The sequence below is a fragment of the Durio zibethinus genome, chromosome 1 (assembly GCF_047325235.1).
Source record: "Durio zibethinus cultivar Kanyao isolate XHJ-2024 chromosome 1, ASM4732523v1, whole genome shotgun sequence".
Lineage (NCBI taxonomy): Eukaryota > Viridiplantae > Streptophyta > Magnoliopsida > Malvales > Malvaceae > Durio > Durio zibethinus.
In genome coordinates this window covers 12,735,266-12,807,354 of record NC_143162.1, presented here as the reverse complement: position 1 = coordinate 12,807,354, position 72,089 = coordinate 12,735,266, and the positions used below count along the sequence as shown (strand labels likewise).

Below are 72,089 nucleotides of genomic sequence, written 5' to 3'. Positions count from 1 at the left end.
TTGTTTTCAAAAATTGATTTTCAAAGAAAAATATTTTAAATAAGATAACAACTTAATTAAGTATAGTCATCGAGATTTAACCTAACTATGGGGGGACTCTCGGTGACTATCATTTATATAAAGTATTATCTTGATTTTAATGGGCCAATTTAAAAGCCTTTAAATTAGAAGATTTTTTAAGCTTTACTAATTATAGAAAATTAGAAAAAGTATTTTGATATTTAATGTATTTTCATCTTGATCCAAAAATTAAAATAAAAATTTTTATTTTTTAAAAATCAATTTTTTTTTATTTTTTGAAAAAAAGGAAAATGAATTAATTTTAAACATTAAGAAAAATAGGATCATTTTCACCAAAAGAAAAGGATAACATGCAATCAATTAGTACCATCTTTGATGAGTGCTATGGGAGGCTAATCTTTTTCATGCGTAACCGACTCCTAAACCAAACTCTAATTTTGCAGATCATAAATTTGTTCTGTTTACAAGACTTTTAAACTCATTTTAAAATGTTTTATTAAAAGGATGAAATTTTTTGGTAGCCAATCACACCTTAAAGTAGATTAGTAGCGACTTTTATTTTGTTTTCATCAAAAATATTTTTAGCTTGTGTTTTACAAATTTCCCTATTCGTTTAGCTTTCAAATCACCCATGCTTGGGTTTCGAGACATAACGACATGGATATATAGCTATCAAGTTTGATTTTGTTAAGACAAATATTTACCAAGATATAAAATGATGTGTTTCATAACTAATCCATTTGCTCTGATCGTTATTGGCATATATGTTTGCCATTTTGTTTGACTAAAATGGATATGTACATGAAATTGATTATTTTTACTTCAAGTGCTATAAATACTAAGTGTTCCATCATAAATGGTGTAGTGTCAAATTTGATAAAATGATAACTATGATATTACAAAGTATATATGTGAAAATATTATCCAAGAGCTAGTTGGTTTAAAGTTTATATTATGGAAAGTAGAATGCCAATTTTGAATGAAGAGAGTTTGACAAGTATGCTCTTAGTTGGGTTCCTATATAGGGAGGCAATTAAGCTATATGTATTTTGTTTTTTGTTTTAGAAAAGAAATCCTTTTTTGTTTGAATTGAATTTTCTATTAACTTCATTGTAGATTTTTTTTATCTGCCTCCAGTTTTTATAACTATGGTGCTTGATTTCATGGTTGATTTGCCAGTGATTTCACTTATTACCTTATGCAAAAGCCTTTACATGCTCTTTAAGTGGTGGCATCGATTATTTCATGACCTTATAAGTCAAGAAGGCCCTTTTCTTGAAGACTATATGTGTCCCATTCACTGGCTTTGTTATCTTGCTTTGGCCATTTACTATTGTTGGGATAGTTTTCGACTCAATGGTCTCTAGTATCTTCCTTGGTGATTATTTAAGGGTGATTGTTTATCAAGTTTATATCTTATACATAGCTTTAGTGCCTTTGCTAAGTCTTCCTATAAATTATCATTGTCCATTAATTTTCATTTGATTAGGAATGTGAAATTTCATAAATGCAGTATTTAGGTTAAGCTTTTAAGTTCATACATTTCATATCTCTTATTATTATTATTATTATTATTATTATTATCTTCATCATCATTGTTTAAACTAAATGCTGATTAAGCTTATAAGTTCATATATATTGTTTGTTTTTTGAAATGGCACCTTTTTTTCATATGTCAATTTCATTCTTAGATTTCGTTGACAACCAAGTGAAGTTATAAATGTAAGTTCAAAAAAAAAAAAAAAGCAAATCATGTTGTTAGTGCTTGTATTGGTTCTTATGAATTGTTGTTGTCTCTTTATTAATTATGCTTAACCTAGGAATTTGGAATTTATTGTGAACCATTTTGTTATCATGTTTCTTACTTTCTTAAAGACATACAAGTATTTTAAAGCATTGGTACCTTTGTCATCCTTGACCTTATTTCCATTCAACATATAACATGATAATAAGGTAACTGAATATGCATTACAAAGAATCAAATATGCTCAAGCACCTTGTATGATACAATTGCGTTGCACAACATTTAAAATATAATGAAATGTTGAACAATTTTATAACAAACAATCCAATGCATAAGGATTCAACTACTGAATAAAAACAAAAAAAAAATAGCCAAAGTATAAACTATTTAAGAAAATACCCTATTTATAACAAAAAAATCCAATGCCCAATATAAAATTATGCAATAAAAAGTTTTATAAAGCATTGTTCATTATATTAAACGAAATAATGAAATTAATGGAATACTTCTAAAGCCTTATCTTGCAAAATAGATAAAAGATACATTTATTAGTAGTCTCAATAAAAATTAAAATCTATATGATAAGAGTATGATTTACAAATATTTACTAGTTCACAAAGCAAATAACAAAAATTAAATGTCATATTGATGGTTTTGACTCATTACTACGAGAACTAGGGAAACTTATCGGACTTGCATCAACAACATTTTGCGCCATTCATTTGCTAGTTATTGTTTCACTTTTGCACAAATCCTTTCTTTCGTGCTACTTGATCGGCTTCATAATTAGCAATCTTCTCTTAAAGATTGACCACTTTAAGTTCTAATGCCTTATGTTTTTATTGCTACTATTGAACATATTAAGTTGCATATGTGCTTTTGGTAAAACCCTTCTTACTGTAGCCAAATCCTTGTCTACACCCAAACTTAATGCTCGTTACTTCATCATACATATCTTCTCTAGTTATTAGAACATCTCTTTATGAACTTTTTTCAACCAAATTTCATAGTATATCCTCTATTTATTTAAACATTATTATTAAAACTATATAATAATAATTATTACATTAATGAAATAACAATATAGGGATATTAAATTAACATATGCCTATTTCTTTTGAATGATCATAAGCCCATCAATTTGACATTTTTTATTCTTTCGAGTATGTTACTTGAAACAAATTTCATTAGTCATAGGTTTTGCTCCAATATTAGGATCTATCTATTATAGTTGCAACAAATATAATCTTTCTTTGTAAGCCATAATAAAATAACTAAAGATTATAAAAAAATTGATGCTACCCTAAAATGATATAGTTACCATTTTATATTCACTTTCGATGAAACTAATGTTTCTAGTAGTGTGTTTCTACTTTCATTTTTGTTTTCAATGAGTTTTGTGAACTGATCATATATATGACATAAAAACTAGCTAGACAATGAGTAACTTGGCATTTAATAAAAATAGTCAACTCGTAAAGTACCTTAAACTCATTTGATACAAAGTAATCTATACAACTATTGTTCAATTTTTAGGTTTGTAGGCAAATGCTGTAATCGCTCATATTCATTTGCATACTTTTGATAATGTTTGTGCAACTTGTTCTTTTATGCCTTGTACAATTATCACATGGTTGCCTCACAAAAAGATTTGAATTTCTCTTCATTATCATGATACTCAAATTTATCTTACAAATAGATTTTTAAATAAAAAAAGAAAATAGTTAGAAAATACAACAATTATACCAATTTGACTTTTAAATATTATCTGTACTTGGCTCATCATCTTGTTGCCAACCTGTTTATCTATCTTTTTCCAATTTTTAACATTTATTGGAGTCATTGACCTTATAATATAACTACAAATGTTTATTAAATCTTGAATATTATCCCCAATATCCTGTTTTATATCAATGAGTATATCAATATCCAATTTAGTTTTCCCACCTTGATTCGTCATTAATAATTTTATGCTTTTGTGTTTGCCATGACCATTCCATTTAGCTTTATTGACAAATCATAAAAAACCAAAAAATAAATGTTTTATAAACAGTAAAGCAATATATGGATTGCATTTACTCAAAATAATCACATATTACCTATAGAGCCTTCAATTTTTCCACTTTCTCTTTCAGTATCCGTGTCCTCAGAGGGTTGTGTTTCATCATCATCATCTATATGTCTCCTTGACAATTTTATTTCAATATTAGACTCATAAAATTCATGTGATACATTGCATTGATGATATTTTTATGGTACGATCAACTACAAGATTAGTTTTTCCTCTATCTCTAGCCCACATATTATGTTTTTCAAACAATCAATCTAAATATTGCTTACATCAAATAATTGTGAATAAGAAATGTAAATTAAAATACTAATGTAGAAAGCTCATCCAATACATTTATGCCCACTTTACCATTTTTTCATTACAGGCAATTAACAAAATCAAATCATATTTTATTGTTAAACAAAAAAAGACCATCAATAGTAACAAACATACCTTAACATTATTAAGGAGATTTGGTAAAAATCAAAACTCAAGCTTTTCTCCTAAAAAAAATAAAACTTAATCACCTTATGGCCTTTTACTGTTTGAATTGTGTTAAATAAATAAATTATAACTCTTTTATATTAGGATTCAAGGTAGTTATAAAGTTGAAGGGAAATTTTTTAATAATAAAGGGCCAATTTAAGTTGTCGTTTAATTTTTTTATGATAAATTTGGAATTTACAAATAACATTTTTATTAAAGTAAATCATAAAGCATAAAATTAAAATCAATTTGGAAATTTATGCCTTAAATTAAATCCTAAACATGATACAAAGTACTAAATATTTGTCAATTTAAATTTTTGGAAATAGATAATTACCCATACAATAAAGCAACTAATGTATCATTTTAGGAAAAAAATAAATTTAAAATAAATTCTAAAAAAAAAAAATTGACACATATGAAGATGAAAGACCTATCTTTTTAACTTGTTGAGTCATGTGTTGCAGAGATTGAATGCAAACTTCATCAATCTTGGACTTTCCAAAAAACATGCACATATATTTATAAAAATATATAAAATATTTATGTAAACTAAAAAAGTCAAATATAAATAAAATTCGAGGATTCATGAGTTATAGAAGGGGGAGTTGATAAAAAATGGAACCAAGAATGAAATTTTAAAAAAGAACATCTCTTTGAGAAATATATAATTGAAATAGAAAAGGTGAGTGTGAAACTGAAGAAAGTAAAGTAAGAATGAGATAAGAAGGGTACTCATTTGTTTGTAAAATAAAGTATGGAAAGGTAAAGTAGAAGTTAAAAGCATGGTCAATGTTTGTTTCATGTACAAGACAAGCACCAAAACTCATGTAAAGACTAAAATGACCTTCACTTTATTATATTACATAATTTAGAGTGTAAAAATGTTTCAATTGTTTAATCAATCAAATTCGGTTCCATCATGTTACCAGTTTGTCTGCACATGATTTTTTTCTTAAATTAGTATATTTTACATTGGTTTGAAACTTCTCACTTTGTACCTTTTTTCATTTGGGGGTATTGGATATAATTTTTTTTTTCATTTTGAATGAATACTATATTAAAATTTTGGGTTATTTAACCAAATAAAACTACTCTTATAATGTATTATGAGTAATTTAATTACCACAATATATATAAGCATGTATGGTATTATGATATAGGTTTTGCTTGTGCATGTGATTTAACAATAATTAAATTATTACATTAATTGTTAGTATATAATTGATTTTCTATTTACTATAGTTACAATTAAAAAATTTAAAAATTTTATAGGAAAATTTATTCAAAGATAATAGGATCAATGATACAAAAATTGAAGGTTTTTCGCAATGATTCATTGATAATGAGCATTTTCTAGACTAGGGTAATTTGAAGGATCTAAGAAGCTTACCAAATTTGGATGAGGTTATTGTGGACATCAAAATTGATAATGTAATGTTTATTTCACTTCACCAATTTCCCAGCACATTCTTTCACAATCACAATGAGAAGAGTGATATTTTCATCATTTTGACCACGTGCCACCACCTTATCAAGATCAATTCATAAGAGTCACATTAAAGTAATTTTGCATAAAATAATTTGCTTGTGAAACTACTTTAAATGATAGTTATGTAGATATATTTATTGCATTTTATTATTATAATTTTAAATTAATTGATAATTAGTGTCTGATTAACACGTGCATCAAAATCATATTAACATTAGTATAAATTATAATTTTTTTAATGAAGTGTATAAATTTAAAATTTTAAATGATAAAAAAAGTACACATAAAATTATATGCAATAATGATTTAAAGAAACAATTAATAACAACTTATTTAATTAGTCCTAAAAATATTACAAAGAATCTACAACATTGATTAATAAATCCTAACTACATTGGGCCTATAGTAGTTGATAATAATGCAACGGCCATTTGAAAGAGGTGGGCTTTTACATATGGGGAGGTATCCAATGCATGACACATTGTTTTGTGGGCTTCTCTCAACTTTTTTGTTTTGAAGCTAAGCAACTAGTTAAAACAACTCTGTCAACCTTCCATGATTTAGTAAAAACACATATTCAAACTCATGATATGACCCCAATCTTATCACCTAAAAATATTTCTTTCACATAACTTACTCATTGAAAGGATTCTAATGTGGCTACTTGTAATATTACCCAACTACTTTTCTTGGTTTTAAGGTAAATCATGTATTTTGTATTATGTTTATTCTTGATATAACATTTATTTAGGCATTTGGATGCTAAAGAAGTGCTAAGGCATTTTGATTTGTTCTAACAGTGTACATCAGCTAAAGTAATGAAAAAAAAGTATGATGCAACTAATAGTGTTTTTAATTGGAGAAAAAAAAAGCATTTTCTTCCAATTGCCTTACTAGAAGACATTTATTTTGTGTCACAACTTAGATGTAGTGCACATTGAAAAGAACGTATGTCACAACATACTTGGAACATTAATGAATATCGAAGGAAAAATAAAGACATTATAAAGTCTCCTTATTAATTAGTAAATATAAGTATAAGATAATAACTTCATCTAGTTTTAAATGGAGTAATTATTCGAATGCCAACTACTTATTATGCTTTGTCTAATGAAGAGAAATCGATTATGTCTAGTTTATTAATGAATTTAAAAACTCCTAATGGATATTTGCCCAAAATTTCTTGGTTTGTTAATGAAAAGGAAAGAAAGATATTATTTATGAAAAGTCAAGATTGTCATGTGTTTTTAGAGTAACTTCTTCCCTTGGTTATATGTGGATTATTACCTAAACAAGTTTGTGATCCTTTAGTCGAATTAAGTGTTTTTTTTTTTTTTTTTGAGACTTATGCTGTAAGAGTCTGGATGTTGATGATCTTGATCACTTACAAACGTAGATAAGTCTTAATATTGTATAACCTTAAGATGATTTTCCTTTTTTTTTCTTTGATATTATGGTGCACCTGACAGTGCACTTACACTTTGAGGCCAAACTTGTTGGTCTGATAACTTTTTGATGAATGTATCTTATTGACAAGTAATTTTCACAATTTACTATACTATTGTTTGTCATTCTTTACTTAAATAATAATTAAGTTAAACATTCATTTAATGTATTGTTTACTTATTAGTTACTTACTAAAATTAAAGCCATATTGTCACAACAACGCATGCTCAGAATGATCAATTACTGTAGGTTATCTAGCTAATGAATGTCTTACTTTTTGTTCAAGGTATTTGAAAGATATCGACACCAAGTTTAATTGCCCAATGTGCAATGATGATGGTTATCACATGTCTCTATTGAATGATAGCCTTCATATCTTTAAAAAATGGGTCATACCATAAGGAAAGGTATAATGAATGAGCTTAATTTGATAGAGTTAAATCAAGCCCATTCATATGTCCTAAATAGTTATGATAAAGTATTATTTTTATAGAGTATGTTTAATCAACCATGATTTGCTCATTGCATTTTATTAACAAAATTCAATTATTTTTAATTTTATTAATTGCTTTGCAAAGAGCACAAGGAGTAGTTGAAAAAGACTTTTTCTAAAAATATGGAAGAGAGACATATTGTTAAATTTCTTAATTTGTTTTATACACAAGTATGTAATGAGTTTTATTCTTTATATTCATACTTATTATAAATTAAGTTTTCTTTGTACTTTAACCGTATTTTTATTTGATTCCATACAATTTATTAATTTGTTTCATAATTTAATAGTTGTCAAAATTACATACTAAGGGAATTGTTGGAATTGACTTGCTTAATTTGGCACAATCTTCTTTGCATATTGTTATCAAATAAAATGGCTACATAGTGAATGGTTTTAGATTTCACACTTGTGATCGTGAAAAATATAGAAAACTTAAAATAATATAGTAATATGCAAGCAGATAATAATTTCCCCAATAAAGTATATTATGGTTTTTTGATAGATATATTTAAGTTACAGTATATTGGGGGAAAATAATATAGTGATGTTTAAATGTGATTAGTGGGATATTTTACATAAAAGCGTTAGATTTAAGATTGACTCTTATGGTTTTATAAATGTTAATATGAATTGTACTCTAAACACAGATGAGCCAATTGTGCTAGCATCCCAAGTAAAGCAAGTCTACTATGTTCAAGAACTGAAAGATCCTAATTGTCTTATTGTGATGAAGGCTTCTCCACATGATTTATAGAACATCCCAGTTACCATTGATGAGACAAATGATTTGGTAAATTATGGAGATATTTATCAACAAGATGAGTGTAATGAAATGATCTTACAACAATATCATTAGATGATACGACTAAAGTCACTATGCTGCAAAAGGATGAATAGTTGGGCAAACAATTCCTATTGAGGTAGCAGAAGAGATAAAAACAATGATTATGCAATTGCATCGAATGAAGAGTTTATTGCAGGAATGATAATGATGAGTTCATTGTGGACTTGGCTATAGTTGAAGGCTTGGATAAGGTTGATAATATTGATCCATATTTGTTTGATGATTAAGTTTACTTCATGTGATTGCATTTATCTAAAAAATTACTTGTATTAGACCAACATTGTTTTTTGGATATTTAGTAATATTTTTGCATATTATTTCTATCTTTTGATATCTTATAAAATGGATATGGTTTAGACCTAATTGTCAATTATTCTTGTTGTAATTCTTTTATTGATTTTCTTTTGTTTTAGATGGTGCATGTAAACTTTTTGTTTCGTTAGATTTATTTTCTCAAAAATGTTATAATTGGTGTGAATCCTATCAAAATTCATTGTAATTCTTTTTATTGTTATAAATATGATAAATATTTTCATAACAACTTTTTTATCCATATATAAGAATACTAAAAAAATTAATTAAACAACAATCATGAAAAATTATTAAACATAAAATATTAAAAAATTTTTAAGTAACGACATTGAATAATTATTGCAAATAAAATAAGTTTACACAACAATAAGTTTTTATTGTTACAAATATGATAAAAGTTTTCATAACAACAATTTTTGTCGATCTTTAAAATATTAAAAAATAACTTAATGACATTGAAAATGGTTACAAATAAAACAAGTTTTCACAATAACATTTTGTTGTTGTTACAAATATTAGAAAATTTTTTGCAATAATTTTTTTTATCATTATATAAAATATTTAAAAATAACTTAAGCAATTACTTTGAAAAATCATTGCAAATAAAAAAAGTTTTCACAACAAATTTTTATTATTGTTATAAATATGATAAATTTTTTTGTAATAACTTTTTTTTGTCATTATATAAAATATTTAAAAAGACTCAAGTAACGACATTGAAAAATCATTACAAATTAATCAAGCTTAACAACTTTTTGTTATCGTTGCGAATAATAGAGGAATTCACAACGATTAAATTTATGGTTGTATAAAACATTAAAAATTTTTAATTAAGTAATGATTATAAAAAGTCGTTATAATTATACAAATATTTGACAATGATATTTTTAGTCGTTACTAAATAAAGTTGCTAAATATCCATTTTTTTGTCGTGATATTAGATGATTGGGAAAGTACAGAGAAAGAGAACATGCCAAAAGAATATTAGAAGGATAAGAGAGAATAGGAGATGAAACAGAGAGTTTCATTCTCTTCTTTCTCATTTTCTTTCTTATACCTTTTATCTTTTTTCTCAACATGTTTTGTCTTTTATGTAAGGTTATAGAAAATATGCAAACATATTAAAAAAAACACTAAATGATGTTTTTTTTTTCACTAAACTACAAAAATATAACGTGTATTTTTTTTTAAGGAACTAATTAATACAATTTAATATAATTAATAAGAAAAACAAGTGAAAGGTTGGTGTAAATAGTGACATGGCATGGTAAGAGTTGAACTTTTATTTACCATTTATATATATTATATTAATTAATTGCATTATTTTGAAAGCAAGTGCACGAAAGTTTAACATTGTAGTTATTACTACACAGTCAAAATTTTTTTAGAGTTTCTATTTACACTCCTTAATTACTCTTTACAACTATTTTCTATTTACACCCAAATTCAAATCCTAAACATAAATTTTTACTGATTTCGCTCCATAACCATATTTCTTGGTTTCCTTAAACACCAAGTGCAATTGAAGTTTCTAGAGAGTTATACATTTGTGTATTGATAAAACCATTCACTATTTCTTAAAGCTCAATCTCTCTTTAGATGAACCATATAGCCAAAAGAAACCATGAACCAGAATAAAAGAGCTTGCCTTACCTATGAGTAAATATTTTGCAGTAACGTCATTAAACTATACATATTTCTTGATATATCCATATGATATGTAAGAGCATAAATTGAAACATTTTGGAGCTACAAAGATAGTTATTAATAGTTAGTACCACATAAAAACATTCCTCTTCGAATAGTTGTTAAAATGAATAATAAAAACTTTATTATAGCCATTTTAGAAACTTTGTTAATACAAAAAATATTCACTCCCATTCTCGTAGGCTTCTTCCTTTTTCTTAATTCATCCTATCTTTATTCAAATCCTTGTCATAATGGTTTTAGGAGCCACTAGACAATTTTAAAATAAAAATTGAAGTGACGAGAGTTACCACTAATCTTGTCTGGCTAAATGTGATCAGCCACTTAGAAAACTTATTTTCTTAATGAGATTTTAAAAATAATTAAAACTTATTAAAAAGATAATTTTTGTTTAGTCTACAAAAACAAATTTGGGTCATGAGTACGGTTACTGTGAAGAAAGATTAGCACTTTCATAGTACCTATTTTTAAAAATGGTACCAATCAATCATATATTATCCTCTGATAAAAAACTTGTCTTAATTTTGACATTTGAATAATTCCCTTAATTTCATTTATTTTTGCAAATATGTTTTCTAAAACATTTTATTTAGGAATAAAATGAAAGTTTTTAATTTTGAAACAATTCATAAATTTCACAATAACTAGCGAAATTTCAAAAAATATTTTTCCACTTGGGACTCCTATAATAATCTTTAAAATCTTATGTAATATTCTTTGTAAAAAAAAAATTGTTGAGAATCCTTTCAATGTCTAGGTAGGATTTTTTATTTATTTATGAGTATTGGCCTTTATTTTCTAAAAAATTTTAAAATCACCACTTATTAATTTATGTTCTTTGTAATAATAATAAAATGCATAACATAACATGAAGCAAATAAATGATATAAATACAAATTAAAAGATAAAAATGACCAATTTGATCCATCGTATAAATAATTTAATTTAATTTCCTTTTTGCTATTATTTTTAAAAATATTTAATAATAAAAGAAATTTTATTTACTTTTTGTTGGAATTTTTTTTCATTCCTCAATATCTATGTGGAACCTAAGAAAATTGATTTTTTTTTCATTTAAAAATTTCATATGAAATTTTCTAAAGTTGAGAGAATATTATTTTGCAAAATGATTATTTGAATTTCCTCCAATATTTGGCAGGGTCTCTAAATTTATTTTTAAACTTAGAAATATTATCTCTTATTCTACTTTCTCTAAAATCATTTTTTAAGCTTTTCTTTGAAATATCACTTTATTTTTTATATTTATTTACTATTCTTTTTTGTATAAGAAACCTTTTCATTTAATAAAAACATTACAATGCAAATAAGTTTATTTTCAAATACATTTAACAAAACATTAGAGCATAAATAAATATTGAAGTAAATAGTACATGTAATAGCATGTTGATACCAAGGATAAAGAAATATACTCAAGAAGCCTTTAGGCTTGAACCCAAATTTACCACGTCAAAATCTGTTAGGCCTTTGAAGCAAAAATTGATATGGTTCGGGCCTTTTCATGGGCTTAGTGGAGCTTGATGGGTCGGGTCATCTATTTTTTTTTTTAAAGATCCTAAACCACTCATTTCAGCCCCTAATCTTTTTTTTTTCTTTTTCTCCCTTTCTTTTTTCTTTTCTCCTAGCTGAACCTAGTTTTTCTTCATTTCTTCTTCTTTTTCTTCTTCTTTCTTTTCTCCTAATCTTTTATTCTCTTGTTTTGTTCCTTTATCTTCTCTCTTTCTTTTTTTTTCTTTTTTTTTCTTTTTTTGATCCTTTTTTTCTCTTTAGCGCTAGCAACTGCAAGTGTACGGACTGCACAAATAATATGTGTAAGAAGTATCAAGAATTTCTCTACAATGATTGAATTTGTGATTAACGTAGAGGTAATTATCGAAATCAAACACCTAAATTATATTCAGCTCTAACAAAAATTGGAGAAATAACTAAATTATCCTATATGAATTAAACCTACAATTAAAACCAAGTAAATTAAAACCTAATGACTAACAAATTATGGAAATTAACAAATTCTACCTAAACTTACTAAATTAAAAAAGTTTCTAAAAATAGTAAATTACTATAAAAGAAGAATTTTAAATCTAATGCCAAGTCTTTAAATTAAAATCTAATTTAAAACATGAAAATAAAAGTTAAAAATTTATAATGCGTGAGAAAGCAAATTATGTTAACATAAATTGATGATGCATGAAAGGCAAAAAAAAAAAAAAGCATTTAAAACCTAAACGCTATAAGGTAATAATAAATGTAAATGATCTAAAAATTGCATAGGAACAAATGCATAAACTTAGACTACATTGAATCTAATCTAACATGAACCGAATATGAGTAAAATGAATGGGCAAAATTAAATCAAAATACAATGCAAATGGTGATGAAATAAGTAAACACAAACATTTAGTAAACAAGATGAAAATCATATGAACATTAGTCCTAAACAAATTGACCTTAATCTAACATAAACTAAAGGCAATTAACATTCAAAATATTGCATTTGAAGCTGGAAATGGAATATAAACAACCTATATATAACAAACTAACTAATGTAGAAAGAAGCAGATACATAAAAACCTAACATACCACATGAACCTTAACTTAAAGCATACTTAAATGATACTAAACTAACATGAATTTAAAAATGAGATGAACTTGAAAACACATAATTAAAAGCTGTAAAATATCTAGAAAACAAGCTAGAATGTAATCAAAATAAGGGTAGAAAAATGACAATGAAATTGCAATGGTTACTAAAACGATCCTAAGGTCTAAATGATATGTAAGCTTAAATGAAATGCAAGGAAACTTAAAATCTAACTTCATGATATGATATAGTTAAAAACAAATAAATAACCTATAGGAAGTGAAAGCATAAAACTGAACCTAACAGGGCAGAAAAATGAAATTAAAATGAATAAGTAAAAGCTAGGAAAATCAAAAATAAAATAGCATCAAGACTTAAAAAATTAAAGGCATAAGAAAAACATTTAACATCCTAAAATAACATGAAAATGAAATTAAATGACAAGAAAATCAACACAAAAATCAAGCTCAAATAACTCAACATACAAACTAAAACAGAAAATTAACAAGGCAATAAAGTAATAGCATGAAAATAAATCAAACAAAAAATTTAAAACAATCGATTAAAGTAACAAAAGATCTCTTAGATGAATGCTCAACCTAATAGCAACCTTGTACCATCCTTGTCAACCCCCAAACAAACATGAAAACTAAAGAAAAAAAAAACAATAAGCTAAACCAAACATTAAAAATCTAGAAATAAAATCTGGATAGCATCCAATAAATTTGGTTTCCACTCTCATTTAATGGTATTTGATCTCCAAATTTTGTGGAAGTAATTAATATTATATGAACACACACATAAGTTTTCAAAATCATTGGACTTGATTTAGTACTTGAAATCTAACAAAAATAGTAATAAAATAGAATTTGGAATTACAGCTTGAAAAATAGAACAACCTCTACTTAACCTTAATCTAACTCAAAATATGGAATTTATCTCAAATTTATAGAAACTTAGATAACTTATAGATTAAAAAATAATAAGAAGCTTGACGCAAATTGAAATCAAGTTGAACTTGAAAAGTAACAAAAATCGAAACAAATGGAATATGAAAACAAAACAACATCCTGGAAATAGCTTTGAAAAAAATTAAATTTGCAAGCTTAAATAGAAGTATTTGATTAAGTGAAAGTAATGTAAATCAAGCTAACAAGTAGAAGAACAACATATAAAAAGTTCATGATTAGATGAAACCAAAATCAATTTGAAAATTAATGACATAGTAGCTAACATCAAACTTGGAAACTAAAAAATTATGTAGAATACAAACAGAAATTGCAAGCTTAAATGGAAAATGTTTGCTTAAAAGAGCTAAAATAGAGCTAAATAACAACTAAATGAATGTAAAGGAAACTTAAAATAAATTTAAGATAAAAGGAAAAACAAAGAACAAAGGCTGAATGGCCAATAATGTAGCAGTTATAGAGTGCCAACACTTGGAGTTTTAGCAAGAAGAAAAAAATGAAAAAGTAGTTGGAGGGCTCTTTTTAGTAGCAAAATGTGTATTATATAGCATCATTTTAAGTTTTCTTTAGTAGGCAATCATCATGTATTTAGTGACCACATCAGCAGTAAAAATTAGTAACCAACAACATTATTTTTAGGTGTAATCAATGGGAGGTAAATCAGTAGTAACAGGTTTTATTATATAGAAAAATGTATTGTTCTTTAAGTTCTCTAGGTCCATCCAATGATAGTCAATGATGTAGCCATTTAAGCACCAAGTTAGTAATACATTCTTATGCACCAAAATGAAGAATTATGCTTTCAACCTTATGTAGATAGCAGCTACCAGTTGCTTTTTCTTATTTTCTTGTGTTATAGTCCCAATTTATCTTTAAGTAACTCATTTTTTCCTTTGTTCTGAAGTGCTTTGGCTTGGCTTATGTTACTCTTTCTTCATGAATTGGCAGTTAATTTTTTTTACTTATTCAACTGACAATTTTTATGACAATATACTTTGGTAGCAACTCATGTCTAAAGCTTAAGAAACTCTACAAAGTGCATAAATTACTTCCAATCAATGGCTAAGGATATGTAGCAAGGGAGAGTAGCTAGCTTGAAGGAAGGGGAAACATTTTAGCTTGTGCTAATCGTCATGGCACCTTATCTTTTTAATCTTTTAACTTTTTACACATGAGACAATTAAATACAATTAGGTGGATAATTAAATTAATTTTTTAAGAATGAAGAAAAATTAACCAAGTAAATGTCATAATTAATCAAATAGGTTCATAATAATTTTATAAAAACTAAAATTATCACTCTAGTTATCGATTCATCTTTTTTCACTTTTTTTCTTTTCTTTTATTTTTTCTCTTTTTCTCTTTTTTTTCTTCTCATTTTTTTTCGCCATATCTGCTTTTTTTCCTTTCTTTTTTCTTTCTTTTCCTTCTCACTTAAAATTTTTTTTTTGTTGAATGGGTTTCTTATCGAGGATTATGGTTCTTTTTTTATGTGTGTGTGTACAGGTGTTTTGTTATTTTGGATTTTTAGATGAGTGTGGCAGAGAGTTAGTTATGGGCAGAGTTGTGATGGGTAGTGGCTGCTTGGTAGAGCTTAGGTGGTTTTAGGTGCTAGTTTGTGTGATGGTGGTCTAGGTTAGTTTGAGTGATGATGATGAGGGTCAAGGTTGGTTACCGTGTTTTGATGGTGGGGTTAGAGGCTTTCTGAGGCTTATTGCAGTGTTGGGGTGTAATTAATGATGATGGTTAGATAATTTTGGTGAGTTACTGATGGTAGGGTGAAAGAGAGGTAAATCATGCACGATTGGGTGACTATTTTTGCTAACGAAGGCTATGATTGGAAGAGTTGGTCATGGCTTAAGGGCAGTTTAAGGTGGCAAATATTTTTTTTGGTACCTTCGGGTGGATGGGTTTTTGGGTTGTAAGTAGAGAAGTGGCTATTGTTAGGATGTTTTACAGAGTTTCAGTTTTGCTAAAAATCCTTATTTTCTTAATTTTTTGGCTTAATTTAATCAACCTATTAAGATCATTGTCAGGACCAAGAAGGATAAGAAAATGTTAGGTAAGAAAGAGTTGCTTGGTAGTTGAAATTTAGCTATTATGGTGGCTTGTGGTGGATGGGTACTAGGTACTAGGGTGGCTAAAGGAAAAAGGGAGATGTAACAAGCATTCAATGCTTATGTCTCTCATAGTCAGAAAAATAAAAAACATGTTTGATTCTCTTTTTTCTTTTTTTTTTTCTATAAAACAAAAATTAATGAAATGAAATAAAATGAAATAAAAATGAAAAAAAATTTTTAGGCTTAAAAATATTGATAGCACCAAAATTTATTAAGTTTTTATATGTTAAAATGGTGCTAAAATTTAAAATTTTGGATGACTTTTAGTCCTTTTCATGTTGTTTTCATGGCTTTAGATTTTTCAAGCTTAAGACTCATTTTCATGCAAGCCATACATGCAAGCATGCAAAAATCACATTTGGCCCCGCCATGCAAGCTCAATGTCACCCATATTCAAGCATATCCAAGTCCATTTAGACTCCACCACATTCAACCAAGATGAAATTTCAAGATAAGCATGCTTTCTTTACTTATCATGAAAAGAATGAATTGCACAAGGACTCTAGCATATTCAACAACTTAAAAAAAAAAGGAAAAGTTGCAAGAACTTGGACTCTACAAGCTCAATCCATTCAGCTAAGAAAAGATTGAAGTTTATGATGACATTTGACTTAGTTTTGAATAGTTTTACTTGGAAGAAAACTTTATCTATTCAAAAGATGGATGAAATTCAAATTCTAGCTCTTGAAATCTATCTTAACCAAACCTAAAGAAGGAAGTTTAATCAAGATTACTTCACGATGTGATAAAGGGCCAACATTGCTCCACCAAGACCACATTCAGCCAAACATACCTAAGGGAGAAAAGTTTCATTTGGTCATGCCTATTTAGAAGATGAAGAACAAACCTATTATGAAACATATGAATTTAAATCAACAACTTGTAATGTAATCTTCATCCCCTTGGCCAAATCCCATTCTATAAATAGGGAGGCCATTCCTCTCATTCCATCATCCCACTCCCCACTTCCCCCTTCTCTTTTCTCTTTAGTTTCTTTAGTTCTTTATTTCTTTTACTTAAGTTGTTGGCTTAGGTGATGTCATAATGTATCAATTTAGAAACTCAATCGCTAGACAAAAAATTAAAAATTGTGAAAAACGTGAAAAGTCACCACTAATCTTTTTTTAGGTTGTTATTGGCCGCCCAAAATTTTTTATCTTTTTAATAAAACAATAAAACAGGTTTAAAGTCTACTAAAAATATAATTTTGATCTACAAAAACAAGATTAGATTTAGGAGTTGGTTATGCGTAAAAAAAGATTAGCACCCTCATAATGCCTATAAAAATTATTATCAATTAATCATGTACTATTTATAACTTTGGGCAACAATTATTTTTATATGACATTTAATTATAATTCCCTTTTTTTAAGAAATAAAATTATTTAAAAAATTTTTATTTAGAAATTTTATGAAATATCTAAATTAAAGAAATACCTTAGAATTCTCCAACATAAAGGTAGAATTTAAAGATAATTCTTTCTTTTTAAGACTTATCACAATATTTCTCTAAAGATAAAAATTATTCTTTGGTACAGAAGCTAGATTACATTTTTTCATCACTACGAGTTGTCATGATTGCAACGTCGAGATGAGATCAAGGTCAACAAAAGGTGTTTGGTGTCATTCTTTATAAGAAAGCACTATAATGATGAATTATGGTGTGATGTAGTCCTCATGTATGCTTGCCAGTTACTACTTGGGAGACCATGGCACTATGATTGAAGGATTCTGCATGATGGCTTCAAAAATGCATACATTTTTCTTAAGGATAGTTGCAAGGTCATATTGAGTTTAACTAAATGAGTGAATACTCTTGAACTTTCTAAAAGAGAGGGAAGTAATTTACTTACTCAATTCAAATGGAGAAAGGAGATTGAGGTAAAATGTAGTGCTTTAAATTTTGGAATTGGTGATGTTTTTAGCAAAAAGGATAAGTTAATTTATTTCTTTAGTGAGAAGCTCAATGATTCCTAATAAAAATACTCAATCTATGACTTGCAATTCTATGCAACTTATAGAGCTTTGTTCTTTTGAAGCCAGTATCTTTTTACAAAGTCTTTTGTTCTATATTCTGATCATGAGTTGCTAAAGATCATTAATGGCCAACACAAGCTCAATTGAAGGCACATAACTTGGATGGAGTTTTTTCAATCTTATTACTTTGCCATCAAACACAAACCTAGAATTCCTAAGATGGTGGTAGAAGCTTTGAGCCTAATGCACTCTATATTGGGAACTATAGTTGATCAGGTTACTAACTTTGATGTGCTAAAAAAACTCTATAAGGAGGTTTTTTATTTTGACAAAATTTGGAAGGAATGCAAGCTTGGATCATATAACCAATTTCTTTTACATAATGGCTTTCTTTTTAAAGCTAATTGTCTTTACAGTCCTTAAAGACAAGCCATTTTCATCAAAGTTCATGATGGTGCATTGAAAGAACATTTTGGAAGCGATAATATCAGCTTGGACTTTATAGTGGGATTGCCAAGTATTTAACAAAATAAAGATGCTATCATAGTGGTTGCAAATCTTTTTTACAAGATGGTAAATTCTATCCCTAGTAACAAAACCATAGATACTTCTCATGTTTTTTATTAGTATTTTAGAGAGAGCGTAAAGTTACATGATATTCCAAAGTCCATGGTGTTCAATCAAAATTTCAAGTTCTTAAGTCTTTTTTAGTGCACCCTTTGGAGGAAACTTATTACCAGTCTTAATTACAGCTCTTGTCATCGTTCCCAAACTGATGAGGAAACTAAAGTTATCAATCACAGCTTCAAAATTTTCTTAAAGAGTTTTGTGGGAAAGAAAGTGAAACAATGGGAACTTGTTTTACTAGAAGTAGAGTTTGCCTACAACCATTCACCAAGTCAAACCATTGGTTGTAGTCTTTTTGAAGTTATTCTTGGTAAGAATCCAATCTATCCTTTGGATTTGATTCAACTTTTTACTAACCAGTAATTTGATAGAGATGTAGAAGAAAGAACCAAGAGTAACAAAATATTTCATGAATAGGGTAGGAATATGATTTTGCAGAAAAATGAAAAATATAAAAATGCATTACAAGCACAAAGACAGGTTTCCACAAGGGAAGTTTGGTAAGCTATAGTTTAAGGTGGATGGCCCATTTAAAGTTTCACAATGAATTGGAAAGAGTTCCTATAAGATAAAGCTTCCTAACACTTATAAAGTATTTCCCACATTCAAAGATTCTATTTTGTCACCTTACAATAGAGATGACACTAGTTCAGACTTGAACCTAAGTCTTTTCCAACTAGGGGAGATTAACACAAGAATGTTTATAGATTTTGTAATTTAGGTTGAAAATAAGGAAAGTTTAATCCAAGTGAATATGGGACTATCTTGGGTCCAAATTCACTAAGCAAATACAGAAATAAGGTGGGTTAAAATAGAGAGATTATGTTTACATTGACTGAAGATGGGAGCATAAAGATGGACGAGATTTGGTTAGATTTATGATAAACCTAGAAACCAAATATTATGCACATTATCAATGTTCAAGGCTATAATATGCAGGAGTAAATGGGTAGCTAATTGTGTTCACACTATAGATTATTGTGTTCACATGCAAATCTCATGATTTTAGGAACCATTTCAGCAAGACAAAATTGAAGGCAATCCCATCAATTTAGTAATCCAAAAAAAAAAAAGCAATCTTTGAAGCTCTCATGATTGGAGGGATGTTCCAAGCTTATTTTAAGTAATTTTTTAGATTGTTCTCAAGTTTTGTATCTCTTAGGAGAATTTCGTAGAGTGGTGAAATTTTATAGTTCATATCCTTGATTAGAATTCTTAAAGTAGTGTTTCTATATCCTTTAATGTCTAGTCTCGGTGGTGAACTTCTATCCTTTTAATCTAATAATCATATTCTACCATTATTCAAATTTTTGTGAGTGGTCTTTTTTGTGAGTTTTTTTGTTTGCAATTAATTTTCAACATATCAACCATCAATTCGTGGCATTATTGATTTTGGAAGTTTTTGGAGAAACAACATTATAAACACCCCATTTTGTTTGGGAGTTTCTTTGGCATAAAAAAATAGACATTCGATCGTAGGTTGGGCCTAATTGTGAAACTTTGGGCTTAACAAGAATTTTTTAATTTTAATTTTAAATTGATTTAATTTTAATTTTATTGTTTAAAAAAAAGTCAAAAAAGAAAGGGAAATTAGAAAACATGGAATTAGGGATTTGATCTCAAAATTGATTATGGATGAATCTTTGGGTTTAATTCATGCAATCATTGCAAAATCAAATAAAATCATACAAGTAATCACAGGTTACAAAATTGCAATAAAATCATAATCAATTTGATTTTTTTTTTCCAAAATTAAAGGGATTTAATCCCTATAAATAAACAAAAACCATAAACAAAGGGGGAGAAATTCTAGGGATCTTATTTTTTTATTTTTTTATTTTGGGGAGAAATCATTCAAGCAAATTTTGGGATTTTTTTCTTTAGGTTCTGTGATTTTATTTCATTCTAAGTTTGATTTGATTTACTTTTGGGTTTCTTAAATTTGGATTTTAATTTCTAAGTTTGATTTCATATCCTATTGAGTTATATGATTTTTGCTGGGGTTTTTTGTTGACTTTTGATTCTAGGATTTCTATTGGGTTTTCAAGAATTTGGAAACTTTTCTGGGTTTTTCTAGGTTTAGGATGAACTTTTTGGTTAAAGTTTGAACTTTTTGCGTGAACCCGATGACTCGTGTAAAGATTTGTGCTTCAAGTTCAACCCGATCAGAGGTTTTTTTTTTTTTTTTCTTTCATCCTATTTTCTATTTTGATTTTATTTTATTTTAGTTTTGCTATTTTATTTTCATTTGATTTTTATATTTTTACTTATTATTATTATTTTCATCTTTAATTATTATTTTACTCATTACTTTAAATTGAAAATTTTATTATTTATTTTTTAAAATGCTTTTATGAAATCCATTTTATTTATTTATTTACTTAAAAATAATAACCAAAAAAATGTTTCTAAAATAATTTCATGAATCCTATTAAACTATTGGAAGATTTCTCATGAATTTAAATTTTTTATGAATTATACTAAACTATTGGATAATCTCATAAATCAATTTTTATAAAAAAAATTATTACTAATAAAATATTTTGTTTTGATTTTAGCAAACTATTAGATGATTTGCATCTTTAATAGAATCTAACCAAACTATTGAAATATTAATACATTTTTTAAAAATAAAATTTACAAGGAAATCTCACCAAACTATTGAGAGATCTGCATCAAAGTAAATCTTACCAAACTATTGGAAAATTTTACTAATTATTTTCTTGAAAAGAAATATTAATGAACCCGACAACGGAGTTTCTTCAAAGTAAGACACTAGTCTCCATAAATACTCTTGAGGTGAAAAAATTATTTTAAATTACTACCAAACTATTGGAGCAAATTTAGGATTAGTTTCCAATAACTAAATGATTTGGTAAAATTATAAAAATATTTTAAGGCTTGGATAATTTAAAATCAAACTGGTATCATCCTTTAGATGGGTGTTGTAAGGGTGTTATAACCTTTCTCATGTGTAATCATACTCTTGAACCTAAAATCTAGTTTCATAGACTAGAATATACTATTTAAAGATATCTAAGTCAATCTTAAAACTCCTCTTTAAGTAGTACATATTATGTCAGGTGGCCAATCACACCTTAACAAAAAATATTAGTGGCAACTTCTAAAGTATATGTCTAACGATAGGTCCACAGATCTATATGTTATGACAGTTTGATGACTCCACTAGAGATATCGAGATTCAAGATAATAAATAATTTCTTGTTATCCAAGCCTGATAAATTTAAAATTTTTCCTTATTTATATTTTATTTATTTATTCATTTTATATATTTGTCATTCACATACACATGCATAACATGAGCTCTACACCTAAGTTCTGTCTTCAGGAGGGAGTAAAGTACCTATGCCTTTATGAGATTTCATGTCTTTGCATAGGCTAGTGAAAAACTCCCATTCAAATTGAATCTTTTTCGCTTGTAGCTTATAATGAGTGAAGATAGGGTGCTTTACTAGTCTGTGATGGATAATGATGTAATGAACAATTTAGGAACCCTTAGTTATCAAACCTTTGAACCTAGCATATAAGTAAACCCTAAGGGTCTAAACTTAAGTTAAAGCCATGCCTTCACTTGTGTTAGAAATTCCTTAATAGGATATATGATGGGACATTTAATTTGCTTGTAAACTTATATATTTTCTTTGTATATATTATTTTCATACTAACCTTTTAAGTTGTTTTTTGTATGTATTATATTATTCTTTGTATATACTATATTGTTCTTTGTATATATCATGTTTACTAACCATTTTTTTTATTGTATATGCATGCATTCACATCATTAAATCCTCGTTATTGCATTCATGCATTTCTATATTCAATTTCATGCATAATTGGGTGGTTCCATAAATATCCCTCTAAATTTGCATCTTAATTTTGGAAAATCAAGATTAAAGGATAGCTCAACACCATTATAACACCTAAGCCTAAGCTAAAAGAATGGAGTAGGACAATGCAAGCTGTATCAAAAAGTTAGAGAGTGCCCAACAAGAGTTCAAAGGGGAGTTGAGCAAAATTTTAGAAGAACTAAACAAGTTAAACAATGGGAAGACTTTAAAAGAAAAAACAAGACCTAAAGGCCATCCATTGCAAGATGTTGATCCATTGTATCCTCCTAGCTATAGCCCATATTTAACCCATCCTACTCAAGGCACATCACCATAACAATTCATATTCTTTGTAGGGCATACTTATATAGGAATGCCTTCTACACTAACTTAAGGGCAATTTTAAAGTTTTGTTAATCTTGTTTTCACTAAAAAAGTAGTAGAGCTCATCTTAGTCTCTAACTTAGATAACTTCAAAGAGAATGAGAAGATAAAATTGAGGGCAATTAAAAGTTTAAAGGACTCAAGGTCCTAACATAAGATGAACTCGCTAGAGGAGAGACTACGAGCCATCAAAGGTATAGACTTTTATGGTTCTATGGATGCAACAGGGCTTTACTTGGTCCCAGAGGTTGTAATCCCACCAAAGTTCAAGGTCGTTAAGATTAAAAAGTATAATGGTACTAAGTGTCCGATCACACATGTCATTATATATTATCAAAAAATAGCTACCTACATCGGTGATGAAAAGCTGTTGATGTATGTGTTCTAAGATAACCTTTTTAGCTCTGCTATAAGGTTGTATATTCAGCTAGATCGAACCCACATCCATTTTTGGAATGAGCTTACTTAGGCATTTATTAATCATTACTACCACATCATAGACTTAGCCCTTCATTGCTTTTCTTTACGAAGCATGGAAAAGAAGGTAACAAAGTCCTTTAAAGAATATTTCTAACAATGAAGGGATATGGTTACTTAAGTTCAACCTTTTTTAACTGAGAGAGAAATGATAGTAGTCTTCGTTAACATCGTAAAAGCACCCTATTATGAGAAAATGATAGAAATACAACAAAAAACTTTATTGACATGGTGATCTTAGGGGAGATTATTGAAAATTCCATAAAGAGTGGCAAGCTTGAGGAATGAGAAGCCAGCAATCCAAGAAAGGTGGGATACCTAAGAAAGAAAAGGTTGAAGCCCAAGCAGTGAGTTTTGAAAAGTAACTATTTAAAAGTTATGCTCTATATCCATCATATGTTCATCTTGCTTACTATTTGATAGCCAATAATATTGCACAAAGTCTTTTACCAGCCTCATTGCCCAACTATGAATAATATTGCACAAGTCCTTTACTAGCCTCATTGCCCAGCTATGAGTAGCATCACTCTAAGTCTTATCAACCATCTTTTCAAACACTTACATATGGCCTTAGTTTTGTCAATAGGCTAGTTTTAAGGCATTATAATTAAGCGAGTAGTTTGGGAAGATCTGGGGCAACAAAAAAAAAGCTTATATTGATCATTTCCCTATAACCTATATTAAGTTGTTTCTAGAATTGATCAAGAATGACTTGGTATTTCTAGTCCATTTAGAGCCATTGAAACCACCCTATCCTAAATGGTACAATGTTATTCCACATGTGATTATCATATGGGAATATGGGTCACTTCATAGAAACATACCTTACTTTTAAGAACAAGGTGCAAAGTTTGATTTGAGTAGACTAGGTGAGCTTCAACGAGTCAGGAAAACTTAATGTCAATAAAGACTCTTTGCTCAATTACCCAAAGGCATGATTTTGGGAAGGGTGATTGAAATTGCTTATCATCTTAGGATTTTTTAAAAATATAGATCTCTTTTATGTACTTGGATTTCATTTTATTTTTCATCATTTTAATAAAAGTGACAAATTTGATGAATTTTCATGACATTCTCTTTTTCGTGAATCACCATTATGTACATTTACCTTTTCATATCTTTTTTCATATCCATTATTTGATTTCAAATAATGAATGTTTAGAAAGTCATGACAATAATTCAGGATTCGATTTTGAAAACATCATTCATGATGATCTGATTGATAGATGGAGATTGTTGATTCATTAGGATTGTTGAATAAAAAGAAGATAAATATGGTGAAAAATTTTAAAAGTGATACAACACATGATCTTTGAAATTGTTCATTCACAAGTCTACTCTTGATCAATAAATGTTCTTTATTTAGAGTATTCATATTCGAGATGAGAAATGGCCATATTTCTTCTATCCTTCATAAAAAAGAGTAAAATTATCCTTTGCTATCCTGTTTGAGCCTTTTAAAACTTTTCTTTGTGGAACCCTAACCAAGGATCACTCTTACACTAGGGGTAAAGTTTGAGAAGCTTGTTTATCTTTAGTGATTTTAAGGGCAAAGTCCTTTTGTGCTCAAAAGTTTCTCAAAAGATGATGAAAAGGACAAAAAAAAAGAAAAATAAAAATAAAAAGGAAAAAAAGAAAATGAATGAGAAATTGACCGGATAAAATGTCAAGGTGCCCTACATGAAAAGAAATGATCTTTGATTTGATAACCCTTTAAATATAATTTTGGCCTGTTTTATCCATTTCTTTCATAACCCCTCACCTTAGCCTATGTTACATCCCTTAAAAATTCATTTTGATCGAATGTGAATACTTGAATTGAAGAATCAAGAATTGAACTAAAGTAGGTTTGCCATTGGATTTTTTAAAATTTTAATCCAAGTGTTACTGATAGATTGAGGGTAAGAGAAATAAAAAAGATGAAGAAGAAATGTGAAAAAAAAAGCAAAAAAAAAGTAAAAGGAAAACTTAAACTAAAAAGTCAAAAAGGCAATTTAAGTAAAGATGAAAACTTGAAAAAATAGCTTCATGTGAGGATCCTAGGAATAAGGATAATGATTAGCTCAAAGATTAAAGATATTGATGGAATATGTTTTTAAAAGAGGATTCTAAATTGGAGTTCAAAATTATTTGAACAGTCATTATTTTGGATGTTGATATCCTATTCACACAATCACAACATTTTGCTTTCATTTATTTTTGAATTGTTCTTGACCATATTTCTTTTTTCAATAATAAAGACCCATTTTTCTTATTCTTTACCCAGTGTACACCCCTTGAATGAATTGAGAAAATATCATGTTTGTCATAAATTGGAATAATGATAAATAAATGAATGACAATGTTTGTAAAATATTTTTTTCATTTTTTTGAAAGAAATCTAAGATAGAAAAAGTGAAAGAAATCAGGGAAGATGAGTTGAAAAGGGCAAATGAGGTGACCCAATGGTGAATAAAAATGATGTATTGGTCAACATAATCTATGATTAGTGACCAGATAAGGAAATGACATAGATCAATTAACATAATTTTTTTTGAAATTATTAATGCTAAAAAGCTGAAAAGGAATATATAAGATGGTGGAGTATTGAGAATTTTGTTACCATAATTAGGATTTCATAGCATTTATTGAGTGATATTTGCATTACATACATTGTGTTTACATTGTATCGCATTTGCATCATGGTTGTGGCATGCATTTGTATCATGTAAAGAACATTTAAATCATTGTATGACATTTGTATATACGAATCTAGATTGTTGCATTTAGAAGGCATTTGCATTACTAGCATGATATTTTTTTTTGTTGGGAGAAAATATGACTTTTGATTCCTTGAATAAGGAAGATATTTCATTTCTGGACAAGGAAAGATTTTCAAACATTTAAAGTTTTAGAGCCTTGGTTTAAAGGAGTTTTTCAAATATGAATCCCAAAATTTTTTGAATATGAATCTTTAAAATTTTAGATGTGAAACCCTGAAATTTTTTAGATGAGAATTTTTGAAATTTTGGTTGTGTAATGTTAAAGTTTATGAAGGTGAATTTTGAAATCTTTGATGTGAATCTCTAAGTTTTTCAAATAAAAATCTTTAACTTTTGAGTATGAATCTCTAAAATTTTTTAATATAAATTTTGAATGTGAATACTTAAAATTTTCAAATAAAAATCTTTAACTTTTGGGTGTGAATCTAAATTTTCGAATAAGAATTTTTGAATTTTAGAGGTGAGCATTGAAATTTTGATGTGAATCCATGAATTTGTTTATATGAAACTTTAAATCTTTTGAATGTGAATCTTTGAATATTAGTTGTGAAATACAGTTTGCCAATCTTTATAATAATGAAATTCTTACAAAATAGAAACTCTTACAAACCCAAAGTTCTTGCAAATCTGAAATTCTTACGAACCTTAAATTCTTGCAAACTTAAAAATCTTGCAAACCTGAAACTCTTGCCAACCTAAAATTCTTACAAACCTAAAACTCTTGTGAAAACTAAAATTCTTGTAAACTTTATGAATCTTGACCTTTTTTGAATTTTGAAATCTTTGCAAATTTTTTGTGAAACTTGGAATATTGGGATCTGTAAACTTCTGTTAGGGAACCTTGGAAATCTTTGAATTTTCAAATTGTGAATATTTGGATTTCAAGCTAAAATTTTGAATTTATTTTTCCAAACCATGGTTTAATCCTGGTTACTTATCTTCAATCTTGGTTCAATCCAAATCATTTATTTTTCAACCTGTAGTTCAATCTCGATCATTCATCTTTAATCTTGTTTCAATCTAGATCATTTATTTTTTTGACCTGCGGTTCAATCTTGGTTACTCAACTTCAATCTTGGTTCAGTCCATATCATTTATTTTTTTAACTTGTAATTCAATCTCGGTCACTTATCTTCGATCTTGGTTCAATCCAAAACATCTATTTTTTTGACCTGCAATTCAATCTTGATTACTCATCTTCGATCTTGGTTTAATTCAGATTATTCATAATTTTTTGATTTGTAGTTCAGTCTCAGTCACTCATGTTAGCCTTAACTTAGTGTAGGTTAGTTAATTTTTTGACTTACAACTTAGTCTCGGTTACCTTTTTTGGTACAACTCAATCATTTATTTTACCTTAGTTCAGTCCAAGTCATTTATTTTTTTGACTTGCAGTTCAATCCGAATCACTTATTTTAAATTTGTTTAGCCTCTATTTAGAAGAATATATTTTTTATTTTAAAGTTGTTTAGCCTCTATGTAGAAGAGCTTATTTCATATTTTAAAATTGTTTAGCCTCTATTTAGAGGAGTCTATTTCCTATTTTAAAGTTGTTTAGCCTTTATATAGAGGAGTCCATTTGTTACTTTAAAGTCATTTAGCCTTTAAATAAAGGGACCCATTTCCTATTTTAAAGTTGTTTAGCCTCTGTTTAGAGGAGCTTATTTCTTCATTCATTTAAAAAAAAAATTCAATGTCTCTTTTTAGAGGATCTTTGAGTTGAACTATACATAATACCTATCTATGGCTTTATGCAATTCCTGTTTCATAGAAGCTGTGCAAAAATGAGCAACTATAGACACCCTATTCTATTTAGGAGTTTCTTTGACATAAAAAATAGACATTCGATCGTAGGTTGGGCTCGATTGTGAAACTTTGGGCCCAACATGAATTTTTTAATTTTAATTTTAATTTTATTGTTTTAAAAAAAAGTAAAAAAAAAAAGGGGAAATCAGAAAACAAAGAATTGGGGATTTGATCTCAAAGTTGATTATGGATGAATCTTTAGGCTTAATTCATGTAATCATTGCAAAGTCAAATAAAATCATACAATTAATCACAAATTACAAAATCACAATAAAATCATAATCAATTTGATTTGTTTTCTAGAATTAAAATGACTCAATCCCTAAAAATAAACAAAAACCAAACACAAAGGGGGAAAAAATAAAATTCTAGGGATCTTAATTTTAATTCTTTTTTTTTTTTTATTTTGGGGAGATCATTCAAGTAAATTTTGAGATTTTTTTTGTTTAGGTTCTATGATTTTATTTTGTTTTAAGTTTGATTTAATTTGCTTTTGGGTTTCCTAAATTTAGGTTTTAATTTATGAGTTTGATTTTATATTTTGTCGAGTTTTTGAGATTTTTGCTGGGGTTTTCTATTGGTTTTTGATTCTAGGATTTCTATTAGGTTTTCAAGAATCTAAAAACTTTTTAGAGTTTTTCTAGGTTTAGGATGAACTTTCTGGTTGAATTTAAAAATTTTTGCGTGAACCCGATGACCAATGTAAAGAACCGCACTTCAAGCTCGACTTGATCGTAGGTTTTTCTTTTTTTATCCTATTTTTGGTTTTTATTTTATTTTATTTTACTTTTTCTATTTTATTTTCATTTTATTTTTAGATTTTTTATTTTTACTTATTATTATTATTATTATTATTATTATTATTTTCATCTTTAATTATTGTTTTACTCATTATTTTAAATTGAAAATTTTATTATTTATTTTTTAAAATGCCTTTATGAATTTCATTTTATATATTTATTTGCTTAAAAATAATAACAAAAAAAAAAGTTTCTAAAATAAATTCATGAATCCTACCAAACTATTGGAGGATTTTTCATGAATTCAAATTTTTTTATGAATTCTACTAAGCTATTGGTGAATCTCATAAATCAATTTTTATTAAAAAACTTATTACCAATAAAATATTCTATTTTGCTCCTACCATATTATTGGAGAATTTACATTTTAAATTAAATATTATCAAGCTATTGGAAGATATAATACATTTTTTAAAAATAAATTTACAAGAAAATCTCACCAAACTATTAAGAGATCTGCATCAAAGTAAATATCACCAAACTATTAGAAGATTTTACTAATTATTTTCTTGAATAAAAAATATATTAATGAACCTGATGATGGAGTCTTTTCAATGTGGGGCACTATTCTTAATTAATACTCTTGAGGTGAAAAAATTATCTTAAACTGCTATCAAACTATTAGAGTAAATTTAGGATTAGTTTTCAATAATTAAATGATTTGGAAAAATTATTAGAATATTTTAAGACCTGGATAATTTGAAATTAAACTAGTATCATTCTTTAGGTAGACACTGTGAAGGTGCTATAACCTTCTTCATATGTAATCGCATTCCTAAACCTTAAATCTGGATTCATGGACTAGAATTTACTATTTAAATATACCTAAGACATTCTTGGGACCCCTCTTTAAATATGACAGATTCTGTTAGGTGGCCAATCACACCTTAACAAAAAAGAATGGTGGCGACTCCTTAAGTTTATGTCTAATGAAAGGTCCACAGATCTACACGTTATGATAAGTGTATCATCAATACATCAAATTATCACATTTGAATTAAAAAATGTCATCTTTGTCAGATTTTTTAGGAACCACATTTTTTTTAAATTTGTTGTTTCATTGTTCATTACCTTGGAAAAAAAATCATCCTTTGATATTGTACATTATCAAGCAAAGGCAAGGTTTGCAAATACAAATTCATGACTTTTGAAAGGTCATGGCTAGTGAATGGAATCAATTTAATGCTTTAAGAAATGGTGTTTAGGTATTTGAGAAATTCCTAATAATGGTTGCCAACTCATCCTTGACTATTTTCTTTTATCACAAAACTTTGTCTTTTTTTCATTTTTTTCACTTTTTTTCACTTTTTTTTCCTTTCTTTTTTTTTTCAAGGTATTTTCTTTTTTTATAACCTTAATTACTTGGGACTTTATTCAAATTTATAATTTCCCCTTTTTACTATTTTTCTTTCAAAGAAAAGCTATAAATCCAAAATTTAAAGGAAATAAAAATACCTTAAATAATAATATAAATCCATAAAACACTATAATGCACCATGTCCACTCATGCAATATAAATATTCAAACTTGACCCAAAAATACACATCCTAATAGTGCTCTTATGATGATATTCAAATTTACAGAAACAAAAGTTCCTTATTTAGTGCTTTAACTTTAGCATCATTGCCCTTAATTCCATCGCTATCAATTATCAAAACCAGTAACTAGTTCCTTAAACTTTGCAGGACCTACATCAATCAAAGCCTATACTATATCCTTAAAGGCAACATAATATTCTATAGAATGCCCTTTGACCCTATTATGGAATTCACATTTAGCTTTGGGATCAAACCACTTCAGGCTTAATTCCATCGCTATCAATTATCAAAACCAGTAACTAGTTCCTTAAACTTTGCAGGACCTACATCAATCAAAGCCTATACTATATCCTTAAAGGCAACACAATATTCTATAGAATGCCCTTTGACCCTATTATGGAATTCACATTTAGCTTTGGGATCAAACCACTTCAGGTAAGGAGGCTTTTTGGGCTTTGTAAGGATAGTGGAAATCATATGATTCTTGACCCATAAAGTGAAGAGCTCAATGCTTGACATTGGGAGTGAATGATACATCTTCACTCTTTTTCTCTTATGGCTTTCTGAATAGCTTGGTTTGATTCTTTGTTCTGTGAATGTTTGTGGTGAAGAAATTGGAGCATACATATGAGATGGTTGAGGAAAATTATCAGCCCAAGATGTGGGTTGGGAATAATATAGTGACCATTGAAAATAGTCATACATCAAATTTTCCTATATCATGGTAAGGTTTCTCTCATTTTGCCTTTTAACAATTGCCTTTTAAGCGTATTCATATAAAATATTTCCTTGCCTTTCATTAGGAATTTCCTCATTAGCATCCACAATTTTTCCCCTTTTTATCACATTCTAGATTCTGCCCTTAACAAATAGCAAATTGACAAATTCCGATGACGTATTACCAATCAACTTAACATAATAAAGAGAAGGAAGGGTATCCATAAATAGAGAATTTAACTCTCTATTAGTTAAAGGTGGTCAAACTTACAATGCAACTTTTTCCCTTCTAGCAGCATATTCTTTATAACTCTCATTTGGACTCCTTATGTTTTGAAGAACTAAACAATCTAGAACCATCTCTAATAAGTGCTGGTATTACTTTAAGAATGCTCAAGAAAAATCCATCTAAGTACAAATTTAGCTGATTTTCAAATTATAATACCAATTGGCTATTACCTCAGTTAAATTTCCTTCAAATACATAAATAAGCAATTTTTTGTCACTGACATACCCAACAATCTTGTAACAGTATTAAGCCAAATGTGTCATAAGACATCCGATTCTATTATATTTCTCAAATGTAGAAACCTTAAACTTGGGTGAAATAACCACATTTAGAACTAGCTAGGATTCTTTTGCATCATAAGATTTATCTTTACCTTTAACAACCTGAATTCTTTTTTTCCAAGAGACTATACTTCCTCTGTTCATCTAGATTCTATGATTCCTCCTTTAAGGGCCTAAGTTAGGTCCTTCGAGTTGATCATTTTCTTGAGTAAAAAGTTCCTCAATAATCTTTTCCATCTCTTCTACCAAATCAATATTCTCCTAATCCTTTGTAGAAATCGCAAGAATTATTCTCGAAAATATTTCTTCTTTTTAGAGCACACATGAAATATACTCTATTGAGTGGATATATAAATGAATGGATGAATCAATGAATACACAAATGACAAAGCTCTTTGCTGAAAAATGTGAAAATTGAAAAATGGGAAAGAATTAAAGACAAACCATATTCACATATTTAAGTTCAAAAAGACAACATTTTATTAACATAAGAAACATTTTCCACATAAGAAACTTGCAGAGCATTTCATTTTGCCAACGAAAACTTCATCCATGTTTATCATGCCATCCCCTTCTCATTGTTCCTAAATTATTAATCATTTATTATCGTTGGATCGAACCATTTTGCATCTATGACTGATTACAACTTATGATTGAAACTTTTACAATTCTTAATGGTGTGGCCCATATTCCTACCATGGCATTTATATCTAGCATTTGGGTTGAAATATTTTGGGTACAAAAGCTTTAAAGGCTTTTAAAGCATAAGGGCGATAAAGTGTCTCTTAAATAGATAAGGAAAGAGTTTTCCATGTGAAATGCGGATAGGATTTAACTATTTCTTTTCCTTAGGTAATTTTTGGGCAACAGGTTGACTAGAAATCCAACAATTTGGTGGTGGTACAAAGGTGTGGCATGGAAAAATTGGCTGAACAGGTGGTTGGGAATGAAAAACTGGAGATATGGACTTTTTAGAGATTGCATGAAGTTTTGGGGCTTGATCCTAGATGCTTGGAAAAGAGATTAAAAACAAACATGATAAGGATTTGATTGTAGGTTTGAGTTTGAAACAATTGGTGAAGGTTGAATAGAACTTGGCAACTCCATTCTATAAATCAAATTCTAAAGCTCAGACACTTGCATGGTCAGATGACTTATCCCTTTCATAATTTTATCCACACTTTCATTTTTACTCAAACTACTGAATGCTTTAACATGATCAGAAAATGTACTAGGCCCAACAGGAATCTATTGATCACGACTTCACGAGTTCATAGGACATACCTAGACTAAAATGGTCAGGACCCTTGAAAAAGCACCAATATAATTTCCTTAAGCCTATCAATCGGCTTTGTCAACTCAGCGAGCTATTTTGCCATTTCCTAAATGTCATGACCAAACTCCTCTTAATTGCATTCTAACACACTAATTTGGGCTTTCAATTAATCTTCCATAATTTTAGCTTCTTATACCCACTAAAATAAATGTTTTATTTCAAAGGTTTAAGCCAAAATGTTTATGCTATTATTCTTGCTAAAACAATGACACAATTCCTAATTTGCATGTTATACAAAATATGTCTATGAATGCCTAAATATGATAATGATACAAATATATGTTCAAAAAATGGAATAGCCCAAAATATACAAAACACCTTAGTGATGAATGTAAAAAGCACTGATTGAATTCCAAAAAGAAAACAAACTCTTTACCTATCCTAACTTTCTTTCATTTTTTTTCTTTTTTATTTGGACTCTTTTTTATCCTAACTTATTTACACTATTACCTTAAACACAAATTGCATCAAAATGTCCCATATATCTTAATTTTTGGTAATTTATATGAAGGAAATTGGCATAGCTTTTAACTTTTAAATAATTTTTCCAAGAGGTTAACACCACTTATAGCCCCATGAGAACTTTTTTTTTGTCGATGACTGACTTAAAACAAATACCACCTTTAAAACATAATGCCTATATAATGTATGTAACAAAATTAAAGACTATACAAATAAAAATGAATCAATAATCCAAAACAAATAAATAATAGAAATAATAGAACATCTAAATAACCAAAATTTATATAGTGTGCTAACTTTTAGTTATTTTCTAAAAAGGGTGGTATGGCCTTACCCTAGGCAGGCTTCCTATAGCTTATGATATGTTGGGTCGAGATTTATTCATCTAAAGGTTTTGAAATCAAACCTTACATTATTATCCATTATAGACTAATAAAGCACAAAAATCCTCAGCCATTACAAGCTACAAACAGAAAGGGTTCAAATTGAGTATAAGTGTTTTGCTAGCAAATGTAGAGGTGTAGACACCTAATTTTGTCTAAAATATTTTATTTTTTTAATCTAAGCTTGTTTCTATAATTGGGCCTCGATCATTAATTTTTTGGGTCCATTAATGATCTATTTTCAAATGCTCTAGGGTGAGACCCAATGTGAGCACCATGGTGAAGCCTATTCCATTGACCTTGATAAATGCTTAATTAGCCTAATAAAGGGCCCGATAAAGGCCCATAATTAAAAGCCCATTGTTGGCCATTAAACAATCATAAAAATAAAATAATAATAAGGAAAATATAAAATATAAAAGATAAATTATATATAAAAATTCTAAAAATTGATAAAATAAATAAAATATTAAATATTAAAAAAATATAAAAAAACATAAAAATAATAAAAATAAATAATAAAAATAAAACAATAAAAAATTTGGCCCAAAATAAAGCCTAAAAAAAGGTGAAGAAGCCTAGATAAAATAAACCTAAAAACAAAGCTAAAATTAAAAAAAGGCCCAAAATGGTAAAACAAAAAATAAAAAAAACATGCATGAAAATGGCCCACTCACATACATGCACTAAAAGTGGCTAGTTAATGTAACAAATGCAAGCATGGGTTGCATAACTCTTAAGACCACGTGAAGAAGTTAAACTAAAACTAAAGCTGATGGTGCTTGGAAAATGTGGGGCATAAGAGGACGACAAGCAAAAAAGGGCTACTACATATATAAACAAAATGGGGCATGATTTCAAGAGTATGTTGTGGGTGTATAAGAGGAAGCGAAAAAATTGAATAAGAATATAGACGAAGAAAACAAAAATAATAAAAAAAACATAAAAAGAATAATAGAAAAAAAGAAGAAATCATGAAGGCAACAAGAAACTGAAGCAGAATGTAAAAACTTGTAAAAGCAAAAAAAGAAAAAAAAAGAGAGAAGAGGAAGTAGGAATAGGTTATGGTTCTGAAGGATAAAAAATTAAAGAGAAAATACAGAAAAGGAACTAGGTAGTAAAAAAAAACTGGCAACAACATTAAAAAAAAAGACTGTTGAAAGAGGGAGGTAATCGAAAGCAAAAAAAAAAGAAGCATAAAAAAAGGAAAAGCATTTGGGTAATAGCCATTCAACTAAGGAAAAGGAAAAAAAAATGAGAAAACAAAAACCACAAGAAAAAGACAAAGAGAAAATAAGGCAAAAATGGGGTAGCAAAAAATGCATAAAGGAGAAAAGGAAAACTATAGCAAAAATGACATAAGGTCCAGCAAAAAAAAATTGAAAACAAAGGAAAAATGAAGAAGGTGGGCTGGTAAAAACTGAACCAAACAGGAAAAAACATGATAGAGAGAAATTGGGTGTGAAACTAGGAAGCAAACACAATGCTTGCAAAGAAAAGGTGATTGTAGACACCAAAATTTATCTAGGGTATTTTTCAACATGATTGATCCAGAGCTCATTGGTGAACATGGATTGTGACCATTTTGAAAGACCATTTACGACCTATAAAGGACTCATAAATTTGCTTATGCAAAAATTCAAAGTCAACTCGGGACAGAATCGGTCAAACAAAGTTAAAATTGCACAAAACTTAATCAAAATAAATGAGAGCCCGAGTTAATTCTCAAAACTCAAAACCCTAATTGAAGTCAATGTAGTTTAAAATTGAATTTGATATTTTTTTTTTGAAATAGTAAAATTTTCATCGTGCCCCGAAAAAGGTAAAATTATCAAAATACACTTATAAGGGGTATTTTTGTAAATTGACCTTCTTGACCTCAAATTTTGTGAAACTTTTTAAATCTTAATTTTATAATATTTCATAATTTTTGCTGTATTTAAAATCACAGCAATACCCTAGGAAAGGTAAAATTACCAAAATACCTATCTATGGGTATTTTCATAATTTGGCCTTTTCGAGCTCAGAATTTTATGAAACTTTTTAGATCTTAATTTTATAATATTTCATAATTTTTGGTGCATCTAAAATCATAGCAGTACCCCAGAAAGTGAGAAATTACTAAAATACCCTTATAGGGGTATTTTCATAATTTAGTCTTCTCGAGCTCGAATTTTCATAAAACCTTTCATATTTTAATTTCATAATATTTAATGATTTTTAGTGCTTTAAAATGCAAAAAATGACAGTGGGAACATTGATTTCTAAGAAAATGACCATAAATACCAAAATTTTACGCTATGGGTAAAATAGTCTTTTCATGGGTTTGAGGGGCATAAAAATTCAACCTTTACAATATTTAATATAGGCCATTAGATCTTTTGCTAGGCATAAAAATTCAACCTTTATAATATTTAATATAGGCAATTAGATCTTTTGCTAACTCTTGATCCAAGAGCCAAAGGTGGCTCTTCAAAAAAAATAAAAAAGCAAAAACTTTGGACCTTGGATTAGATTTCATCTAAGGGCTTTCATTGATCAAGTTTGAGATCTTTCTTTTAAGAGAAAGGTTTGTCGAATAAGAAGAGAATAGGGCTAGCTAGCTAAAAAAAAGGAAGGGAAAAGAGAGGAAGCTTTTGGTAAAGAAGAAAGGAAAGCAAAAATAAAACAAAAGAAAGTAAAAAGTTCAAAGTGAGAGCCCATACAAGGGCACATGTTTGCTGTTTATAACATCATTTTTACACCATGTTTGCACCTACCATGATCTTTTCTACAAGATGTTCTTATTTGTTCATTACATGCTTTGTGTTTGGCATGTATGTTGATGAAATTTTATGCTTTATATGTTTTATGTTTCATTTTTTTTTACAAAATGGTTGGAACTTCATCTTTTTTTGCTGAAAAATGTCGAATTGCTTCTGTTTCTTCTAGTTACAGCAACATTTCGATTTGTTCCATAAAGTCTTTCATCTTTGCTTTTCCATCTTTCATGAATGGTTTTAGTTAGCTTAAGCTAAGTTAAATAAAGACATGTAAATTAGCTTAGAGTGACCAAATCATGCTGCCTAGCTTTCCATGAACAGTCACAGTTTGAATTATTTTTTTATATATATAGCCCCTCATTGACTAGAAAGAAGGCTTTAATAGAAAATGATTTCTAAGGTAAAGGGATAAGTTGTTAGATGAAGAAGAAAGGTTTAAAAGTTTTAGTTTTCTTTCTCTTCTAGCCCATAGATTCATGTGTTGAGGTCTTATACAAGCCATAAAGCCTCAAGCTTTATGTTTTCTTTTGGTTTCTTTCTTCTATGTGAGGTTTGTGTAACTTGGTTCTTGTTAAAAATTGAAAACTGAAAATAGATTGGTAGTACAAGCCTCATGTGAGCTAGAAAGTTCCTTTTTGTATTTGCTTTGCTTGGCCTTTTTTGTTCCATGCTTTGTCCATTCAACCAATGCATGAATCGCTCATAGGTGTAGGCATACTATATGTACTTACAGTCCCACCATTGTTTGCTTATCATTTTTGCTGCTTAGAAAGTCTGAAGTTTTTTATTCTATTTTTTATTCTATTTCTTTGTTTCCACATATGATTTGTGCTATTCATGAGTTATAGTTAATATCAATGTCACATTCCATGCAAGTTGAAAGCATAAAATTATTATAGTATATGAAAAAAAGGCATAAAACTAGAAGTTTGATCTTTTTGCTTGTTTTTTTTTTTTTTTTGTGAAACTAGTCATGGTTATTTTGCACAAAAAAAAGGGGCTAAAGCTTCAATGTGCGGGTTATTCAATTCTCCTTCATGAGTTTACTATCAATGACTTGAAAGTTTGCTCTTCCCTTTTGTTTGGTTGTTGTTCTTTTATGCAGCTAATTTACTATGTTTTGGTTCTTTCCTTTTCCTATTTAACACTTGCATATAAAAGTTTAGCTCCACCAACTTTCATGACTACTACATTGAATGTCTAAAGAAGTGTAAGGTTTCACATTTCCATTTGGTTTTGCATGATACATGGTTGCTTGTAGGGAGTCTTACATTTTCACCTTTCTTTCGCGATTCACTAGTGGCTGTATGAAGGCAGGTTCTAAGTCATCTTTTTGGTTGTCCACAAGATTAAGACTTCATTACTTGTCTTTCTTATTTATACTATTCTTATGATTGAAATGTGATCCAAGTTTTAAAATGTACATCTATGATAATGACACCATGTAGGCTGTTGTGTTCTTTTGTTATAAAAAAAATTAATATTAAACAAAGAAAGCCACATGAAGAAGAAATAAAGCTCTCCATAAAAGAAGTAGGGATGATGTGGAAGACCGATTGGATTTTGTGTGTTCCTTTTGGCTTAATATGATTAGATTAATAGAAAATAAAGTGGTAATTTTGAAAATACTTTAGTTGGAGTATTGAGAAAAATAAATTTTAAAATATAAAGATCAAAGTTTTTTTTTAATAAAGATTGTTTTCATGTGTATTTGATTTTAATCATATTCATGCACTTTGTTCATGATTGCTTAAATCCAATTGCAAGCTTAAGTTATGCATTATTGATTTATTTATTGTTTGGATTCCTATTCTAGTTTTAATTTAATCTTTCATATCTAATTTATGTTTTATATATTTTATCCATACTAGCAACAATAATTATAATAATTTTAGAGTAAGCAAGAAATATATATAAAATATATAAGTACATAAAAATCTATTTTTCTAAAAGAATTATAAAATACAAACTTGTCCCGAAAGTTTGCTTAGATGTTGGAGACTTTTAGAGAGGTTCGTAAATTTTTAAAATTTGAACCCAATTTTAGCTAAAACCCTAAAACTCATTTTAAATTTAAAAAGATTTATATGAAAATCTTTTGTCAAGTAATTTGTTCTCGAATGCTACCTAAACATTAGGGTGTTTAGGAAATTTTATTTCAGAAAGGATTTTCATACATTTCCATGGCATAAAAAATAAATTTGTTTTGTTAAAATTTTGTTTATGAAAACACCATACTAATAACAGCATAATAAGACGGGATTTTAAATATAAAAGTTCACATCCAAACTCTGTTTAGATGCTGGAGGGTTCAAGTGGTCTTTTATATTTGAGAACACGACTCTTAAATTTGTATTTAATCATCATTTGCATATGTTTCATTTTTTTTAAAAATTAATATATTCATTTATAATGCATACGTATATGTTTGCTTTAGTTATGGTTGTTTAATACCAATTAGATTATTATATTTTGTTTTTTACCATACAAAAAGTTCTCTTAAAATTTTTAGTTTTAAACAAATAAAATTAAAATAGCATTCTATGAAATATAATTTATTGGTACTCTGCTTAGATGTTGAAAAGTTATCAATGATTATTAATTACAAAGAATGTTGTTCTTTTATTTTTAGAAAGAATGTTATGATAAATCTTAAATGAAAAGATCATTTTTGAATTTTGCCTTTACGTTGGAGACTTCAAGGATATTTCTTCAATTTGGAGATTTTCTTAATATTCCTTAATAAAAGATTTTTTAAAACTAATTTTATTTCTTACAAACAAAGGGAATTCTAGTTAAATTTCATATAGAAAACCACTTATGTCCAAAATTATCAATAGTGCATAATTAATTGGTATCAATTTTATGGGTATTGTGAGGGTGTTAATCTTTCCCTACACATAACCGACTCCCAAACTTGATCCTATTTTTGTAGACCAAAATCATCTTTTTAATAAAGCTTTAAACCTGTTTTATTGTTTTATTGAAAAGATTAAATTTTTGGGCAGCCACTCACACATTGAAAAAGATTGGTGGCGACTCTCCATGTTTTTTACAATTTTTAAATTCTAACATCTAGCAATCAAGTTTCCAAATCAATATGTTGTGATAGTGAGAAACAAAAAAAGGAAAATGGGAAAAAGAGGTATCATTTTTACTTTTCTTGGATAGTTTATAAGCATAGTGTGAATGTATTAGTTTTCATGTAGGACTTAGGTTGCAAAAAAAATTTTGTTCATGCTTTCTATACAAGGGCGGCATGTGAAATAGTTTTTTAAAGGAAACAATACATGAATTTGGCTTGTTAAGTTAACAGGTGAGTTTTTTTTCCAAATAAAAAATACTAAAAGGAAATTTTTATTTTTTAGGTGTTGTTTTATTTCTGGGTTGTTGATTTTAGATTAGCTTGAGCTTTCATACAACAAAATGTTCTATTCGTTGTATCAAAAAAAGGGAAGGAAACTTTAAAGTAATATAAACTTTAAGGCAAAGATAGGGATGGGTTTTGCTTCATTTCTGGGTTGTTATTTTTGGTTTAGCCCGCTTACTCTAAAATATTTTATTTTTGTATAAAAAATAAAAAAGAAGGAAAAAAACCCACTGCATCACCAATCTAAATCATTATCTGTTAGCCTTCATTACTTGTCACCTTCTTAACTTTGTAGCAACGAAGAGACAATGATTACTATCTGAGGGTCTTCGTAGTTACTATTTGGTCAATTAGTAAAAGAAAAAATGGCATGAACGAGTAAATAAATGTTAAGGTAGGCCTTTAGATTGACCACTTTGGGTGTCACAGAAAAAGAGTAGCACTTCAGTAAATTGAAAAATTGCCATATTGATTTTATAATGTTTAATGGGAGGACTTACATTTTTTATAAATAAACAAATAAAAAAAAATAATAATAAATTTAAATTCTTGCCTAAATGTTGAAGGGATTCAAAATCGAGTTTTAAAAATAATAATTTTGTAATAAAAATAAAATAAATAATAATAATAAATTTTAATGGAAAGGAAAATATATAAAACATAAAAATTAATTTTTAGAAATTATAAAAGTGAGCTTGTTCCAAATATATGTAAAAATTACTTTCTAGAAATTATGCAAAACGAACTTGTTTTGAATAAATATAAAAAAAAAATTAATTTTGGGAAAATTACAAATTTATTTCAAAAGTTTGCCTAAATGTTGAAAATTTTGAGAGAGGTTCATAAATTATTAAAAACTTAAAACTCTGGGTGAAACTCTAACCCTAAGTTAAATCCAAAACCCTAGGTAAAATATGAAACCCTAAGCAAAACCCCGAAGCCTAGGTTAAAAGATTAACTAAAAGCTTGAAACCTTTAATCCATCTAAAACCCCAAAACCATCATGAAATTTAAGGATTTGTATGAAAACTTCTTGTGAAGTAATCTATTCCCTAATGTTGCTTAGACGATGGGGTATTTAGGAAATTTTATTTCATTAGGATTTTTCATATAATTCCTTAATCTCATAATAATAAAATTAAATAAAAAATAAAAATGAGATTTTAAATATAAAAAGTCCCACCCAAACTTTGCCTAGAAGTTGAAAAATCAAGGTGGTCTCTTTATATTTAAGGATTTGATCCTAAACTTACATTCTCATATGTTTTAATTATTATCATTTTTCCTTGTTTAATTGTGGCATCATCCTTTGTATGTAAATATCTTTTTATGGAAAATATTATTTAAAAATTTCAAAAATCTCAAAAATAAATAAATAAATCTAAAATAATATCTAATGAATATAATTTTTGGTACTCTACATAGATGTTAGAGAGTTACTAATAATTATTATTTTCAAAGAATATTCTTTTTATTTTTAAGGCAATGTTGTGATAAATCTTAGATCAAAAGGATTATTTTTGAATTTTGCCTTTATGTTAAAATTTTAAGGTATTTATTTAATTTAGAGATTTTCATAACATTTTTAAATAAAAATTTTAAAACAATTTTATTTCTGAAAAAATATGGGAATTATAATTAAATTTCATATAAAAATCATTTTTATCCAAAGTTATAAATAGTGCATGATTAATTGGTACTAATATTTATAGGCATTGTGAGGGTACTAATAATTCCCCACGTATAATCGATTTATTTTTAGTAGAAAGTCACATGTTAACAACCACTAATTTTATTAAGCAAGGTGGCAATACACTTGGGAAGCATTTAGTTCATGAAACCTAACACTTCAAGAGCGAGAATGATTCATTCCCAAATCACTTGACAAATTCCAAAGAAAGTAAGATTCATGTGTATGGAGTTTATTATATTTGATTAGGTGAATGTAATATTATCTATTAACATCTTTTAATATATTCCCTTTTAGATAAATTACTCATAATATATCAACAAAAACTACCTTTTTTAGATAAAATATAATTTTTTGTTGAAACTATGAAAATTTAAAAAATAAATTTTCTCATAATATACTAACAAAAACTACATTTTTTACCCAAAAAACATAATCTTTGTTAACAATATGAAAATTAATAAAAAAATTTTCTTATAATATATCAACAAAAACTACATTTTTATCTAAAAAACATAATCTTTGTTGAAGCTATGAAAATTTGAAAAATAAGTTTTCCCCTAATGTTTTAACAAATAGTTAAAGTGTGAACCAACCAGTTTAATCCTTGTGAGCATTTGGTCAGTTCTAGCAATCAAGCAAATGAGCAAGAAATGGTGGGTTTTGTTTAACATGTCCTTGACATCTAACTCATCTAAATAACATGTACTTTTTAGCAACTTCATAGTGTTACAAGATGCTAGCAAAAAATTTCTAGTTAATAACAAACAAAAATCAATTATTTTGTGAATAAAACAACAATGAGTCATCCATGCAACAAATTAATTTCCTAATAAGATCAAAAGCACAAAAATGAAAATATATTAGAAAGTAATGGCTATACCTTGCTAAGATCCTTTATTGTGATAACTCTATCTAGTGTTTTTAGGGTCACAGTTGGTGACAATTCACCATTCATGACTTTCGATTGCAGGATAAGCTACTTTTAAAGGCATTTCTTCAACAAGCTCATCCCAATGGGCTTCGATAAGGTCTATAATGGCCATTGATTGCTTTGGAGTTGCAAGCGAAGATAGAATTGCTATATAGTTACCTAAACAAAACCATCAAAAATCCATCCTTGCAGGACTAACATTGCCAATAAAATAGCCACCATGCATGGGCATAAAATCAAATATCTAGTTTGGGATAGAATCGAGAATAACATTAAAGTTATTTACTACAGTGTGAGAATACTACTTAGTTTTATATCTGTAAATATCATTTAGTTGTTAAAAGTCAAGCCAAAAGTAATTGCGCATATGATAACTCAAGGCATGCAAATGCTTCATAATTCTTTCGATGCATTCTTTTCCTTCTGCATCATGCTTCAGCATTGATAAAGCACACCTTAAAGCGATAAAGAAAAATGCTTGAATTTCAATAGCATAATCATAAATACCCTATAAAATAAGCCCACACCATTTATATTATTTTCCTCGAAATAAGCTTGTATGAATAAAAATAATTATTTTATGACAAAATAAAATGTCATAATATTTTGACATAGATAATTGTTCAAATAGTCATAACTATTTGAATTTGTTTGGCAAATAGATTCATATTTTAAATCTCTTACTCAATAATTTTTTAAATATTATTCAATTATTATTATTTTATTTTGAATAAGGCTATATGAATTGATACAATTATTTTATGACGAAACAAAAAAAGGCCTTGAAAAATGCCTTAATTAGTGAAATGTTAAAATTATCTAAAAATATAAATTATAAAACCTCAGATTAGTTTTCATACTTGTTCATCTAGAAAGCAGAAAAGACATTTTGAGTTTCAATCTGAAAAATCTCAACTCTAAAAGAAAGCAAAGCTGTGAAGAAAAATGAGAATAAAAAAGAAGGGAGTAGGGAGTTTTGTTGTTTTGGGCTTGTAGGTGAGTAATTTGTTGCTTTGTGATTCACTGGGTGTGGTTGGGTTTGATGATAATGGTTTAAAAAATGAGTGCAGCAAAGATTTCCAAAGCATGATGACTTGCCTGAGCTTTGTGTAAGGGAAGGTGGTGATGCTGACTAAGGAATGTTATAGCTTGGTGTCAAGTGTAAAGGAAAATGACCCTAAGTGTTTATGATATATTCTTTAGCAAACTCAGACATCTGGGGCTCAAAATCTTAAGAGCTTGGTGGTTCAAGCCTCTGATTGGGAGGAGCATTCAAAGATTTTGAGATTTGTAAGACCTCTGAGAATAACCTCCAAGACCTCTAAACAAAACATTTTAAAATTTTAAAACTTCAAAGCCTCGGTTTGGGGAGCCATTTCTAAAGTTTCAAAGCCTTTGTTTAGGGGGAGTAATTTTCAAACAAGTTTAAAAAAAAAAAAAAAAATTTATCAAAAGCGTCATTTGGACAAAATTGTTGTCTATGTCTTATCATTATTTTTTATTCTCAAAAATATGCAAAGAGGGACAACTATAGATACCAAATTTTATTTGGAACATTTTAACATAGTTGAACAAGGCCTATTTGAAGCCCTTAAAAAGGCCCTTTAAAAAGCCCATAAAATACATTGATATTTAAGCCTTTCTATGTTAAGCTTTGGCTTATCAAGGAGGTGTGAGAGATAATAATCATCCATTTTGGAGATTGAGCAAGTTGAGCTTACATTTCTAAGTTCCACCTTTCTAGTCCCATACATTTTTTTGTCATTAATGCACAAAAACAAAACTTTCAAGTTAAAGAAAAGAGATCTATGGTTCAAAAAAAGAAAAAAAGGATTAAAGCCCCAAATATTTTGTATAACAACAAAGCATAAACCCTAGAATAGCAAATAAACATGCTTAATACAGGAACTGAAATTCTAAGACTACTTATAAAGCTAATGAAATAAAAACCTTGCCTTGTTACCCATTCAACAACCCTTTTCCTTTTTGTTAAAATGCAGAAAACAAAAATAAATTTAAAACCAAAACTTTTATTCATACATTACCAAGATGGTTGAAGGATAAGATGAAATTTTCCAACAACCAACGTCAATCATCATCATTATATATATAAATGTAAAAGTTTTTTAAAAGGTTATTTATTTTGTAAATTTTTAAGATATTTGCTGCATTATATTTGACTATAAAAAAATTAATCAAGATAAAAAATAAAAGAAACAGATCAAGATACATACTAAGGAAAAACTAACAAAGAGGAACAAAAAAGGAAACAAAAGAAATAATAAAAATCAAGCTAGTTAAAAAAAGAAAACCCGATCTGAAACTAAAGCCCTGACATCAAACAAATTAATCAAAACACCCAAACACAAAAAAAAAAAAGAAAGAGCTTTATATAAATAAAAAGGCAAACCTTTAAAAAAGCAAAAATATTGGAGAAAATGAATTCTCCAGCAACCTTAAGAGAGAATAATGGCTGATGATTTTGTCAAAAAAGGTCAAAAAAAAAGAGAGAAAATGAAAAAAAGAAGAAGAGAAAAAAATAACACATCGTAAAGATATGATATTTATAGAGTGAGAAGAAAGACTTGAAAAAAACAAAACAAAAACTAATTGTAAAAATAGGCGTACTACAACTGTGTCTTTCTTGCTTTTATGTAAGAACAAAAAGAGGGATGGATTAAGTTTATCGGTAATTGCTGGTAAAAGTGCTTGTGAAATGTTCATGTTTTACTAAATGACATTGTTTAGAAACCACTTTAAGACCATCTGATTTGGCAACTAGAAGTTTGGAACTAGACTTTTTAGTGGTCAACTTTTTTTATCAGTTTATGTTGGATTTGTTCTTTTTTTACCGTACATTGATTTTGGTTAGGTAAAGTAACTCTGAATTTAATTATGTAATTAATAGTGTTTCATTTAATTTTAGTGTGCTTTGGTTAATTAAAGACAAACCATATTCACACATCTAAGTTCAAAAAGACAACATCATATTAACATAAGAAACTTGTAAAGCATTTCATTTTGCCAACAAAAACCCCATCCATGCTCATCATACCATCCCTCTCTCATTGTTCCTAAATTCTTAATCCCCTATTATCGCTGGATTAAACCATTTTGCATCCATGACAGATTAGACCTTGTGTTTAAAACTCTTACAATTCTTAATGGTGTGCCTCATATTCCTATCATGGTATTTGTATCAAGCATTTAGGTTGAAATATTTTTGGTACAAAAGCTTTAAAGGCTTTCAAAGCATAAAAGCAATAAAGTGTCTCTCAAATAGACAAGGAAAGAGTTTTTCATATGAAATAGGGATAGCATTTAACTATTTCTTTTTCTTAGGTAATTTTTGGGCAAAAGGTTGACTGGGAATCCTAGAATTTGGTGGTGGTACAAAGGTGCAATGTGAAGAAATTGGCTAAACGTGTGGTTAAGAATGAAAAGTAGGAGATATGGACTTTTCAGAGACTGTGTGAAGTTTTGGGGCTTGATCCTAGATGCTTGGAAAAGAGGTTGAAACAAACATGATAAAGATTTGACTGTAGGTTTGAGTTTGAAACAACTGGTGAAGGTTGAATAAAACTTGGTAACTCCATTCTATAAATCAAATTCTAAAGCTCAAACACTTGCATGGTCAGATGACTCATCCCTTTCATAATTTTATCCATACTTTCATTTTTACTTAAACCACTGAATGCTTCAACGTGCTCAAGAAATGTACTAGGCTCAGCAGGAATCTGTTGATCATGATTTGATGAGTTCATAGGACTTACTTAGACTAAAATGGTAAAAACCCTTGAAAAAGCACCAAAATAATTTCCTTAAGCCTATCAACCAGCTTTGTCAACTCAGGGAGCTGTTTTGCCATTTCTTAAATGTTATGACTAAACTCCTCTTGATTAACACACTAATTTGGGCTTTCAATTAATCTTCCATATTTTTAATTTCTTATACCCACTAAAAAAAATGTTTTTATTTCAAGGGTTTAAACCAAAATGTTTATGCTATTATTCTTGCTGAATGAATGACACAATTCCTAATTTGCATGTTATACAAAATATGTCTATAACTACCTAAATATGATAATGATACAAATATATGTTCAAAAAATGGAATAGCCCAAAATATACAAATCACCTTAACGATGAATGTAAAAAGCACTGATTGAATTCCAAAAAGGAAACAAACTCCTTACCTATCTTAACTTTCTTTTTTTCCTTTTTTATTTGGACTCTTTTTTATCCTAACTTATTTACACTATTACCTTAAACACAAATTATATCAAACTGTCCTATATATCTTACTTTTTGGTAATTTATATGAAGGAAATTGGCACAACTTTTAACTTCTAAATAATTCCTACAAGAGGTTGACACCACTTATGGCCCCATGAGAACTTTTTTTTTTTGTTAATGACTAACTTAAAACAAATTCCACCTTCAAAACATAATACCTATATAATGTATGTAACAAAACTAAAGATTATACAAATAAAAATGAATCAATAATCCAAAACAAATAAATAATAGAAATAACAAAACAACCAAATAACAAAATATATACAGTGTGCTAACTTTTACTTATTTTTTAAAAAGGGTGGTATAGGCTTACCTTAAGTAGGCTTCCTATAGCTTATGATATGTTGGGTCAAGATTTATTCATCTAAAGGTTTCCAAATCGAACCTTACATCATTATCCATTATAAACTAATAAAGCACAACAATCCTCACCCATTACAGGCTACAAACAAAAAGGGTTCAAATTGAGTTGAGGTGTTTTGCTAGCAAATGCAGAGGTGTAAAGACCTAATTTTGTCTAAAATCTTTTATTTTTTTAATCTGGGCTTTGTTTCTGTAATTGGACCTCAATTATCAATTTTTCGGGTTCATTAATGGTCCATTTTCAATTGCTTGAGGGTGAGACCCAATGTGAGCACCATGGTGAGGCCCGTTCCATTGACCTAAATGAATGCTTAATTGGCCCAATAAAGGCCCATAATTAAAGGCTCATTGTTGGCCATTAAACAATCATAAAAATAAAATAACAATAAGGAAAATATAAAATTTAAAAGATAAATTATATATAAAAATTCTAAAAATTTATAAAATAAATAAAATATTAAATATTAAAAAAATATATAAAAAACACAAAAAAAAAATAAATAAAAAAACCCAAAAAAAAAAATAGAACAATAAAAAATTTGGCCGAAAATAAAGCCCAAAAAAAAAGGTGAAGAAGGCTAGATAAAATATGCCTAAAAACAAAGCTAAAATTAAAAAGGGCCCAAAATGGTAAAACGAAAAATAAAGAAAACATGCATGAAAATGGCCCACCCACATGCATGCAGTAAAGGTGGCCAGTTAATGTAGCAAAAGCAAGCATGGGTTGCATAAGGCTTAAGGCCACGTGAAGAAGTTAAATGAAAAAAAAAAAGGAAAAGCTGAAGCTGATGGTGCATGGAAAACGTGGGGCGTAAGAGGACGGCAGGAAAAAAAGGGGAGGACGTGAAGATGGCTGCTACAAATATAAACGAAAAGGGGCATGATTGCAAGACTGTGTCGTGGGTGCATGAGAGGAAGCGAAAAAACTGAATAGGAGTATAGGCGGAGGAAAAGAAAAATCAGCAAAAAAGAAAACGCAAAAATAATGGCAGAGAAGAAGAGGAAATCGTGAAGGCAGCAAGAAACTGAAGCAGAACGCAGAAACCTGCAACAGCGAAAAAAAACAAAAAGAAAAAAGGAGAGAAGAGGAAGCAGGCATGGGTTATGGTTCAGAAGGATAAAAAATTGAGGAGAAAATGCAGAAAGGGAACTAGGCAGTAGAAAAAAAAAAAAAACTGGCAGCGACGTTGAAGGAAGAAGACTGCTGAAAGCGGGAGGCAACCGAAAGCAGAAAAAAAAAAAAGGAAAGAAAAAGCGCAAAGGAAGGGAGAGTATTCGGGCAATAGCCATTCAACCAAGGAAAAGGAAGAAACGAAAAAACAGAAACCACAAGAAAAAGAAAAAGAGAAAAAAGGCAAAAAGGGGGCAGTAAAAAACGCACAGAGGAGAAAGGGGAAAACTGTAGCAGAAACGGCAGAAGGTCCAGCAAAAAAAAAACAAAAATTGAAAGAGAAGGAAAAATGAGGAAGGTGGGCATGCAAAAACTGAACCAAACAGGAAAGAACATGAAGGAGAGAAGCTGGCCGTGAAACTGGGAAGCAAACACAATGCTTGCAAAGGAGAGGTGATGAGAAGAAAAGCAGGAAAACAGGAAAAATAGGTAGCATTTTTACCTTTCTCGGATAGTTTATATGCATGCTGTGAATGTATTAGTTTTCATGTAGGACTTAGGTTGCAAAAAAACATTTTGTTCATGCTTTCTATACGAGGGCGGCATGCATGAAATAGTTTTTTAAAGGAAACAAGACATGAATTTGGCTCGTTAAGTTAACAGGTGAGTTTCTTTTACAAATAAAAAATACTGAAAGAAACTTTTGTTTTTTAGGTGTTGTTTTATTTCTGGGTTGTTGATTTTAGATTAGCTTGAGCTTCCATACAATAAAATGTTCTATTCTTTGTATAAAAAAAAGTGAAGGAAACGTTAAAGTAATATAAACTTTAAGGCGGCGATTGAGAAGGGTTTTGTTTCATTTCGGGGTTATTATTTTTGGTTTAGCCTGCTTACTCTAAAAATATTTTATTTTCGTATAAAATATTAAAAAAGAAGGAAGGAAACCCGCCACATCACCAGCCTAAATCATTATCTGTTAGCCTTCATTATTTGTCAGCTTCTTAATTTTGTAGCCACGAAGAGATCATGATTGCTACCTGTGGGTCTTCGTAGTTACTATTTGGTCAATTAGTAATGGAAAAAATGGCATGAACGAGTCAATAGATGTTAAGGTGGACCTTTTAGATTGACCACTTTGGGTGTCACAGAAAAAGAGTAGTACTTCAGTAAATTGATGAATTGTCATATTGATTTTAGAAGGTTTAATGGGTGGACTTGCATTTTTTATAAATAAATAAATAAATAATAATAATAATGAAAACTTTAAATCTTTGCCTAGATGTTGAAGGGATTCAAAATCGAGTTTTAAAAATAATAATTCTGTCTAGATATTTAAGAATTATTAAATAATAAAAATAAAATAAATAATAATAACAAATTTTAATGGAAAGGAAAATATATAAAACATAAAAATTAATTTTTAGAAATTATAAAAGTGAGCTTGTTCCAAATAGATGTAAAAATTATTTTCTAGAAATTATGCAAAACAAACTTGTTCTAAATAAATATTAAAAAATTAATTTTTTGAAAAAATTACAAAATACGAATTTATTTCGAAAGTTTACCTAAATGTTGAAAATTTTGATAAAGGTTCATAAATTATTAAAAACTTAAAACTCTGGGTGAAACTATAAACCCTAAGTGAAATCCTAAACCTAGATAAAATATGAAACCCTAAACAAAACCCTAAAAGCCTAGGTTGAAACCTTAACTAAAAGCTTGAAATCCTTAATCCACCTGAAACCTAAAACCATCATGAAATTTAAGGATTTGTATGAAAACTTCTTGTAAAGTAATTTGTTTCCCAATGCTGCTTAGACGATGGGATATTTAAGAAATTTTATTTCATCAAGATTTTTTGTATAATTCTTTAATCTTATAATAATAAAATTAAATAAAAAATAAAAATGACATTTTAAATATAAAAAGTCAAACCCAAACTTTGCATAGAGGTTGGAAAATGTAGGTGGTCTCTTTATATTTAAAGAGCTGATCCTAAATTCACATGCTGATATGTTTTAATTATTATCATTGTTCCTTGTTTAATTATGGCATCATCCTTTATACGTAAATATCTTTTTATGGAAATATTATTTAAAAATTTCAAAAATAAATAAACAAATAAATTTAAAATAATATTCTAAGGAATATAATTTTTGATATTTTATCTAGATGTTAAAGAGTTACTAATAATTATTTTTTTCAAAGAATATTCTTTTTATTTTTAAGGCAATGTCGTGATAAATCTTAGCTCAAAAGTATTATCTTTGAATTTTGCCTTTATGTTAAAAATTTTAAGGTATTTCTTTAATTTAGAGATTTTTACAGTTTTTTTAAATAAGGATTTTAAAATAAATTTATTTTTAAAAAAAATGAAGGGAATTATAATTAAATTTTGTATAAAAATCATTTTTGTCCAAAGTTTTAAATAGTGCATGGTTAATTGGTACTAATATTTATAGGCACTGTGAGGGTACTAATCATTCCCTACGCATAATCGACTTTCCAACCCAATCTTTTTTTCGTAGACAAAAATTATCTTTTTAATAAACGTCAAACCTATTTTATTGTTTTTATTAAAAATATAAAATTTTTATGTGACCAATCACACACTAAAAAAGATTGGTAGTGACTCTTCATATTTTTATGAATTTTTAATTTTTATGTCTAGAGATTTTGTCTTCAGACCAATACATTATGATAGTTTGGTGACTTCACTAGGAAACTTTGAGAGTCAAGCCAAAATTTTTAATCATGCACTATTGAAAGTTTTGAATTTAATTGGATTTAGTTGATATTTAATTTAATTGAATTCCTTTCATTTAATTTTTTCAAAAAAAATATATAAATAAATTGCATGTTAGTTATCTTGTTTTGTTTTTGTTATTTATTATTTATTATTTATTTATGTTGTTTTGATTAATATATTGTTTTGCACACTTTTATATTTGCATTTACATGCATGAGCTTTAAACTCGGACTCTGTCCTTATTAGGAGAAAGTTAAGTAGCTACGCTCTCGTGAGGTGATAACCTCTACATTTGCTAGCAAAACACTTCTACTCAGATCGAACCCTTTTCGTTTGTAATTTGTAATGGGTGAGGATCGATGTACCTTATTAGTCTATAATGGACAGTGATATAAAGTTTGATCTGGGAACCTTTAAATGAATAAACCCTAACCTAGCATATCATGAGCCATACGAAGCTTGCCTAGGGTGGAATCATGCTATCTTTTAGAAAATAACCAAAAGTTAGGACACTGTTATATTTTGTTATTTAGTTTTATTATATGATTACTATGATGTTTCTATTATTTGTTTGTTTTGAATTATTGATTCATTTTATTTTCATATTCTTTGATTTTGTTGCATATATTGTATAGGTATTATATTTTAAAATGAGGTATTTATTTTAGGCCGATTATAAAAAAAATAAAAAAATGGTTCTCATAAAGCCATTAGTAGTGTCAGCCTCTTATAGGACCTATTTAGAAGTTAAAAGCCAGTTAGAAAGCACCTAAGAAAAAGAATACCAATCTCTTTTGTAAAAGTTACCCCAAATTAAGATATGTGGGGCACTTTGATACAATTTGTGTTTAAAGGTAATAATAGTGCAAATAAAGTTAGGATTAAAAAAAAAAGATCAAAAAGAGAAAAAGAAAAAGAGAAAAAAGAGGAGTCCAAATAAAAAGATAAAAAATATATATAAAAGAGATTTAGGATAGGAGTTTGTCATCTTTTTGGAATTCAATCATTTCATTCTACATTTATTGCTAAAGTGATTTGTATATTTTGGGTTGTTCTATTTTTGTATATATCTTTGCATCATTATCATATTCAGGCATTCATAGACATATGTTGTGTAGCATGCAAATTAGGAATTATGTCATTCATTCAGCAAGAATAATAGGATAAGCATTTTTTATTTAAACCCTTAAAATAAAACATTTGTTTTAGTGGGTATAAGAAGCTAAAAACATGAAAGATCAATTAAAGGCCAAAATCAATGCATTTGAATGCAATCATGAGGAATTTGATCATGACATTCGAGAGATGAAACTAAAGAAATTTATTATGGTACCTTTTCAAGGGTTTTTACCAATTTTAGCTTAAGTAAGTCCTATGAATTCATAGAGTCATGATCAACCGATTCTTACTGGGCCTAGTACACTTTTAGAGCATGTTGAAACATTAAATGGTTTGATCAATAATGCAGGGTTGGATAAGATCATGAAAAGGATAAGTGATCTAACCACCTAGGGGTTTGAGCTCTAGAATTTGAATTTTAGATGGAGTTACCAGGTTCCACACAACCTTTACCAAATGTTTCGAACCTAAGCCTGTGTCTAAATCCTTCTTATGTCTATCTTTTACCTTATTTCCAAGCATCGAAGATTAGGTCCCAAAATTTCATACAATCTCTGAGAAGTCCATATCTCTAACCTTCTATTCTCCAACCACCTATTCAATAATATTTTCAACTTCGGACCTTTACACCACCACCAAATTCTCAAACTCCTAGTCAATTTGTTGTCTAAAAATTACCCAAGAAAAAAAAACAGTTAGATCTTATTCCCATTTTATATGGAAAACTATTTTCCTACTTATTTTAAAGACACCTTGTTATTCTTGTACCTTCAAAGCCTTAAAAGCCTCCACACCTAAAATGTTTCAACATGAATGCGAGATGCAAATACAATAGTGGGATTATGAGGCATTCCATTAAGAATTGTGAGGGTAAACATAAGGTACAATCACTCATAGAGGTAAAATGGTTTGTTCCAATGATCATAAGAGGTTAAAAAGTTAGGAACAATGAGAAAATGATGGTATGATGATGAACATAGATGGGGTTTTTGTTTTCAAGTGATAGTTTGGTTGGCAAAATGAAATGCTTTACGAAATTTTTTATTGGAAAATGTTTTTTTTTTTATGTTAATATGATGTTATCTTTTTGAATTTAGATATGTGAATTATGGTTTACTTGTAATTCTTTCTCCTATTCCAATTTTCACACTTTTTACTAAAAAGTTTTGTCTCTTATTCATTCGTGAATTCATTCATTCATTCATTCATCCATTTATGTATCCATTCAATAGAATGCAATTCATGTGTGCTCTAAAAAAAGAAAGATGTTCTTTGAGAATAATTCATATGATTTCTTTTAAAGACCAAGATAATATTGATTTGATAAGATAGATAAAGGAGATTATTGAGAAACTTTTTGCTTAAGAAAATGATCAACCAAATGATTTAGCTTAGGACCCCTAAAGAAGGAGTTATGGACTCTAAATTAACAAAAAATAGTATAGTCTCTTAGAAGAAAGGATTCAAGCTATTAAAGGTAAAAGTAAATCTTGTGATGTAAAGGAATCCTAGCTAATTCTAGATATGGTTATTTTGCCCAAGTTCAAGGTTTCGGCATTTGAGAAGCATAATGGAACTGGATGTCCTAAGACACATTTGGCTCAATACTATCACAAAATGGTTGGGTATACTAGTGATGAAATGTTGGTTATTCATATCATTTAAGAAAGTTTGACTAAGATAGCAACCAATTAGTATTACAGTTTAGAAAATAGCCAAATCTATACTTAAAGGGATTTATCTCAGGCATACTTGAAGTGATATCAGCACATGTTGGAGATGACTTTAGATTGGTTAATCTTTCAAAACATGAGAAAAAGCCCTAATTAAAAGATTTATAAAAAATATGTTACCAGATGGATAAAAGTTGCATCGCAAGTCTGACCACATTTAATTAATAGGGAATTGAATTTCCTATTTATGGATACTCTTTCTTCTTATTATTATGATAAGTTGATTAGTAATACGTCCTTAGAATTTGTTGATTTACTATTTACTGCAAGTCGAATCAAAGATGGGATACAAAAAGAAAGAATTATGAATGTCAATGTGTAAATTTTTAATGAAAAGCAGGGGAATATTTTCAATAAATATGCCTAAAAGACAATTGTTGATGGGTGAAATGAAAGAAACCTCACCATGTTACAAGAAGGTTTGGTGAATAATTCTTCCTAATGGTCATTATATTATTATTAGTCAATACCTTAAGCTGGCAAGTTTTTACAATCATTTTATCCCTGAGTTCCAATTCTTTTGCATAAACACTCACAAAAAAAAAAAAGGATCAACTAATCTAAGCCACTCACAAAGCTATAAAAGAAATAGTCAAATTCACTCCTAATGTATTACATTGAGCTATACACCTTACTGGTTAAAAATCATATGATCTTTGTTGTTCCTGTAAGACCTAGAAAACCTCTTTACTTGAAGTGGTATGATCCTAATGCTAGGTGTGAATTCCATGATAGAGTTGATGGGCATTCCATAAGAGATTGTACTACCTTCAAACATACAATTTAGGCTTTGATTAATGCAGATCCCATAAAATTCAAAGAACTAGTTAGTAGTTTTGATGATTGATAGCAGTAGAATTGAGGGTCAATAATGCTAAAGCTAAAGTGTCAAGTGAGGAACTTTTGTTTCTATAAGTTTAAGTGTCTTCGCAAGAATACTATTAGGAATGTGAATTTTTAGGTCGGATTTGAGTGTTTGCATTACATGAATAGATTTTGTGCATTATAAGTGTTTCATGGATTTATATTGTGATTTGATGTTTTCAATTTTTTTTTTAAATTTTAGACTTATAGGTTTTCTTTGAGAGAAAATGGCAAAAAGGGAAAAAATATTAGATTTGAATAAAGCTCCATATAGTTAATTGTCGAGGCCATAGAAAGATAAACGCCTTAAAGAAAAAAATAAAAGGAAAAAAAGACAAAAAAAGGAAAAGAAAAGTTTTGAGTCTTGAAAAAGTTGGTGATATTATTAGGAATTTTCTCAAATACCTAAACCCATTTTCTTAAATCATTTAGTTGATTCTATTCATCAGTTATGGCTTTTCAACAAACTTGAATTTGAATTTGTAAACCTTTCTTTCACCTGATAATGTTAACATATGAAGGGCTTATATTCTTTTCAAAGGCAGTGAACAATGAAATAGCTAATTGAAAAAGAAGAAAGAAAATGTGGTTCCTAGAAAATCAAGCAAACATGACAATTTTTTTAAGCATTTAGTGTGGTAATTTGATGTGTCAATGTTACACCATAGTTCAATAATTTTCAACATCAAAACCAACCTAAATCTTGTAAAATAATATCAGACTCACCAATCTTTAAGCTTTTTACCCCAAAATTGACTTGGTCTATGTGTCTCGGGGGCACATTAATTAGAAAAGAAAGACTTCATTGCCTTTAAGACGATTTGAGTTATGATCAACCTATTTGTCCTCTTTTGGTGTAGTGAAATGAATCATTTGATACCTAAATAGGTTTATTCCATATAACCCTTTTTTCAGTCATTCCACATGATCATTTTTTTGTAATAATTTTCATTAAGTGTGGTTTGTTAAAATGGTGCATCTTCCATGAATCATATTATTGATTAAGTGGATTTATATATATGTTATAGGGGGCATGTAAAACAAACAAAAAAAAAAGAAAAGCAAAGAGAAACAAAAAAAAAGGTGAAAAGAAAATAAAAATAGTTATGACATCATGCACTTAAGAAATTTGAATAAATCCAAATAAAATCCTAATAAATCCAAAAATTTTAGAGAATAAACAAAAGAAAAAAAAATTGAAAGAAAAGTCAAGAGTGCCAAAAATCCAACAAAATAAAAGAGGGAAGAAGAAAACTTTTTGGAATAAAAAACCTTTCTTCAAATTCATTTTCTTAAAGGAATTACTCTTCAATTTAAGTGATCATACTCAAAATGAGAAATAGACATCTTTCATCATCCTTTCATAAATGTAAAAATTTATTCCTTGCTACCTCTTTAAGCTTGATAAATTTTCTTTCAAAGTAAACCCTAATTAAGGATCACTTTTTGTACTTGAGGGTAAAAAGAGTTACATTTAAAGGTTAAAACGATGATGTCCAAATAAAATTTCATGTATTCGAGCGAAGGCCCATTATAAAAGTTTGCAAAAGTTTTGAATTCACTCAATGAAAGAATGCAAAAGAAAAAGGTGAAAAACAAGAGAAAAAAATAAAATAATGAAGAAAAATGAAGAAAAAAAGAAAAAAAATGAAAGGGAATATACCTCAAAGTGAATCCTTCAAATGAAAGAATGATCCTTGGTTTTAATTACCCTTAAACACTTGTTTTAGGCCTGTCTATCCTTTTTTATGAAAATCCAAAACCTTGGCTTGTGTTACATTTTATGAAAAGTCCATTTAGATCAAACATTAAAGCTTAAAAATTAAAAAGCTTCTCTTAAAAAAAAGGCCATGAAATCCATGAAACCCATGAATCTTTTGTCCATCTTTATTACTTAATTTTTAGATTGGATCATTATCTTATTTTAAAATAAGTTTGAATTCTTAAGTGTATGATGTAAAAAAAGAAAAAAATAAAAAATAAAAAAAATAATGAATGTGTCTTTAGGGTGAAAACCCTACAAAAGGTAGTCAGAGCAACTTTGAAAAGCAACTCCTAATACTAAATGAGGTGGGATACTAAACAAAGATAAGTCTTATCTTTTTTAAAGATCCAAAATATCAAAGTCCTAATCGTTTGAGAAAGGTTGATTTTGAAAATCTCAGTCTTTTTTGCATTCCCAAATAACCTTTCAAAAACTCAAGCCTTTACATCTAACCTTGACATATATCAAAATGTCACATTTAGAGATTAAAGAAAGTGTTGAATATGTTTGGTTTTCAAGGAACTCATATTTTTGGAAAAACTTATGTTTCATCTAGAAGCCTGCATGAAAAAAATGTATGCCTCTTTTATCCTCTTTAGGTAGAGAAAACCTTTTGAGTGAATAGAAACCTTTGTATGCTAAACCATTCAATCCATTTAGAAAGAAAATTTTCACCTCCTTCATTTCTGATACAGATCATTGATTCCTAAGAAAAGTTCAAGTCTAGTTTTTTTTGCCTTAATGAAAATTTAAACTTAGTCTAGCTGGCACCAAACGAAATTTAAGCCTAGTCTAATTGAAATTTAAGCCTAATCTAGTTGGCACCTAGTGAAATTTAAACTTAGTTTAATTAGCACCTGTGAAAATATAAGTTCAGTTTAGCTGGCACTCTTGAGAAGTTTTAAGCCTAGTTTAGATGACACCCAATGAAATATAAGCCCAGTTTAATTGGGACCCAACAAAAATTTAAACCTAATTTAGCTGGTACCAATGAAAAATTTTAAACTTAGTTTAGCTAACACCTAATGAATTTAAGCCTTAGTGTAGCTGGCATCCAATGAAATTTAAATCAAGTTTAGCTAGCACTTATGAAAATTTAATCCCAGTCTAACTAGCACGCAATAATTTAGCTGGCTTTCAATGAAAATTTAAGCCCAGTCTAGCTGGCACCCAATGAAATTTAAATCAAGTTTAGCTAGCACCTATGAAAATTTAATCCCAGTCTAACTAGCACGCAATAATTTAGCTGGCTTTCAATGAAAATTTAAGCCCAGTCTAGCTAGCATCCAATGAAATCTAAATCAAGTTTAGCTAGCACCTATGAAAATTTAATCCCAGTCTAACTGGCACCCCATAAAGTTTTAAGCCCATTTTAACTAGCACTTTGAAAAGATTTTAGCCCAGTTTAATTGGTACCCTATGAAAATTTAAGCCCAGTCTAGTTGGCACATAATAAAGTTTTAAGTTTAGTTTAGCTAGCACTCTTGAAAATATTTAAGCTTAGATTAGCTGGCACCCAATAAAGTTTTAAGCTCAATTTAGCTAGCATTTAATGAAAATTTAAGCCTAGCTTAGCTAGCACCCAAAATTAATGCCCAGTTTAGCTAGCACCCAGAATTTAAACCCAATTTAATTGACATGAAAGTCTAGATTAGTTGGCACATAAATCTAGATTAGTGGTCACCCCATTCAATTTGCAGTTTAGTTTGGGTCACTTCATTCGACCTACGATTTAATCCCAACCATCCTTATCTTTCGACTCACAGTTTAATCTTGGTCGTTATAAAAAAAAAACAGAAAAAAAAAGCAAAAACAAAACAAAAAAAAATTTCTTAGGAAGTAGTATCCAGACAAAATTATTTTCTATGTCTTTGAATTATTCTTGATCTTCAAAAATATACGAAGAAGGGGCAACTATAGATACCTAATTTTTTTGAGATATTTCATCTTTTGAATTCGAGCTTATTTTTGTAATTAGGCCTTGATTATTAATTTTTGAAGTCCATTAACGGTCCATTTTTAAATGCTCAAGGGTGAGGCCTAATGTGAGCCCCATGGTGAGGCTCTTTGCATTGGTTCAAATGAACGCTCAATTGGCCCGACCAAGGGCCCAATAAAGGCCCATTATTAAAAGCCCATTGTTGGCCATTAAACAATAATAAAAATAAAATAATAATATTAAGGAAAATATAAAATATAAAAGATAAAGTATATATAAAAATTCTAAAATTTTATAAAATAAATAAAATATAAAATATATTAAAATATATATAATACAAAAATAAAAAGCTAAAAAATAATAAAATAATAAAAAGTTTGGCCCAAAATAAAGTCCAAAAAAAAAAAGTGAAAAAGCCTAGATAAAATAAGCCTAAAAAAAAAAAGCTAAAACTAAAAAGGGCCCAAAATGGTAAAACAAAAAATAAAGAAAACATGCATGAATATGGCCCACTCACACGCATGCAGTAAAGGTGGCCGATTAATGTAACAAAAGCAAGCATGGGATGCATAAGGCTTAAGGCCACGTGAAGAAGTTAAAAAAAAAAAAAAAAAAACTGAAGCTGATGGTGCATGGAAAACGTGGGGCGTAAGAGGACGGCAAGCAGAAAAAGGGAGGACGTGAAGATGGCTGCTGCAAAAAGAAACGGAAAGGGGCACGATTTCAAGACTGTCGTGGGTGCATGAGCGGAAGCGAAAAACTGAATAGAAGGATAGGCAGAGGAAAAGAAAAATCAGAAAAAGGAAAACGCAAAAGAATGGCAGAGAAGAAAAGGAAATCGTGAAGGCAACAAGAAACCGAAGCAGAAGGCAGAAACTTATAGCGGCGACAAAAATGGAAAAAAAAGAGAGAAGAGGAGACAGGAGTGGGTGATGGTTCAGGGGGATAAGAAACTGAGGACAAAATGCGGAAAAAGAACTAGGCAGTAGCAAAAAAAAAACTGGTAGCAGCATTGAAGGAAGAAGACTACTGAAAGAGGGAGGCAACCGGCAGCAGAAAAAAAAAAAAGCGCAAAGAAAGGGAGAGCATTCGGGCAATAGCCATTCAACTAAGGGAAAGGAAGAAACGAAAGAACAGAAACCACAAGAAAAGAAAAAGAGAATAGAAGTCAAAAGCGGGACAGCAAAAAATGCACAGAGGAGAAAAGGGAAAACTGCAGCAGAAACGGCAGAAGGTCCAGCAAAAAAAAAAAAAAACTGAAACGGAAGGAAAAATGAGGAAGGTGGGCATGCAAAAACTGAACCAAACAGGAAAGACCATGAAGGAGAGAAGCTGGGCGTGAAACTGGGAAGCAAATACAAAGCTTGTAAAAGAGAGGTGACGAAAAGAAAAATAAGAAAACAGGAAAAAGAGGTAGCATTTTTACCTTTCCCGGCTAGTTTATATGCATGGTGTGAATGAATTAGTTTTCATGCAGGACTTAGGTTGCAAAAAAAAATTTTGTTCATGCTTTCTATACGAAGGCGGCATGCATGAAATAGTTCTTTAAAGGAAACAATACATGAATTTGGCTTGTTAAGTTAACAGGTGAGTGTTTTTTATAGATAAAAAACACTGAAAGGAGATTTTTGTTTTTTAGGCGTTGTTTTATTTCTAGGTTGCTGTTTTTAAATTAGCTTAAGCTTCCACACAATAAAATGTTCTATTCTTTGTATAAAAAAAAGGAAGGAAACATTAAAGCAATATAAACTTTAAGGTAACCAACAAATAGTTGATTCAATCGGTTAGGCTTGTCCTCATTGATGAAGAGGTCTTGGATTTGAGTCCTACCTGTGGCCACTTGTTGAGGTCATCTCGAATGCACAACCTGTAGCTACCTGTCTTAGGCTGTTAGGTACGGCACATCTTACCTTAACCTAGGGGACTGAGCAGCTTATCTACCCTGGATTTTTCTTAAATATATATATATATATATAAACTTTAAGGTAGGGATTGGAATGGGTTTTGTTTCATTTCTGGGTTGTTATTTTCGGTTCAGCCTGTACTTCGTTACTCTTAAATATTTTATCTTCATATAAAAAATAAAAAAGAAAGAAGGAAACATGCCTCATTACCAGTCTAAATCATTATCCACTAGCCTTCATTACTTGCCAGCATCTTAATTTTGTAGCCACAAGGAGATGATGATTGCTATTTGTGGGTCTTCGTAGTTACTATTTTGTCAATTAGTAATGGAAGAAATGGCATGAACGAGTAAATAGATGTTAGGGTGGACCTTTAAATTGACCACTCAGGGTGTCATAGAAAAATACTTCAATAAATTGATAAATTGCCATATTGATTTCAGAAGGTTTAATGGGAGGACTTACATTTTTTTATAAATAAATAAGTAGTAGTAGTAGTAGTAGTAGTAGTAATAATAATAACGAAAATTTTAAATCCTTGCCTAGATGTTGAAAGGATTCAAAATTGAGTTTTAAAAATAATAATTTTATCTAGATGTTGAAAAATTATTAAGTAATAAAAATAAATGGGTTCCAAATAGGTATTTGAGGAAGATGGGTTTTTGAGAAAAATTTTAAACAAAAAATTATAACAAAAATTGCAAAAGCTGAAGGAATAGTAGAGTGAAGTAAAAGCTAAAGTAAATAACAAAGGCATAGTAGAAATAGGGTGCCAAAAGACAAAGCTCGAATAGTAAAAACTGGAGGAAAGGGAAAGTAAATTGTAGTTAGCCTAGAATGAGAAATAGTTGATTAATGAAGCTAAAGCTGAAAGTTGGGGAATTGATATGCTAAGTTTGGGTATAATTTTAGTGGAGTTTGTAAGACAAACGCCCATAAATCTGACAAACAGAGGCGTTTTCAACAAACAAATGCCACTAAATTTTAATGTTATGAGTTAGAAGGAGTTTTAAAAAATTACATAAAAATGATTCCAAAGTTTAAGACAAGGGAATGAATATAAAAATTAATCAGTGAAGGCATTTTTTTGCTAAAAACGCCTTCAATAATCATCTTATATTTTGATGAAGAGATTATTGAAGGCATTTTTTACTAAAAATGCCTTCAATAATCCCCTTCATTTTTATTAGGATATTATTCAAGGCATTGTCTACTAAAAACATCTTCAATAATCTCATTAAATTTTGATGAGGGGATTATTGAACTCATTTTTTACTAAAAACGCCTGTAATAATCCTATTCAATTTTTTAAAGAAAACTATTGAAGGTGTTTTTACAGAAAATACCTTCAACAATCCCTTCTATTTTTATCAAGAGATTATTGAAGGTGATTATTGAAGTCTTTTTTAGTCAAAACAGGGGAATGAATATAAAAAATGATCAGTGAAGGTGTTTTACCAAAAAAAATGCCTTTAATTTTTTGTAATAGAATATTCAAGGCATTTCTAGGAAAAAATACCTCGAGTAATCCCAAATAAAAAAATTATGATTTATTGAAAGTGTTTTTTTTACAAAAAACACCTTGAATAATCCTCTCTAAAAAATTGGACGAGATTATTGAAGGCATTTTGGCATAAAATGTCTTGAATTTTTTGTAAAAATATTCATGGTGTTTTTGGTAGAAAAAACCTTCAATTTTTTGTAATGGAATATTCAAGATGTTTCTAGGCAAAAACACCTTAACTAATCCAAATTAAAAAAAAAAAAGTAGTTTACTGAAGTTATTTTTTTTTCAATAATCCTTTCTAAAAAATTGGATGGGGTTATTAAAGGCATTTTTGACAGAAAAATGCCTTAAATAATCTTCTGATAAAAATGGAGGGGATTATTGAAGGTGTTATCTATAAAAAAACGCCTTCAATAATTTTTTTTTTTAAATTCGAAGGGATTATTGAAGGCATTCTTTAGTAATCTCGTCATCAAAATTTGAGGGGATTATTGAAGATGTTTTTGGTAGAAAAACACCTTTACTGATCATTTTTTATATTCATTCCCGTTGTTTTGAACTTCAGAATCTCAAACTACTATTATAGAAAATGATTAAAAGATGCATTGCAACCAAACCAAAACCCCTAAACCTTTTTAGTTCGCCTTTTGATTTTTTTATCTCTCTCCTCATACCGACCTTTAAAAACTCAACATTGTGCACCTCTCTATTTATTGATATATCCTTATTTCATTTGTTTTTTGTATTATTTATATTTTTTATATATGAATTTTTTTTGTTCTTTACTATTTACATCTGTATATATATTTTTATTCATTCCACCATAACCTTAGTCATCTAAGCACCTGTCATTGCATGTATGGTGTTTCTATGTAGCTTGGTTTAAATATTATAGTTTGCTAAATGGTATTGTATGATATTGGTTTGCTGAATGGTGTTTCTATAGTATGCTGTTGGTTGTATTTTATTATGTACTACATGAAATTTAGAGAGGCAATTTTGTGTATTTCATTTAATTATGATAAAATCGCAAGTATTATGGAATCCGAACAACATACTTATCCTGCTACTGAACATAAAAACACATTTGTAGGCTAAAAAAGAAAAAGAAGGGAATGAAATAAATAAATTCAAGTGACTGACATGAAAATTCATGTTGACTTCAATCACAATGGGCAACCTGTGTCTGTTGGAGTTGCCAAGTTAGCAACTCATATTAGAATGGTAGTCCGTAGTAGCATTTCCATTACATACCATAATTGGTGACGAGTTCCTGATGATCTAAAGGATCGTATAGGAGTTAGTTGTGGTATGTTTGTTTAACAATTTCATAAAATTTGTTAAATGATCATTTAATTGAAATTCAATGTGTTCAGACTAATTGTGTACAATTTTTTAGGAATGGTTTGACGTCTCAATTGAGTGTAAAAAACTTGTGTTGCAATCGACTGAGAAAGCATTCAGAGACTTTAAAAGCAGATTGACAACCCAATATATTTTATCGTTCGCTGATCAGGGTGTTGTATTGGCTGTTCCACCTACGTCATATGCAAATGTTATAAGTTATGATAATTTGATGAATTTTGTTCAAGAAGATTTCTCGATACGCATACTTATTACAAAATATTGTTTATAAGATTTTATGTAATATATTCGATATCTTAATACGTGATTGACATAATTTCTTTCTTTTCTAGAAAATCAAAGAACAACAAAAGAACATTCATGCCAAACAAGTATATCACCAATGGACATCGAGAAAGGGTTATGCAAATGTCAAGTATGAGCTTGTAAGTATCGACACAATTATTTTATACTCATAAATGAATATTTATGAACATTCATTTAAAAGATTTTGATTCTTATATTACGATAATTTATTAGGAATCATCCAGCTCTGGCATCGAAGTTTCTAGATGAAATGTTTGGAAATAAGGATATTTACGAAAGAATGGATCGTTTACAGATGAAGCAACCTAAGAAATGACTAAAAAGATTGTATGTATAACTGTTCATTATATCACATATGATTGGCTTTGTGCTTGTATGCATGACTTTATACTTGTATAGATTTGTTGTTAAAGCCCATCTTATTGTTGTCTTTCAAGATGATTATGAGACTAAATTTAAATATGGTGAACTGGTAACCCACAATGGTGAAGATCCTGTGTCTTTAGCATTAAGAGCGAAAGAAAGACATGGTCAAGTTCGTATGGTTGGTAAATTTGTGCTGCCTTCAAAGTTTTTAGTAATCAATACAAACCCCTCAAATGATGAATGCACAATATGATGCAATCATTGAGCAACAACAACAAAGACTTGATGACTAAGAGCAACGCCTAAATAAGTAACAGCAATGACTCGTAGCTTTAGAGGTGATGTTGGCAGCAATGTAACCTAACATGCCTATAAGCCAGTCAGATAACATCATCCACCTAGGACAAGTTTCCATTACAAGTCAGGCAAGAAACCTAATCTTCAGTACTAGCCATGAAGTATGATTTTGTTTATTCACTTAATATATATTTGTTTATTATATTTATTGAAATGGTTTTAATACTTATATTTCATTATTTAATGTAGCATAAAGTTGGAACTCAGAGTATGATCCTTGCTTAGGCTACCATTGATGAGTTATCTAATTATTCAATTGATCATTTATCTATAGAAAATTGCATTAACGTTGAGTTTGAGGATGGGTTATTTGATCAACCATCAATTTTTTACATTGGTAAGGATAAGGTTAAGGAATTTTGTAACGTGGATGAAATATCAGTTGCTGATATTGTTACTTATATAAGATTAGCTTATAAATATAAATATGCAAAGTTAATATGTATTAATCTATATTATGATGTATTACTAACTAGTATTATTGATTGTTATCATGCAGCTTACTATATAGAGAGGTCAATGCGAGACAAATGACCTATAGATTTAGATTCATTGACTCAAATTTCATTAGTCAGCAAAGTGGCATGGTCATTTTTCGTGCTCATCATGTGATTCAATGCATGAAAAAATGGGTTGATTATTATTTGCTTCCGTATAATGTTATGTAAATTATATTCATACAAATGATTATTCAAACCTTACCCGAATCTGAGATGATGCCTAATCTGAGTATATCATTCTTATTATTTTGTAGTCATCATTGGCAGCTTATTGTGATTGATACCAATTCTTTTATGCCATACTTATTTAATTCCACTCAACCAATAGCAATGCCTAACCTTGATATTAAAAATTTTATAAAGAGGTATTACATGTTATTATATTGTCTTCTGTTTTTTCATAATTACTTTTATTTTTGTATTAAGTAATTTTTTTCTTTTCAATTTATTGTAATATCTGCATTTGATAAGAAAGTAAAGTTAAATTGGGTGTCATTACAGGTAAATGTGAAATTTATTCTTTTATCCTGAATTTGTTTAGATAAATAGTTTCTAAACCCACTAAATTTATTTTTCAGGTATCTCATCAACTAGGATTTACTGAATGTGGATATTATGTCTTTCATTTTATGAGGGAGATAGTTTTATATGATTTTATAATCACACCATTCAAGGTTAGTATTAATTTCATAAAATCATCATAACTTCCAAAAAAAAAAAGCTAAACTATGTTCTCGTTTATCAACATTTACTTCTAATTTTTTTTAATAAAAGAGTAAAGAAAGCTTCATGATAGACGAACTTGATGAAGTCCATAAAGAGTGGTATGAGTATGTATTATCATTTGCTAGACCTTGAGGTTGGAGATTGTTGGTTGGGTGTAAATATATGAATTTCATTTGTTATAATGTTTTTAACATGCCATGTTGAATGGATAATTTAAGTTTCTAGATTGGGGTATTGGTTTAATATTATTGGTATATACTTGTTTTATATCAATTGGCAGCTTATATGAATATACATGTATTTAGTATGATTTTTTGAAAAAATATATTTATATGGCAACGTTATCAGTTTTAAATTCAAATCTATAGTCAATTTATTGAAATACTACAATGTTCATAATGCAAATTCCAAAATATAATTCATAGTTTCACATATATAAACCAAATGTTTTCTGGACATAAACCTACAACTAACTTCAAATGTTTTCTGGGCATAAACCTAAAACTAACTTCACATATATAATTAAACCAAATGTTTTTTTATGGGATTACTGAAGGCATTTTTAGCTAAAAAGTGCCTTGAATAATCTCTTACAAAATGTTGAATGGGGTTATTGAAGATGTTTCTAACTAAAAACACCTTCAATAATCCCCTCCAAAATTTTTTGTATCAATTATTGAAGGTGATTTTGACTAAAAATGCCTTCAATAATCTCTTATAAAAATTTACTGAGTGGATTATTGAAGGTGTTTTTTGCCAAAAACACCTTCAATAATCCCTTCCAAAATTTTCAGAAGATTATTGAAGGCATTTTTAGACAAAACCACCTTTAATAATCCTCCCAAAATTTTTTGTAAGGATTATTGAAGATGTTTTTGGCCAAAAACACCTTCAATATTCTCTGTCCATAATTTTTTGATGGATTATTGAGAGCGTTTTTTGTCATAAAACACTTTGAATAACCTCATTCAATTTTTTTAAGGGATTATTCAAGGCGTTTTCTGGCAAAAAATGACTTCAACAATCCCTTCCCATTGTTTCGAGAGGAGTATTGAAGGTGTTTTTGATCAAAAATACCTTGAATAATCCCTTGAAAAACCTAAAAAATGCTAAAGGAAGGGATCGAACCAGCATCATTATAGTTAAGGACCGTATGATCTAATTGACAAAGCTACTCTAATTTTTAGAATTGAATAGTTTTATTTAAGAGGTGATTTATTGAAGGTATTTTTTTTACCAAAAACACATTTAATAATCCTCTCCAATTTTTTAAAAGAATTATTGAAGACGTTTTTGACAGAAAACGCGTTCAATAGTCACCTTCATTTTTTATGAGGGGATTATTCAAGGCATTACCAAAAACGCCTTCAGTAATCACTCCAATTTTTAAGAGAGGATTATTCAAGTTGTTTTAGTTGATAAACACTACTAATTTTTTTTTAGTAGCATTTATAAGTACAAATGTCGCTATTTGAATATTTAGTAGTGTTTTGATAAAAAAATACCTTGAGTTTTATAAAAACACAGAAGCTAGATAAACCGCTACTACAAAACTGTCACTAATCTTTCATTTTCTTATAGTAATTGAGAGTTGTCCCCACTTAGGGACAACTTTTATTATATGTTATTGATTAATTTATATGTGGAGAATGTATTAGTAGCCTCACAACATCCATCCAAATACAATATCAATTAATTTTATATTATTTTAAAAGGGTCCTAACTAAATGATATTTTATTCTTAATTAAATTTCATTAGTTATAATATTAAAAAGTTTTTAGGTTTTCTCCAATATTAGGATAAAATTTTTAGAAAATTATTTCATCTCAAAAGTATAAAAAATCCATTTGTTCCTTTAAAGATGCTCTATTATAAGATTAATTTAATATTTTATGAAAAAATTTTTATTTAGATTAATTTAATATTTTATGGAAAAACTTTTATTTATTTTTATTTTGAATTTACCAACATTTATTTTTTACTAAATAATTTATTAAAATATAAATAAAATATTTATTGAAATATTTCCAAAATCTTTCTAACTCTTTTGGCAACAATTTTGTTTTAATTTCGTCATTAGAACAATTTTCATTCCTTTTTAAAAATTTATAAAATTTACATAATACAAATAAATAAAAATTATTAAAAAATTATAAATTATTTATTTAACCCATATTTTTGTTTTTTTATATTCTTATATAATTAAAATATGTTCTTAATATAAAATTTAAATATTTATGTAGATAAATAAATAAATAAGAAACTCAATAAATAACAAAAAATAAAACAAAGAAAAATAATCACTTATTAACAAAAAATAAAACAAAAAATGTTAAAGAAAAAATGAGTCGGCAACTTTTAATATATTATAAATACAAATTTATCCTAAAATATAAGTATTAGCTCCAAAAGTATCATTCAAATCATTTTTTAAGACAATTGATATGGCTATAAAATTATAAGTAAGGATAGTTTTAATTGTTTATATAAATTTCCTTTGTAGTAAATACCTTTTTTTATGATAATGGTGACCATTTATTGGTTTGGTTCCATTAGTTTAATTTGTAATTCATCTATCTCATGCCATAAGAGTTCATCGTGAAAGAATGAGTTGAAATCTCTCTTTCTCTTTCTCTCTCTCTCTCTCTCTTTATATATATATATATATAAGACTCCCAAAGAGAAAATGTTTGGTGAATCCAAGATGATTGGTCTTTTAGGTTATAAAAATTCCTTTCCTTTTTAAACCATAATAATAATAATAATAATAATAATAATAATAATAATAATTATTATTATTATTATTATTATTATTATTATTATTATTATTTGGATAGTTAAAAATGACCACTTCAAAAATAATAATAATAATAACAATAACAATAATACTACACCCACTCCACACTATTCATAAAAAATAATAATAAAAAAAATAAAAAAGATAGAGATTTAAAAGGCTTTATATTTATTTATTGGAAAATTCTAAATACAAAAAAAAAGAAAACTCTTTGCATCCCATTACTAAACACACCCAATATTTAAAATATAAATCTCTATTTTTACTCAATACACCCGATCCTAACATTTCACATTTCCCTTCATACCATTTACACGTTTCTCTCTTATTCATTCTCATAATTTTCCCTCTAATCTCAATTCAAGTTCAATCCATATTTATCACAAAACCATTAAACAAGCTCCTAAATCACAAGTTTTTTTAGTATTCCATTTATTACAGGTAAGATTTCAAAACTGTTCTTAATTAATTTGGTTGATTTGTTAGGATTTATAATCTAGGGTTTACAAATTTTTTTCATTGAAATCACGTGTCTTAGAAGTCCATTTCTATGAGGCTTTTAAACCTTCTGGAAGCGAATTTCCATAAGCATTAAAGCCTTTTCAAAAATGGATTTTTGAAAGGTTATTAAAGCTTATGAAAATGAATGGATTTTTGAAAGCCTTTTAAAGCTTATGGAAATCCATTTTCTAAGCTTTAAACGGTTCTCGAAAATCCATTTTCAAGAAGCCTTAAAAACTTACGAAAATTTGTTTTTGTAAACTTTAAATTTAAATTTATTCTATTTGTTGTCATTAAATTATTATTTTTTATTACAGATATGGCTCGCACTCTAAGTAAAAGTGTTTAAACAAGAGATAGAGGTGTTCGTACAAGAGGTAGAGGTGATGAACCTATCGTAACTGATCTTGGTCTAAGTCAGAGGTGTTTGACTACTCTTGATAGGAAATGTTGAGTTAATGAAGATAGTGAGCTGGTTGAGGATCGAACAAGACATGATATTTTACAAGTTGAGCCTTCCACTTATGATAGGGATGGAGATGATAATGTAAAGTAGGTTTCTTAATCTTTTCCTAGAGGTCTAATTGATACATTTATCCTTAAGAGTTTTAGATCTCATGTTACATTACAGATATGGATTGACCATATAATCACTTGACTCATATAATATGATAGTGTTAGTTTATGTTTTTAAAGTGAATTGGTTGATTGTTGTTGTTGATGATATTATTTATGTTGTTGATATTATTGATGTTATTATCGATGTTATTATTGTTGTTGTTATTGTTACAAGAGTGAGATCTATTGAAATCAATGAATCATAGACCTAAATTATAGTAATGATATCTAGACAAGTTAAATAGTTGCATCCGAGCTAATGTAGTTAAGTTAAGGTCGAATTCACTTATTAACTGCACCTATCATTTAATAAATAATATGATAATGTCAGCTTTTATTGAAAAGTGATAGCTTGAGACTAACACTTTTCATTTACCATTTGGAAAGATGAGTATCATGTTGGATGATGTGTTTGTAATTCCACACATACCGATCACTGAAACGATAATTTCAATTAAATATTTGACATCAATGAGGCGAACACACTATTAATCAGGTTACTTGGAATTTTTGAGGTTGAGATAGCAACAGAGACTAATAAAGCTCAGAGACCCACTATTTGATTGTAATGGCTATGGGATACTTTTAAAATTGTAACAGATACATCAAATGACCAGATAGTAGAGTATGCATCTTGAGCTTGTTTACTCCATTTGCTAGGGTATACATTATTCATTAACAAGAACAAGACAAAAGTATCGGTAGCATACTTAACTCTATTAAGCAACCTTACCGCCATTGGTAGATATGCTTGAAGGATAGCTTACCTCACATATTTGTATAGGTAGCTTGGCATTACAAGTAGAGCAAATGTGTATCAAATCATTGATTATTTGACACTTCTACAAGTATGTATTTATGATTAGTTAAGACATATTATAATTATTTTATTTTTTTATTTTTTTATTAATACTCATGTATGCAATTATGTGATTAAATATTACTTATATATTTCATGTAGGCATGGATTTACAAGCACTTTCCATCACTAAGTCCAGTAGGTATATTGACATACATAGATGATCTACTATGTGTTTAATGATGGAAGGCTCATATTTAAGCTTATACGTTACAAGCCTTATGAAAGCAATTGGATGTGTTCATAGTATCTGATGTGTGTTGAGAACCATACATAAATAGATGAATGAACATCAATTGCATGATATTTAATTTTTTAATGAATGTATCAAGTGTTGGGCCATCATAGAGTCATATTATCCAAGGAGGGTTCAACGGTAATTTGGATTTGTACAGACCATTCCTCCAACCTTTTTTGCCCTATCACTAGCTAAGCAAGGTTCATCGTCCAACACATATGATGTTGCATATAGTTTTTAAACTAGTACTAAGATAGATGGGATATAAATGTTGTACTGATTGACTGTTAAGGCTGAAGATGTCAAAGACTGGAGAGTGTTCATTAGACTTTGATGCTTCATTTGCATTAATTTCATATTGTCAAATTCAAAATCCAAAACATAGATATGGATTTTAGTCTCAAGCAATTGATAGTACACCTATCAGTGATACTATAAGTCATAAACTTTATGATTTTATGGTTATTGATTACTTTGTTAATTTTAATTATATATTATCAATACTGATTACCTTATTAATATTTTGTAGTGAAGCTCAACTACTTTGTATGTTCTTGAGCAAGTTTTGTCAAGTGGACTAGAGTAGAGTGTCAATGTATGGAAAGAGACAGTTATCAAAGCACATACTATATTGTCTAGGTCATCTACACTTGCATCACCCAGGCCGCTCATGCCCGTTTAGTCCCCACCCCATGATTGCACTAAAATTTTAGCCTTTTCATGCTCATTTTTTATGCAATTTAATTCATATTTTGGCTTGTTCCTTAGGATTTTTGGCAAAATTGTTCCTAAATGCACGATTTTCTCATGTGTATGTAAAAATGGAGAAAATAAGAAATTTTGGTCAATTTAGATACATTTTGGAGGATTTTTGGTGCAAATTGTGAAAATGACCTAAAACTAGTGTCATTAAGTTAAATTGCTTTTGAAGGAGTTCTCTTTAATTTTTTTTAGCATTATTTCCAGCATTTTTCTAATAATTTTATTGTTAAATTTGCTCATGCAATACTTGAAATTTTTTTTTTTGTAGCAAAATGAAAACATACATATATGCAAAAGGCTTAACAAGGAAAAGATAGTGCACTAGTGTTATGGAATACAACCTTAATTTGCATGAGAATTGGGCATCACATTTTGGCATTCAAAGGAAGACTTCATGAGGTGATGACTTGGCATATTGGAGAGCTTTCATTGGTCATAACTTAGACTTTTTGGATGTGGAAAAATGCATGAGGAAGGCTTGCAATTGAGGAAGAACAAAGAAGCCTACAAATAGCCATGCACCAAGTGCAGAAGCAAGGTGGAAAGAAGTCTCTAGAAGCTCACCTCATTGTCAATATTTTGGAGAGGTTTTTTGCGGCTCCATTCATCACTC

The 72,089-nt window shown here is 28.6% G+C and overlaps 1 pseudogene; it reads right to left on the bottom strand.

Annotated features, from left to right (window-relative positions):
* Window positions 1-42,681: 42,681 nt before the first annotated feature.
* LOC149520361 (putative alkaline/neutral invertase F pseudogene) lies at window positions 42,682-46,596 on the bottom strand (annotated as a pseudogene).
* Window positions 46,597-72,089: the final 25,493 nt, after the last annotated feature.